This window comes from Sminthopsis crassicaudata, chromosome 2 (genome assembly GCF_048593235.1).
Source record: "Sminthopsis crassicaudata isolate SCR6 chromosome 2, ASM4859323v1, whole genome shotgun sequence".
NCBI classification, from domain to species: domain Eukaryota; kingdom Metazoa; phylum Chordata; class Mammalia; order Dasyuromorphia; family Dasyuridae; genus Sminthopsis; species Sminthopsis crassicaudata.
The window spans coordinates 261,558,986-261,631,074 of record NC_133618.1 but is presented as its reverse complement, the minus strand read 5'-3'; the positions used below and the strand labels follow the sequence as shown (position 1 = coordinate 261,631,074).

The window sequence follows — 72,089 nt, the reverse complement described above, 5'->3', positions numbered from 1 at the left end:
TACCTCAGACAATGTTTCTTTCCTGTGTGACCCTTGGCAAGTCACTTAACTCCAATTGACTCAGTGGGAAAAAATCATATAAATAGATGAATATAGATGTAGATATAGATGAATAGAAATGATAAATAGTTATCATATATGGAGGTGATAGAAGAAAGATACTAGAGTTAAGGGGGATTAGAAAAGGCTTCCACTGTTGTAGCAGGGTTTTGGAGGAAGCCAGAGAAACTAGGAAGTAGAGATGAGAACATTCCAAGCATTGGAAACAATGCCAGAAGAAGGGAGATGGTATGTCAAGTGCAGCAATTAGCCAGAAGATTGGATTACCAAATATGAGTGGGAGAAGTATAGAGAGATATAATATATAAGGAGACTAGAAAGTAAATAGGGGAAGAGAGGGCATGAAAAAGGATTTTGTATTTGGTCCTATAGGGAACCACTGAAGTTTATTTCATAGTGTGGTGTGTGTGTGTGTGTGTGTGTGTGTGTGTGTGTGTGAATGACATGGTTAAATGTGCTTTAGGAAGATTACCTTGTCAAAAGCCTAATAGTTTAAGGTATGTTAGACATTGTATTCTGTATTAAACTGTTATCCCTTTCACAACTTGGTATTTCTTATTTTTTTACACATTTTAAAAACTGGCTAAACACATTTATTCTGGGCTTCCAACAAGGTATTATGAAAAATATCCATTATATTTGTGAATTTGTGAATTTTTAATCTTCTTAGTGTTCTTCCTAATGCTTGCATTTGAATATCATTTTTCTTCTAAAATTCAGTGATTTTTATGAAATGTATCTTTTGTTTTAATTTTTCCTCCAAAATGACCTCTCTTCCCTCAGAAATGATTATATTATGATGATTATTATAACAATGGTTCTCATCCACATTAATGTCCTGTACCATCTCTTTTTACTTAATTAGGAACTTTTCCTGGGCATTCTTGAATGACCTATTCTGTCATTTTCCTAGTCCCTCAATTTCTCTATTTTTTATGTTCTGGTGAGAAATAATTTTAATCTATTTTTTGTAAAAATAAAGTTTATAATTATTATTACCAGCTTAGAATTGTTATTTCATTGCCTCCATTATTTGTTGCTCAATATCATTGTCCTCTTTATATTAACTCACATATACACAACTCACATTTTTGTTTTATAATTCAACTAAATTCAATTCACTATATTTCAACAGGTACTATAGGTCTCCTTCATGTTCATGGCATTGGATTTGATCCTGGTTATACAAATAAGAATAAAATAGTTACTTCAATCATGGATTTTCATTCTATAGCAGAAATGAAGATCCATCAAGTAAGTACACAGTAACTAAATATAAGATACGTTATGAGCAAAGATACAAAGTAATGAAGACAGGGTATAGGAATACAGAAAGATGCAAAGAGGTACACAGAGAGAGATAAAGAGAAAGGGATTAGGAGAGATAAAAACTGGGGGAATCAAGAAAAAAACATTTAGCACAAACAAAACCAATGGAACCCAAATTGGAAGGAATGCAGCAAAGTGAAAAAAAATTACAGAGTTTCTTTGATAATGGCCCAATTTCTCAAATATATAGAGAATTGAATCAACTTTAAGAATATAAGTCATTCTTCAATTAATAAATGGTCAAAGGATATGAATAAGAAGTTTTCAGATAAATATATGTGTATAATTACATGAAAAAATCTAAATCACTATAAATTAAAGAAATGCAAAGTTAAAAAAATATTGAGGTACCACCTCATACCTAACAGATTGACTTATATGGCAAATAAGATAAATGTCGTGGGAGATGTGGTAAAACTTTAACACTAATGTATTGTTGATGAAGTTGTGAACTGAACCCACCATTCTGGAGAGCAATTAGGAACAATGCCCTAAAGGGCATAAATTTGTGCATCCCCTTTGACATAATAGTATCACTAGTAGGTTTGTATTCGAAAGAAATTTTTTAAAAAGAGAAAAGAACTTGTTTATATAAAAATATTTATCACAGTTTTCAAAAATTAAAAAATATTATTTTTTTTTCTCAGGTGCATGTAAAACTTTTTTTACATTTTTTTTTAAAACTTTGAGTTCCAGAATTAATCCCTTATTCTGCATCCCAATACTCTTTTAAGAAGACATATGTGAAATTATGCAAAACAGTTCCATAAAAATTAAGTTGTGAAAGAAAACATAGCTCTCACCCCTTCTCCCCAAAAAATAATTTTCAAGAAAAATTTAGTTTAAAAAATGAATATACTTCAGTCTCTATTCAGACACACTCAGTTCTTTCATTGAGTATGGATTGCATTTTCCAGCATAAGTCTTTTAGGGTAGTCCTGGACCATTGTATTGCTGAGAATAGCAAAGTCATTCACAGTTGATCATCTCATAACATTGTAATTACCTTGTATATAGTACATTTCACTTTGCTTGAATTCATGTTTTTTCTTTCAAGTTTTTTTTCCTGAGTGCATCCTGCTCAGCATTTTTCATAGAATAATAATATTCCATCATAACCACATAATCAATTTATTCAGCCATTTTGCAATTGATGGCCATTCCTTCCATTTTCAATTCTTTACCCTGTGAAGGGAGCTGCTATGAACAGTGTTTTACATATAGGTCATTTTCCTTTTTTTCCTTTTTTAAAAAAATCTTTTGGTAGAATCATGCCTTGTAGTGGTATTGTTAAGTCAAAGGAAATGCATGATTTTATAGTCCTTTGGACATAAGTCATATCTTTTTGATTATTCATCAAATAGCTCCTTTTTAAAAAAATGTATTTGACTCAGTTCCTTATTCATTTGATAAACGAATTAATCTCTTTATCAGAGAAGCCCACTGCAAAATTGCTTTTCCAGTAACTGTTGCTAAATGTATCCCCCCCTGTTTATTCCATTTTCTCTCTTCTTTCACTCTGACCCTCCTCAAAAGTGTTTTGCTACTGATAATCCCCTTCCTCAATATATCTTTTCATATATCTTCTACCTCCTTCCTTATTCCTTCTTTTATTTTCCTTCAGGATAAGATAGATTTCTATGCCTATATTGATTGTGTATGTTATTTCCTCTTTGAGCCAGTTCAGATTAGAGTAAGGTTCACTTATTCCTTCTTTACTACCCCCTTCAATTTCACTGTAAAAACTGTTTTTTGGTCTCTTTTTTAATGGCAGAATTTTTTTTGCTATTCTTCTTCACTCCTTTTCTTTCAGTACATTCTTCTCTTACCCCTTAATTTTATTTTTAAAAATATTAAAGTTTCATATTCAACTCATACCTGTTCCCCCTGTATATGTATGTATATATATGTATATGTATAATACATGTATGTATATATATGTATGTATACACTCCTTCCAATTGCCATAATAATGAGAAAGATCTAATGAGTTATAAGTATCATTTTCCCACATAGGAATGCAAGCAGATAAACCTTATTTAATCTGTTATGATATCCTTTTCCTGATTACCTCCTTAGTACTTCTCCTTAGTACTGTATTTGAAAATCAAATTTTCTTAGCTCTGGTCTTTTCATCACAAATGCTTGAAAGTCCTCTATTTCATTAAATATCCACCTTTCCCCCCTGAGGGATTATATTCAGTTTTGCTGTATAAATCATTCTTGGTTGAATTCCATTACTCTCTGAAATATCATATTCTAATCCCTCCAATACATTAATATCAAAGCTGTTAAATCTTGAATTATCCTGACTGTAGCTTCATTATACTTGAATTGTTTCTTTCTGGATACTGGCAATATTTTCTCCCTGACCTAAGAGATCTGGAATTTGTCTATAATACTCCTGGGATTTTTCATCTTGGGATCTCTTTCAGGAGGTAATGGGTGGATTCTTTCAATTTCTATTTTACCCTCTGGTTCTAGAATATCAAGATAGTTTTCTTTCATAATTTCTTGAAAGATGATGCCTTATGCCTCATTTCCAAAATATATAGAGAATTGACTTTAATTTATAAGAAATCAAGCCATTCTCCAATTGATCAATGGTGAAAGGATATGAACAATTTTCAGACAAATAAATTGAAACTATTTCTAGCCATATGAAAAGATGCTCTAAGACATTATTAATCAGAGAAATGCAAATTAAGACAACTCTGAGATACCACTACACACCTATCAGATTGGCTAGAATGACGGAATGTTGGAGGGGATGTAGGAAAACAGGGACACTGATACATTGTTGGTGGAATTGTGAATACATCCAGCCATTCTGGAGAGCAATTTGGAACTATGCTCAAAGAGTTATCAAACTGTGCATATCCTTTGTTCAGCAGCATTACTACTGGGCTTATATCCCAAAGAGATCTTAAAGAAGGGAAAGGGACATGTATGTGCAAGAATGTTTGTGGCAGCCCTCTTTGTAGTGGCCAGAAACTCGAAATTAAGTTGATGACCATCAATTGGAGAATGACTGAATAAATTGTGGTATATGAATATTATGCAATATTATTGTTCTGTAAGAAATGACCAGCAGGATGATTTCAGAAAGGCCTGGAGAGACTTACATGAATTGATGCTGAGTGAAATGAGCAGGACCAGGAGATTATTATATACTTCAACAATAATACTATATGATGATCAATTCTAATGGATGAGGCCCTCTTCAACAATGAGATGAACCAAATAAGTTCCAGTAGAGCAGTAATGAACTGAACCAGCTACACTCAGAGAAAGAACTCTGGGAGTTGACTGTGAACCACTACATACAATTTCCAATCCCTCTAGTTTTGTCCGCCTACATTTTTTTTCCTTCACAGGCTAATTGTACACTGTTTCAAAGTCCAATTATTTTTGTACAGCAAAATAACTGGACATGTATAAATATCTTGTATTTAACATATACTTTAACATATTTAACATGTATTGATCAACCTGCCATCTGGGGGAAGGGGAAAAGTTGGAACAGAAGGTTTTGCAATTATCAATGCTGAAAAATTACCTACATATCAAATTTTTGTAAAAAAAAAATCAAAAAAAATATGATGCCTTATTTTTTTGATCATGGTTTTTAGGTAGACCAATAATCTTTAAATTATCTCTCTTAGATCTATTTTTCAGATCAGTTATTTTTCCTGAATTCACATTTTAAAAAATTTTTTCATTCTTTTGTTTTGTTTTATTGTTTCTTGATTTCTAATATAGTCATTCACTTTTGGTTTGTTTCTTGACTTCTTATAAAAGCCATGAGCTTCCCTTTGCTCAATTCTAATTTTCAAGGAATTGTTTTCCTCAGTGAGTTTTTGTACCTCCTTTCTCTTTTAGCCAATTTTACTTTTTTAAGTCATTCTTCTCCTAATTAGCTTTTTGTATTTTCTTTTGCATCACTCTCAGTTTTCTTCCCAATTTTTTCCTTTATTTCCCTTATTTGATTTTCAAAATCCTTTTTGAGCTCTTCCATGGCCTGAGACCAATTCTTGTTTTTCTTAAAGGCTTTGGATGTAGGAGCTTTGAGTTTGTTATCTTTTGAATATGTGTTCCAATCTTCCTTTTCCCCTTAGTATCTTTCTATGGTCAGGATATTTTTCTGCTGTTTGCTCATTTTTCTGCCTATTACTTGGTTTTTAACTTTGTTAAAATAGGGCTCCATTTCCATGGTGGAGATTGCACTTTTCCAAGCTGTTTTTAGAAATCCATCTACGGACCTGACCACAAGCACTCCTTTGTGCTCTGGAATTGTGAAGAGTGCCCCAGCTCTACTGTGGCTATAAGTTCTAGTGTGCTGAATGAAGCAAAAGAATCCTTCCTTCAGTGACAGTCAAAAGATTTTCTGTGAGCTGAGTTCTCTAGAAGCTACTGGTCATGCCCTTGCCATGGCCACTCCTAATTTGCTGGTTTCCCAAGGCACTCTCACCCTGATGACAGATCTTTTCTGTTAATCTTCCAAGTCATCTTTGGTATCTCTGTGCTGAAAAGTTAGGAACCATCAATACTGCACTCATTCAGGGATCAAGACTTATTCCTGCTTTGCTGGCACTGTGACTGCATGGCCTGCACTGGGACTGTGTGCTGGCTTCCACCATGTGCCACAGACCTTTTCTGTTGGCCTTTTAAGTTGTCTTCAGCTGGAATATGTTTCACTCCATCTTTTTGTGTGTTCTGATGTTCTAAAGTTTATTATTATTAGAGTTATTATTTAAAGGAATTTGGAATGATTTGGGGGAGAGCTCAGTGAATCCCTACCTTACTCAGCCATCTTGTCTCTGTCACATAGCAGTTCTTTTTGTGGTGGCTTAAAATTGAAAATTGAAGGGACACTCATCAACTGGGATATGGTTGAACAAATTTTGCTTCATTCGAAAAGATGAGCAGGATGATTTCAGAAAAACTTGGAAAGAATTACATAGAGTTATACAAAGTGAAGTGAGCAGAACCAGAAATCATTGTAACAGCAGGATTGTATGATGAAGAATTGTGAATGACTCAGTAACACTACAATCCAAGACAATCTCCATGGACTCAGCTAGTTTTTGAATTCAGATTTTAAGACTCTAAGGTTAGGACCCTGTGTTTGACAATCTTTCTACTGTATATTTCTGCTACATGCAACTCATAATGGTATATAAATTATAATCTAAATGTTATCCGGTACTGCTTTTCAAACTTTCTTTTTTCACTTGATCAGATTCACTGAAGAAAGCAGATGAAATTGGTGCAATAAAGTGACTGATTTTATGTTGAAGTCTGAAAAATACATGTTTCCTAGATATATTTTTGCTGCTAACTTGGTCCAGAAAAGGGTCAAAGGGCCTTTTCCATAAGGAACATTCACAATCTTTCCTGGTTATCCTTTATTAACATTTCCACTTAGTTACCATGGGAAAACCAGCAGAATCCTAGGAGACAAGTCCTTTGGTGAAATGATGTCAAGCTGGTAAAACTATTCTCTACAGCATCACTTGGCTGCTAAAGATCTGTCTTTCTGCACTTAGTAGAGTTTTATAATGCTTTTAGAGCTTCTAGTCACTACAAATATTTAGAAATCTGATTTTTGGAATCCTTTCTGCACAGCTATATAATCAGGTCCTGTGATATAACAGGTAAGTAAGAGACATAAGAATAATTCTCCAACAAATAAAACTACCAGCAGAAGATCAGATTGGCCAGATCTCCATGTTTCAGGGTGAATAAATGATTCTGGGAGCAACATCATTCATTACATGTGACTGTGATGGTTTGAAATGAAGGCAGGTCTGGAGCTGACCTATTCAAGGAAAAGAATCATCAGAGAGAAGAAGCTAAATCCATAAAGGGAAGGTCAATGTTAAGGGTTCTTATGCTATGGAGATATGGGCATACATACCTGGAAAGAGAACTTGATTTCATCTCCTGATAAATGTGTTAGAGAAATAAGAGTAAACACAAAAATTAAAAAATAATTTAACCATCTCCTCCAAACTTATGGAATTTTATTTTTCTCAGTGAAAATGTCTACCCTTCCCCCTTTCCTTAGAATATTTATCCCCTTTGTTCATCTCAACTTGCCACCTTATGCTGTCTGGAATTCATGGTTGACCATTTCCAAGGTAAGCTCTTTTAAATACTAGATTCTAATGATTTCTAGATTTTTTTTCCTATATCTTCAATGAAAGTGGTAATGACCTATCATTGGATTTTTAGTCCAATCCTATTGTCTGATGTTTCTGGAGAAAGTCAGAAAATCCTAATGCCAAGTTCATTGTAAATTTACCCTATCCCAACTCAACTGAAATCCTATTGCTATTAATTATTTTTCATCTCTTATGAAACTTAGTTACATACCTGTAGTAGTAATTCTAATCTTTTTCATATTCTTCAACCTCTCATATTACATTCCCTATTACTCTGTAGATGATCTTGTCTCCTACTTTAATAAAAAACTGAAGCCATCTACTATGAGCTTCCTTCTCTTCCACTTTGTACCTATCACCACACTTTAACACCTCAATATTTTCCCATTCTTTTCTATTTTCTCATTATTTCAGAAAAAGAGCCATGGGGGTAACATCTTCCCAGGTTAATTCTCCTAACTACGTCTTTGAGATTATCTCCTTTTGCCTTCATCAATTGTTCCAAGTGATTTATCAATTGGTTGTCTTTTTGGATCTTTAATTCTTCTCTTTTACACTCATTACTTTTCCTTCACTTCTAAAACTCTCCTATAATAAAGAGCAAAACAAAACACAACAACAGTAACTGCAAGCAATCAGGATGCTGTTTATTTCATTTCTAAAAGTAGTGTCTAAGCTAATTTCACCTTAGTTCTACAAGTATTCATTGAATATCTGAAATGTGTGAGTCAAGAAGCAGTGTGACAAAATGGACAGAATCCTTGGACTTGGATTCATGAAGGTGTGTGTTGGAGTCAAATAAACTTGTCAAAAGTCATCAATCATTATAAAACACCTACCATGTTCCAGACAATGTGCTAAATTCTTCTTTTTATACATATTACCTAAACTATGTCACTGGAAGGAATTTTCTATCTGGATTAAAAATACAGGTTTTTTTCCTCCTGCTTCCTCCAACCCACAAAAGTGGCCAAATTACTTTGATAATTATATGGATACAAAGATTCAAAGATAGAGACTTTGAATGCTAGACTCTTGATCCTGGCCTCTCCTCCTCCCATTTAAAGCATCTGATTTTTATTCAATAGATGGTGGTGGTTGGAGTAAAGACTATTGGAAGTTTTGTGATGTGTTTAGAGCTTCTCTTTAGGAAGACTGCGTGTCAGTAGTGTCTAGTTTAGATAGAAAAGGAGAATCAGAAAGATCATAAAGGAGATTATTACAAAAATGCAATTAAAAATAAAAATGGAATGAATCAGCGTAGCAGTACTACCTGATTTGGGGGAATGGGATACTTGCTATCTCTCTGCTCCCTTAAGAATAGTTTAGAGTTAGATTAAGAAGCAGCTATTTATCACTGACAGTTGGCTCTTAGTTCTGAAATAGGAAGGCACATTCAATGGTAAAGGATTCATAAATGTTTATTGATTAATTATAAAGCCTTGAAGACAGTTTATTATAATTTCACTGTTCTTTGTATTCTTTTGCCACCTTTTTCCCCTATAAATGTCTTAGTTTTTTCCCCCTCCTTATTATTATAGACATTTTGCCTCTTTGAAATTTACTTTAAAAAATTTCATTTTCTTATTCTCATCATATTTATTTTAATTCCTTTCCTTCTTTTTTTTCTTGGTCATTTCTTCCTCTTTGGTACTTGCCAGGGCTTCGTTGAGTGTGGGATGCTATTCCACAGATAGAAAAAAAAAAAAAAATATATATATATATATATATATATATATATATATATATACATATATATATATATATATATATATATATATATATAATAGTGTCAAGGTACCCTCTGTTTGAGAAATCCTGAAATATCTTGGCAAACAAATTTTAATTAGACAAACTTCTCTTTCTATTTGATATACTTGGAAATAATAATGTTATTAATAAATAATACTAAAATATGAAGTGAAAATAAATCCTTTTTTTTTAAAGGAGTGGGAGTAGGGAATAGGGGAATAAGGTACAAAATTATGACCAGAAACAACAAGAAACTTAAGAAATAACTTTTAGAAGACAGAGATGTCAATCAATGCACCCATTTATTAAGTGTTTGTTTTATAACTTGGACTACTAAATAAAGCAAATTTTTTTTTTCTGCAAAAAGTATATAGAGTTGGAGAAATAAAAGATTGAGATATGAAATAACTTAAAAACTTCTAAAGACAGAATTAAGTTGTATTGTAAAAATGGGGAATAAGGAAGTCATTGTATCATGAGCTTCCTTTAAATTCCAACTAAAATCCCATGTTTTATTAGAAGGCTTTCTCAAACCTTTTTAATAAGACGTGTCTTCTGTTTGTTAATTATTTTCTATTTATTCTGTACATAGCTTGGTTTGCATACATTTGTATCTTTTCTCCTTATTATACTGGAAGATCCTTTAGGAAAGAATCTGTCTTTTGTCTTATTCTTTACTCCAAGCACCTAGTATAATGCTTGGCGCAAAGTATACACTTAATAAGTGTTTATGGATTGATTGATTAATCATAGAACCTAAAATTACACAGGATTTTATAGATGATGTAGGCCATTGCTTTGCAGATCAAGAAATTGAAGGCACAAGAGCTTAAACAATGTGTGCAAGGTCCTACAGGGAATAACAGCTGATTGTGGATCAGTACAGAGATGTAGGACTCTTTCCATTAAACTAAAGAATACTTTCATGATATTTGATACCTTTCCTGCCACAATTCCACAGTATACTTTTTAGTCATTCTGGCAGTGTTAATAATAGTTAATACTTGAACCTGGGTCTTTTGACTTCTCAGCTAGTACACTTTCTACCATCCTGTGTTTTTTCTAGAGATTAAGACTAAGAATATACTGGCTCTAAATAATGGTTGAATCAGCTCACAACTCCACTGAAAATGATTAGTATTTCAATTTTCCCACATCCCCTCCAACATTTATTTGTCCTTTTATTTCCTACTAGCCTTTAAAAATTATATCTCCTGAATCTATTTTTTAGTTTCAGTTATTTTTCCAATGAGATATTTTACATTTTCCCATTCTTTTGGTTTTGCTATGTTGTTTCTTGATGCCTCATAAATCATTTTTTTCATTTGCCAAATTCTAATTTTAAGCAATTATTTTTTTTTAATTGAGCTCTTCCAAAAGGATTTTTTGGAGATTGAGATATTCTTCTTCTATTACTTGTTCATTTGCCCAGAATATTTCTTGACTTTTAATTCTTTGCTAAAGTTAAACTCTGCTTCCAGGATGGAAGGTTCAGTACCCCAAGCTTTGGGAGTTTTGTACATCAGTCTTCAGGGCTAGTTCCAATGTTCTTTATGCTTTCAATTTTTCCAAGTTAGTATGGTGTGTTTACTATTCTCCTGGTCTGTTTTCTTGTCTCTGAATGACCATAAGAACTCTTTTTCTTTTGCCCTGGAACTATGTGCTCCACTGTGTCTGCAAGCTTTGGGTATACTGATGCTCCCCTTTATGCTAGGATTACCACCCAAATCTGAGTGTGGAAAAAGAGTCCAGTCCCAAAGTGCCAGCAAATAGAGCTCTGTAATCTTTTTCTGAGCAGTCATCTCTTGCCCTTATTGCCCATCTTGTTGTAAATATAATAAAAACTGTATTACAATAGCTAGGTCAAGATAAGTGAGAATAAAGACTCTTGTACCCAAATCTTATCTTTTGCCCTTGTTTTAAATTAATGGAAATGTATAGTGAATTAGAATAATGCTACCATATCATAGGATTCATTACTTCCACTATTCATTTTGTACTATCACATATTCTGAGTCCCTTTCTACTTTCTAGAACAGAACTCCAACAGGCCTAATCAGATGTTTTTTGTTTTGTTTTTTATATGAAGTACGAGTGAAATGGTATGAAAAGATGAAAAAATAACAGTATAAAATAATAATAACAACGAAGTTTTGTATGCATTAACTGAGATGTTTCTCACAAAAATCTTCTGAATTATACTAGGCAATGGAGGAAGTATTATTAGATTTCCATAGTTTTTATTACACATTGGTAGCCCTTGACTAGTGTTTATTGAATTGACTTGAATTCTGGGATATCATTATCATATCTAGTAATCTGAATTCTCTCTTTATTCTCTTCCTACAGGCAACTTCAGAGATTGCCTTGTTGACTGAATCAATGGACAGAGTGAATTACACAGCAGTGTCTGAGTTTGTGTTCTTGGGACTTACCAATTCTTGGAACATTCAGCTTCTACTCTTTGTGTTTTCCTCTGTGTTCTACTTAGCAAGTATGCTGGGAAATTCCCTCATTGTGTTTACAGTGACTTCTGATCCTCACCTGCACTCTCCCATGTACTTTCTGTTGGCTAACCTTTCCTTCATTGACCTAGGGATTTCCTCTGTCACTTCTCCAAAGATGATATGTGACCTTTTCAGAAAACACAAAGTCATTTCATTCTCTGGCTGTTATCACCCAGATGTTTTTTATTCATTTGATTGGTGGTGTTGAAATGGTGCTACTTGTAGCCATGGCCTTTGATAGATATGTTGCCATATGCAAGCCTCTCCATTATTTGATTATTATGTGTCCAAGAATGTGCACATTGCTTCTGGCTGCTGCCTGGCTCATTGGTTTCATTCACTCAGTGGTCCAAATGGCTTTTGTAATTAACTTGCCCTTCTGTGGTCCCAATGAGCTGGATAGTTTTTATTGTGATCTCCCTCGGTTCATCAGATTAGCCTGTACAGATACATATAGACTTCAATTCATGGTGACTGCCAACAGTGGCTTCATGTCTTTAGGTGTCTTTCTCATTTTGATCATATCATACATTTTCATCCTTTTCACTGTTCAAAAACATTCATCAAGTGGTTCTTCTAAGGCTCTTTCCACTCTTTCAGCTCACATCATTGTGGTAATTTTGTTTTTTGGTCCAATTATCTTTTTCTATGCATGGCCATTTAATTCATCACATCTGGACAAATTTCTTGCTATCTTTGATGCAATTGTGACTCCCTTTCTGAATCCAGTCATCTACACACTAAGGAACAAGGAGATGCAATTGGCAATGAAAAGAGTGTGCAGTCAGTTTGTGAGTTTCAGAAAAATCTCTTAAATGACCTAATGAGAAAGCAAGAACTTCCAATTTCCACAAGAAGAAAGTCTAGAAAAAGAAATTATAAGGGAAGAAAATGAGTTTGATTTAGAGAAATGTTGATTTTGAATTTCTAGGGGGACCCAATGGGAATTTTCAAGTACATATTTGGAAATGAATTTAGAGATGGAAGAAATCTTAAGACAGTAGAATTGAATGTTGTATACATGAAAACATAGCTCTAACAATAAATATGCATGAAATCATCATTGGAGAGAATAGATGGAACAGAAAGGAAATCTAAGGGCAGAAATTTGAGGGAATTTATTACAATTGTGAAATGAAAGAAAGCAAATTAAGGCTAGTGAAAGAAACAGAGACATAATGGGTCAAGATTAGATTGAGAAGATTTTTATGCTAGAAAACTCTAGCATGAAGAGAATTTCTATAAAGAGGTGTTTTTGACAATTAAAAATTGAGGAAATAGCTAAAAGTTTTTGTTATCTCCTTATCATCAACTCTGGGGTAAAATTCTTTATTATTTATTCTAGGTACATTAACTCTAAGGGGGAAAAAATCATTTTTGCAATTGAAAAACACAACTCCCTAATCCATTTTGATTCCTATGAAGAAGACTTCAATGGATTTTTGAATAATTAGAGTGTTACTATCATGCTTGTTACATATGTACTATTTTAAAAGAATTTGGCTTTGGAGTCCCTGAAAAAATCTTCATGGAATTTTTTTGTTGCTTGATACATGTGTTTAATAAGTACCTAATGAATCATTCCCTAGGGTCTTCTTAATTCTGCTAATTTAGAAACTCTAAAAGTTTTGAAAAAAGGCCTTTCTTTATGTGAAGAAACCAGACTTTGTTTATCTTTTGGCCATTTAGCCCTTTTTTGATGGCTACTTTTCATCTCTGAGACTCTTGTGTGAATATTTGAATTTTTAATCTTTACTTTTCAAGCTGAAGCTTGTTTTTGCATATTGTTCTTATTCTAGAATCAAATACTTTCATGAAGGATTTTATTGGTTTTCCATTACCAACCAAAATATTTATTCATTTATAAAATTCAATTCAACTCAACTAATTTTAAGTATTTCTTACATTTTGGGACATTTTTATGCCTCTATGCTGGGCATATAAACAAAATAGAAAGAAGTTCATGTCATCTAGAAATTTACCTTTTACTTAGGGTGGTGTGGATTCAGCATATATAAAAACAAGAAAGTAAAAAACATACAAAGTAATAGATGGAGAGAATGCAAGTAATTGAAGCAATCAGGACACACCATGAATATAATCATGACTATATTTTATATACAAACCACATATTTTACATGGGACTATGAATTCTTTTTTTCTCTGGAATCATGACTAGTGAAATCAAAGTTATTTGTCTTAGAATAAGACATATCTGGGATTTAAAAAATTACATTTTTGTTACAAGGCTTCTTTCTTCTCTTCTTGCTCCTTCCTTCCTTCCTTCCTTCCTTCCTTCCTTCCTTCCTTCCTTCCTTCCTTCCTTCCTTCCTTCCTTCCTTCCTTCCTTCCTTCCTTCCTTCCTTCCTTCCTTCCTTCCCTCCTTCCTTCCTTCCTTCCTTCCCCTCTCTTTTTCTCTTTTTTATTTCTCCTCTCTTTTCTTCCTTTCTTCCTCCCTCATTCTCCTCTTTTCTTCCCTCCTTCCTTCCCTCCTTCCTTCCTTTTTTCTCTCTTTCATTTTTCTTCCTCCTTCCCTGCTATTTCCCTACTTCTCTGTCATCTTTTCTCTCTCCCTCCCTCCCTCCATACCTCCATGCCTCCTATCCTCCCTCATCTCTCTTCAGAAGTGAGAATCGGACAAATATATTCTTTATATCCTTTATGTTCTCACAGAAAATCTCAGATATAGTCTTTCTCATAAGCTGGGTATATAGAATTGCTTGGTCTCCAGAAGAAGGTTGATTACTAGTCTTTTGTTCTTTCCTCATTAGTCATCATTTATTATTTGCTGTAATTTGTTATTTTGTTCTCTTTAAATTTGCAAAAGTTTTTGTCATTTCAATTGTGGGTATCAGGCACACTCTTCAAAGTAGCCCATGACACCTTGTTTAACCATATCCCCAAGGGATACAGCAGTGACTAACATTGAGCAATAAACGAAAGTTTGACTAAATTATAATAAAAAGGGTTGGTAAATCTCGTGCCAGCCACCATGGTCATACGATTAACCCAAATTAAGAGAAGAATGGTGTAAAGTGTGTTTAAGCAAAATACCATTTCAATAAGGTTAAAAATCAACTGTGCTGTAATATGCCCTAATTAAATTGTAATTAAAATATGCAACTAACGTGACTTTACCCCCTTCTAAAGACACTAAAGATTTCATCAATTTATTTATTCACCAAATTCTTGCTAGGATTATACTACGCACTTTGATTAGGACTATGACATATGCAAAGAAGGATAAAATTTTGTCATACCCTCAAGAAGCTTATAATCTAGTGATATGTGAGACTCAAGAAATCTCAAATAAGTCTGCAAATGACAACAGTTCTAGAATGATGAAAAAGCAATCTAATAACTTAATGCCAAGGGAGTGGAATGGGCTATGTCACAAAAGCTCCTAGTTTAGGGGAAGGGAGAGATCATTTTAGATTAGAGTGGTCAGGGAAGTCTTCATAGAGGAATCTTTTTTTTTTAATTTTTTATTATAGCTTTTTATTTACAAGATATATGCATGGGTAATTTTTCAGCATTGACTCTTGCAAAACCTTCTGTTCCAACTTTTCCTCTCCTCCCCACACCCTCCAGATGACAGGTAGACCAATACCTGTTAAATATGTTAAAGTATATGTTAAATACAATATATGTATACATATCCATATAGTTATTTTGCTGCACAAGAAAAATCCGACTTAGAAATAAGGTAAAATTAACCTGAGAAGGGAATTAAAAATATAAGTGGACAAAAACAGAGGGATTGGAAATGCTACATTGTGGTTCACACTTATTTCCCAGAGTTCTTTAGCTGGGTGTAGCTGGTTCTCTTCATTATTGGACAAATGGAACTGATTTGGTTCATCTCATTGTTATAGAGAGTCATGTCCATCAGAATTGATCCTTATATAATATTGTTGTTGAAGTATATAATGATCTCCTGGTCCTGCTCATTTCAATCAGCATCAGTTCATGTAAGTCTCTCCAGGCCTTTCTGAAATCATCCTGCTGGTCATTTCTTACAGAAAAACAATATTCCATAACATTCATATACCATAATTTATTCAGCCATTCTCCAACTGATGAGCATCCATTCAATTTCCAGTTTCTAGACACTACAAAAAGGGCTGCCGCAAACATTTCTGTACATACGGGTCCCTTTTTCTTCTTTAAGATCTCTTTGGGATATAAGTCCAGTAGTAACTCTGCTGGATCAAAGGGTATGCACATTTTGATAATTTTTTGAACATAGTCATGGAGGAATTTTGTAATATGAATAGAATGGGGATATATAGGCCTAGGATATAGAGTATTACAGGCAGAGGAAATAATAAAGAAAAAAGCAAAGAGCCTGGCAAAAATTGCATGTTTAAAGGAAAAATAATAAGATCTAAAACTCAAAAGAGAAGTTGGAAGAGAAATTGGGGTTTGAAATTTGAATTTGATAGACTTCATCATGAGATAATGTACATAACATATTTAACAAATCTTAAAGCACCATGGAAAACTTTATTATTATAATTGTGAAATAATATGGAGCCAATGAAGATCATTGAGAAGTTTTAGGAAGATTAATATCATAGCAGAGTGGATTAATGAGAGGATGGGAAAGAGAAACTAGGTATAGAAATATTTTCTTGTGATTAGTTGTAATAACTTAGGTGAGAGCCAATGAGGATTTATTTGAATGAAGTAGTAGCAGTGGGACTAGAGAGAAAGATAAGGATATGAGATAGTAAGGAGCTAAAAATAAATAGAACTGTGACTGTTTTGATCTTGAGTTCAGTGGAGATCGGAGAATCCAGGATCAATCAGTTTGTTTGATAAGGAAAATACTATAAGAAATAGAGAAGTTAAGAATTAGGATCAAATTAGGGGAAAGTTATTGATTTAGACCAGCACATAAGTCACGAAGTAGAAAACTACACAGGATAATTTTTGAGGTTTGGGTTCAAAATCCTTAGGAGGACAAATGAAATCAAAAGGTGGCATCTTTTAAAGAATAATCCAATTCTGATTTCTCCTTTCCCCATGAATTTTTTAGCTTACAAGAAACTTTCATTCATGCATTGACTAATATTCAAGTTTGTTGAAACTGGTTGTGTGATTTGACCCATAAAAGGGTTTTTATTAATGAATCTATATCAACTTGGAATGATGTTTCTAGTGTATCAACTGAGGAATCTCCTCTCAGTCCCTTTCCTATCCACTGTTTCAATTATTGAATTGACTAAAGGCATATATGACATGCTTATCAAATTTAAAGATAAACACAGACTGGAAGGGACACATTTGATACTATAGGCTTGGTGCAAAAAATGGTTTGCCCAGGGCAGCTAGGTGGTGCAGTGGATAGAGCACCAGCCTTGAATTCAGGAGGACCCGAGTTCAAATTTAGTCTCAGACACTTAACACTTTCTAGCTGTGTGACCCTGGGCAAGTCACTTAACCCTAGCCTCAGGGGGGGGAAAATGGTTTGCCCAGGTAGAATGATGAGATTAATTCAATTAGTAAAGATCAAGAATACTAAATGTGAAGTGCTAGATATCAATTAAACAATAATTTTACAAAAACCTAAGATGCATAGAAAATAGTCTATGTGAAGCAAATTTTGGGTTTTAAGATCAAAATGAGTCAGCATAGTAGATTGGCAGCCAAAGAAATGCTCTCCTAGATTACTTACAGTACGTATGATGAGTAATATTAGGGTAATGATAGTTCTTGTGTAGAATGAATAGAGCAAACCACATTTATAATATTTGTTCATTACTATTCATTTTATTTCAGTTCAAAAAGTATATTGACAAACTATAGAGCACTGATAAGAAACTAAAAATTACGATATGTGAGGAATACTAACACTAATGTGAGGAATTTTAATTAAACAAAACTGAAATGGGCCGCCCAAGAAGATTATCAAATTCCCTTCAATTGGGAGTTTTCAGGAAGTGATACAAAGACTACTTGTGAGAAACTTGTAGGACTCCCAAGTAAAATGCAGGTTGGAATAGATTAGCCTGTAAGGTTCCTTGTAACTTTGAGATTCTGTGATTTTATAATTGTTAAAAGGGCAAGAATATCATCATTTTCATTAGTTGGTGTAAATAAGAGCTATATTTCTTTAAGAAATCTTTAAACTTTAATTCTATTTAAAATACCATTGTAAAATATATTTAAATATATTAACATATTAGTTTAAAATTTATTGTAAATATATTGAAATACAATTGTAATCTAGAATTAAATGCCCCAAAATGGTATTTCTGTATATACCAAACACAAAAGAGAATTATATATGAAACTGTGAGTTTCTGTTTCATAACACTCACTTCTTAATATGTGTATATGTGTTCATACATGCACATAAACACATATACATACAATTACATTTAATATTTTCAAATTTTCTCTTGTCTGTGATTTCTTTTGAACTTCATTGTATATATTTAAAATGTTTCAACCTTTTTCTTTTAAAAATTATGATTACCTTCTTTCCCTGACCATCCCTTTCTTTCTCCTTCCTAGTGCTAGATCCAATTAAAATCTGACAAAAAGAAAAAAAAATTGTGTCTTTTCATGTACTTTGAATCCATCATATTTCTGTCAGAATGTGGGTGACACATTCTCAGGAGACATGATCAGAGTTCTTAAATCTTTCAAAGTTTTTAGTCTTTACAATGTTATCCTTGGTTAAATTTTTTTCTTGGTTCTGTCCACTTCATTCTCCATCAATTCATACTATCCAGGATTCTTTGAAATAATTTGTTTTGTATTCTCTTATGGCACAATAACATTTCATTTCATTCATATAATAATTTGTTCAGCTATTCCCCAAATGAGGGGAACATTGTTAAATTCTAATTTTTTTCTTTTTTATTTTCCCTTCTTAATTCCCTCTACAAGATCATAAAGTTTGTTTTGTTTGTGATCATTATCTTCTAAGAGTTACTCTTCCTCTTATCCTGCCTTCCTCATTATTGCTTCTCTGCTATTTGATATATCTCTATATCAATCTGTGAATGTTTGACCATCTTTTGTTCAGTTTATATGTGAGTGAGGTTCAATTGATATTTGTTTTTTACTTTTTTCCTCCATGTTTGTATAGTATTTTTATGCATCTCAATTTTGAAAAAATATTAGGTTGCAATCCTTTTTCCTCCTTTCATCATTATATTCCTTTATTTTAAAAAAAAAATTCCCCCCTTTTTCCTCTTCAAACATTCAGAATAGAGCTAATACATTTTCAGACCCTCCATTTTCTTGGTTTAACTGCCTCAGTAGTCTGAAGTCATTAGAGAAATATATTTCTTTCCCCTCATGAGGATATCATCACTATACCATCACATAGTACATTTCAACTCCTCACATTAGTTTATCTTCCTAGATTTCTCTTGATTCTTGTGTTTGTATTTCAAAGTTCCTTCTTATAGTATTTTTATCAGGAATGCTTGAATGTCCCCTATTTCACTGAAAAAATCCAGGTTTTTTTGTGCTATTTAAACTAAGTTATTCTTGTTTATAAATTTATATAATTTGTCTTTTGGAAGAATGCATTATTCTAATATATCTTTTTTATAATATTGACTTCTACTTTGAGATCCTGATTGTGGTACCTTTTTACTGGAACCACTTGTTTCTGGATTATTGTCTTTGTGTGAGCTTTGGAGTTTGATTATATTTTCTGGGATCTTTCCTTTTGGGTTTTTTTTCCAGAAGACTATCAGTTATGATTTTCTATCTTCATTTTTCTTTTTGGTTCTAAAATATCTGGACAATTTTCATTTATGATTTATTTTTTTCTTTTTATTTCTTTTTATTTTTTTTAAACTTTTTATTTTCAAAAAATATGCATGCATTATTTTTTAACATTGACAGTTGCATAGCCTTGTGTTCCAAATTTTTCCCTCCTCCCCCCACCCTCTCTCCTAGATAGTAAGCAATCCAATATATGCTATACAATATTCAATATATTTAAACATATTTATACAATTATCTTTTTTTAAATAAAATTATCCCTTGTATTCATTTTTCCAAATTATCCCCCCTCCCTTCACTCCCTCCCCCCATGACAGGTAATCTCATACATTTTACATGTGTTACAATATAACCTAGATACAATATATGTGTGTAAATACCATTTTCTTGTTGCACATTAAGTATTAGATTCCGAAGGTCATTTATGATTTCTTAAAATGTAGAATCTAGGCTTTGTTTTTTTAATTGTGGTTTTCAAAAAGTCCTAAGAGTCTTAAAATTATCTTTCCTTGATTTGTTTTCTAGATCAGTTGGTTTTGATATTATATATCACAGACATTATTTTTTTCTAATATTTTGAGCTTATTCTAGAATAGTTATTTTCTCATGGAGGATTTGATATATTTGGTCTATTCTAGTTTTGGAGGAGAATGTTAGTTGGGAAAGTTTCACTGCTTTTTCTTTCAAGTTATTTATTCTCCTTTCAAATTTTGTCTTCAGGGTTTTTATTTAATTTTTTATCTCTTCCTTAATTTCATGTAAATATTAATTTAATCTTAGTGGAAAGTAAATTTTTTTTTTCTTTGAGACATTGTTTGCAGTCCTTACAGAGATTTTCTCATTTTCTTTTTCAGTGGTGAGAGAGTCTTTGGATCTAAGATAAATTTAAAAAACCCTCTTGTTTCTTTAATTGATTTTTTTTTTTCAGTTATAGTTCATGAATTAAAGCTTTGTCTGGGAGTTATATCTTTGTGCTATGCTTGTAGGTCAAATGACTTAATATACTTTGTCTTATTCTAGATCCCCTGGTGCTAACCATCCCCTCTCAAGATTAGCTCTCCCACCCCTTTATCTTTGATTTTTAGTTTGCCAATTCTTAAAGCTTCTCTATGGCTTCTCTTATTCTTTTTAAAAATAGTATTTTATTTTTCCAAATACATGCAAAGATAGTTTTCAACATTCACTTTTGTAAAACATTGTTTTCTAATTTTTCTCCCTCTCCTCCTCATGCCATTCCCCAAGACAGAAAATAATCTGATATAGATAAACCATGTGGAATTCTTCTAAACATATTTCCATATTTCCATGCTATTTAAGAAATATCAAATCAAAAAAGAGAAAAAAAAACAAGAGAGAGAAAAAAAAAACACCTAGCAAATAAATAAACAACAACAGTAAGATGAAAATAATAGGCTTTGATCTACATTCAATCTCCATAGTTCTTTTTCTGGATGTGGATGACACTTTCCAGAACAAATCTATTGGAATTGCCTTGAATCAACTCATTGTTGAAAATGAGCCAAGTTATGGCAAAGCATCTTAAATAATGGGTATGATCTCATATGGGGTTGTGTAACTGAATGTGGGAGTTGGGAAATTATGGTTTATTATCATGTTTTATTTTCATGTTTATTTTGTATATCTATATACTCAGGGTTGTGCAAAAATTTCTTAGGCAAAAAAGGGTCACAAATGGAAAAAGTTTAAGAAGCTTTCCTTTATGGTATAACAGGACAAAATGCTAAGAACCTTGTCCTGGTATGAGCATTGCTGTACAACTCTGGTCACTGCTGATCCCTAGGGCTTCCAGAGTCCCCACTCCAGAACTTTTTGATCCTTTTCTAGGACAGTTTTGCTAATCAGGGAAGAGAGGGCAGGGAAAAAGCATTTATGCAATACCTCCTATGTGTTTGGTACTGGGCTAAGTGCTTTATATTTAATTTGATCCTGGTAACAATTCTGCAAGATACAAGCTATTCCTCCCTCTTTTTACAGTTGAGGAAACTAATATAAAAATTAAATAACAATCTTTCAGACTACAGGTCTAACACTCTACATAGCTGCCTTGAATCACTAACCATTATAGGAATTAAACAAGGAACAGAAGAGATTCACTCCATCTTTGAGAAAAACAGAATATCATAGACCCTCCCCATAATGATAACAAAGTCTCTTTCACTTGGAAGCATTAGCAATAGGAAGCAGTGTGGGAAGGTCAGTTTGACTTTGTAAAATTATAAAATGTTTTGTTATGCTAAAATTTTACTCAGATTCCTAATTATGACATCTAAGCTTTTTGAAAGTTGGGAGTGCATGACAAGAATTTTGTGAAAAATTTGTTATCTAAAGGCCAATTTAATCAAGTACATTGGAGGATTATAACAATTTTTTAAAAGCCATCAATAATTTTGAATTTAATGAATTGAGATATATAGGTTAAAGACTATTTATGATTGGTCTTATTCAAGGAACTAAATACACTATGCCTAAAATATTTTTTACTTTTGAGATAAAACTCATCTAGCACATTATCTATCAATTTAATTCAATTTAGTAAATCTAATCTGATATAATTTAACAAGCATATTTTAGGCATTTGTTGCATATTCCGTAGATAAAATTCCTGAAAACTGTCTTCCAGGGGCCCCATAAATGGAATGATCATTTCATGATTTAGTATAGTACCTGACATATAGTAAGTACTTAATAATGTTTATTGATTGATTGACTTTATTTTTAAAAATTCTTAGACTAAAAAATAAAAGGTATTGAAAGAATAAGTTTGGCTTAGAAGTCAAGATTTTATAAACAATTTTTAGTTCTTATTCGACAATTTGTATGAAACCATATTCAGAAACTCCCATGATTTATAAGAAGATATGCAATCATATAGGTATAGTCTATAAATGTCACTTTCTTTTTATCTCTTTAAAAAAATAGAAAATCTTTATTAACTACTATCATGGGGTTTGTAGTATCACCAAATATGAGTAGATGAGTTTACTTGTACAAGTTGTAAATTCTTCCTTAGTGCCACTATATTAATATATATATATATATTAATATATTTATATATACATACAAATATATAAATAATATTATATATAATTATATTACATATAATTGTACACAAAATAATTTGTGTCATGATTTGTTATATACACATATGTATATATGTTATTCATACATGTATAGATGAATATGTTAAAGAATCAAAGGGTCCTTTTCCAAAGAAGTCTGTACTTCTTCCCTAAGCACTCTTTATTAACAGAATCTTCTTATAGTTATCATGGGAAAATCAACAGAATCCTAGGAGACAGTTCTTTTGGCCAAATGATATCAGACTGGCAACCCTATTCTCTGTAGCATCACCTGGCTGCTACCATTTAGTGTTGTTAGTAGGGTGCATTTCTACCTATTACAGTATTGTGTGAATTTCTTAGTGTTTTTAGACACTATAATCAGGAAAAGGCTGACAATTCTACAAAGTCAGACTAAAGAAAAGAATTCATGAAGAGAAATTAACTGATGATATAGAACGAGAATTAATGTGACAGAAGAGGTACGTGAGAGAGATTGAAATATAATCTCCAGAAGGAAGTGTAGATAGTCCAAATGCTAATGTTCCATGATGATGATATTATATTAGAGGCAGGTTTACCCATTGCACAGAATAAATAAGGAGCTATTGTATATAATAAAGAAGGGAATGGAGTTAATATGATTATATAGAATTAGAAGGAACCTCAGAGGATTAGTTCAACCCTGTCATTTTACTCATGAAAACATGAAGTTTCAGAGACATTAAGTGCCCTCTCCAGGATCATCCAGAGAGGAGAAGATGAAGAATTTGATCCTAAGTTTTCTGACTCCTGAGGCAATACTCTTTTTGTTATTCTGCATGGAACAGGACAGTCAGGATGAAGAATTCCTTATTATGGAGATTATCCATCAGAAAAATGACTTAATTTTATCTCCTGATTTATACTAGAATATTGTCAGGGACCCAAGAGTAAGGATCAAAATCAAAAGTCAAGGAAGAATTAAAATTATCTCCAATCTCCTAATTTATGGAATTTTGGGTTTTTTGAAGGAAATCTCTATTATCCCCCATTATGTCAGTATATTTTCTTTGTGAAGTTTAATTTTTTTTCCTCTGTGGAGTCTGGCTCATGACTAATCATACCCATGGTAAGTTAACTGGTCCCCAAAATTGCACTGTTCCCCCATTTCAGCAGATAATTCCTTTTTCTGGGGGCACTCCATTATCTGTATTCTTTTGTGCTCCTCCATTTAGCTTATTATTACCAGAGAAGTCCACAAAGTCATACTGAATCTCTTATTAATCTATTTTTCACAGAGTGGTAATTTGAAACCTCTTTCAGGTTCTTCAAATGAATAACTTCCTTTATTCTTGGGATGAAGGGGAATGATATTGTCTGCTACTTCAGTAGAAAATATTGAGATTATTTACTGAGAGCATCCTAATATTGCCCTTTTCCTTGTCTCCTTATTTCCTCACCAATTCAAAATATGTCCTATCTTCATTCATTCTTTTCCATATTATCAGAGAAAGTGGTATGGGGATAGTTCCTTTTGAAAGTTAATTTTTCCTTCTATACTTATGAAACCACCTTCTTTTGTCTTCACTGATTTTTCTAAGTGATCAGATCAGTTAGCTCCCCCTTAATATCTGTCTTCAGATTTTCCTCTCTCCATTGATTTCTTTTCTTTTCTTTTCAAACTCTTCCCCCTACAAAAAAAAGAGTGTTTCACTGATATTGAGAAGCAAATGTCAGGCAGAGGTGTAATCTTTCTTCTCAATTTAACATCATAGGAGGGAGCATGACAGGCTGGATATGACACTGGTCTTGGAGTTATGAAGACCTGGTTTCAACACCTACCTTTGACAAATACCAAGGAAGCTTCCAAAATAAAAATCCCCATACCAATGATTTCCCTCTATTATAGGGACAGAATAGCAAGAGACCTTAGCTATTAGGCAGATAGGTAGGTAGTGCAGTGGATAGAGCACTGGCTTTGGAATCAGAAAGACTTCTCTTTCTGAATTCAAATCTGGCCTCAAACACTTACTAGCTATGTGACCCTGGACAAATCACTTAACCTGTTTACCTCAGTTTCCTCATTTGTGAAATGAACTGGAGAAGGAAATGTCAATCTACTCCAAGAAAACTCCAAATGGGGTCATGAAGAATTGAACATGATTGAAAAATGACTTAACGATAACAAATTATTGCAGTCCCTATAAAGACACAGATAATATAAACGCTCCCTGTTCTTAAAGAATTTTCATTTTTATCTGGGGCTGCAACATGCATATATACATATGTATATATATGCACATATTTATACACACATACACATATATGCACATTTATTTACTATATATGTACAAAACAAACAAAATAAACTTAAAGTAATTAGGGAGGGAGGGCAGTAGCATTTGTTAAGATTAGGAAAGACAGTTGAAAGTGAAGATTGAGTTGTACCTTGAAGGGAAATGTGAGGTGTTTTTTTTTTTTTTCTGAGCATGGAAAATGGCCAATGACAAAGGACAGAGAGAAGTGGTAGAATGCCTTTTTTAAGGAATAGAAAGAAGACCAGTTTGGCTGGTCTAGCAGAAGGAGAATAACATACAACGAGACTACAAACTAGATTGTTAAACTTCCTTAGTTTACAATTACAATTCCAATTCCTTAGTTTACAATATTATTTCATTTTTATCTTTGTACCCAGTTCCTAGTTTAGCTGCCATGTAGTAGGCACCTAATAAGTTCTTGTTGATGAATAAATATTTTAAAATTGAATTGATAAAGATAAATAAATGCAAGTAAAATATCAGGCTATGTTTTAGAGTCATTATTTTCTTTTGGTGGCAAGGATTGGGAAAACTTCATGCAGGAACTTTCATTTCATTAGGAAGATATTGAGGATAGATGAAGAAGTAGGGAATAGAGTGTGCCATATTATGAATGTTGAATAGTACACAATATATTTAGGGAGGGTCAGAAGCTTAGTATTTTAGAAGGCATAGTATCAAGAAGTGAGTAGTATAAAATAAACTAGGAAATGTAGGGTAGCTTCAGATTGCAGATAACTTTGAATTTCAACTAAGAATACTAAATTTGATGGGTTTAGTGCAGAGCTGTTGAAATATTTTGAGCAATTGGTTGACATGATTTAATCCATATGTTAAGAAGCTTAAGCTGGAAGAGATATGAGGGAGGGATTGGTGAATTGAGAAAGTGAAGGAGGAAAGACAAATGTAATCAGAGGTTACTATAACAGTTTGTATAGATGAAAATTAAGGTCAATAATAGGAGAAAAATGACAATGGAGAAAAAAGAGGAGGGGATATATTTAAGAGGTATTTTGGAAATAGAAGTACCAAGGATTTTGACTAGAATGTGATTTACAGATTATTGTCTTCAGTAGGAGAGAGGTAAGGGACAGAGGGAAAAAAAATAGAACTCAAATTTTTCCAAAAATGAATGTGGAATGTGGAATAAGAGAAATAATAAAAAACACCATTATTTGGAACACACACACACGCACACACATATATATATATGGCTCAATGATGTAAACAGCAGAATTTGTCACTGATGCAGGGCTTCTTCCTTGTTTTGTAACCCCTGTGCTTAGAGCCAGGTACACACATAATAAAAGTGCTTGTTGGCTGATTGAATGACCCAAGTCCTATGCATGCTTTGTGATCACAGGGAGAAAGAGAGTGTGAATCAGAGGCCCTTAATGTTTTTGATAAGATAGGAGGAGTCCATGGTACAAAAAAGAAATAAAAGAGTATTAAATTTTCCATGGAAGTATTCATCAACAAAAATCATCAACCACAGCAGGACATAGATGAATTTCTTAATTCTTTCTTTTTCTTTTTAGATTCTGCACTGCCTAACCCATTCTTCCCCTTATTTCCCCTCCCTCCACTCCCAATCATTTACTATGCAGCCATCATGCCTTTCCTTTCAGGAAAGTCTTTCGAGGAAGGAGCTAGAGAAATGCCATTGAAGGTGTTAACTTTGGGTAGTGCTTTATGTCAGTAACTTTCCGGTTAAATTTCAATGATATGAATTGGTTAATTATGCTTTGCAAAATGTAGTCCTTTGCCAGCTATCTGTTGAATTGACTTGGATTCTGGGATATTATTTAAATATCTAGTAATTGGATTCTTCATTCTTTTCTTAATGTAATTTCAGAGGAATCTCTGCTGACTGAATCAATGGATAGACTAAATCACACGGCAGTGTCTGAGTTTGTATTCCTGGGACTCTCCAATTCTTGGGATATTCAGCTTCTACTCTTTGTATTTTCTTCTGCATTCTATTTGGCAAGCATGCTGGGAAACTGTCTCATTATGTTCACAGTGTCTTCTGATCCTCACTTACACTCTCCCATGTATTTCCTGTTGGCCAATCTCTCCTTCATTGATTTGGGGATTTCCTCTGCCACATCTCCTAAGATGATATGTGACCTTTTCAGAAAACACAAAGTCATTTCATTCTCTGGGTGCATTACCCAAATATTCGTTATTCATTTGATTGGTGGTGTGGAGATGGTGCTGCTTATAGCCATGGCCTTTGATAGATATGTTGCTATATGTAAACCTCTCCATTATTTGATTATTATGTGTCCAAGAATGTGCACATTGCTTCTGGCTGCTGCCTGGATCATTGGTTTCATCCATTCAGGGGTCCAAATGGCTTTTATAATTAATCTGCCATTTTGTGGTCCCAATGAGCTGGACAGCTTTTATTGTGATCTCCCTCGGCTCATCCAACTTGCCTGTATTGACACATATAGACTAAATCTCATGGTATCAGTCAATAGTGGCTTCATGTCCATAGGCGTCTTCCTCATTTTAGTCATATCTTACATTTTCATCTTGGTCACTGTTCAAAAACATTCATCAGGTGGTTCCTCTAAGGCTCTTTCCACTCTTTCAGCTCACATAATTGTGGTGATTTTGTTCTTTGTTCCATGCTTATCTTTCTATACATGGCCATTCAACCCATCACAACTAGACAAATACCTTGCTATCTTTGATGCAGTTCTGACTCCCTTTCTAAATCCAGTCATCTACACGCTCAGAAACAAAGAAATGAAGTTGGCAATGAGGAGATTGTGCAGTCAGCTTGTGGGTTTCAATAACATCTCTTAATGAGGACTTGATGAGGACACAAAAACCTCTAATGATTAAAACTGAATATTTAGAAAAGTTCATTTGAAGAAAAGAAAATGGTTTAGGACATAATGTTTGAATTCCTGGAGGAACATTAAAATGGAATTGCATACAGTTGGAAATATAGATCGGGAGTTGAGCTTGAGGCTGTATAATTGACAGCTCTCTACATAAAAACAAATGAAAGTTCAAAAAGGATTAGCATGAGGTCACCAGAAGAAAGCATATAGAGAGGAGAGAAGAATTTGATTATAAAATTTGAAGAATGGCTCTGTTTAGGTGACAGGAGGAAAAAATACTAAAGAAGGAAATATAGAAATAATGGTCAGAAAGTCAAAAGGGAATACAAAGGATTTAGTGCCCCCAGAAAACCAGTGTAAAAAGTTTCAAGAAAGAGGTGATGTTTTACATATTTGAAGGTAAGGAAAGGATTAAGGTTTAATTCCTTATTACTAGATCCAGTTCAGATTCCTTTCTTGTGGGTTTTTAAATTATTTACTCTAAGAAATAGCCATTTATCCAATGCAAAGCAAACAAACAAACTTCATGCCTCTATCTATTCCTATAAAAAAACTTATCAATCTATTTTTGGGTAATTAAAGTATTGCCATTACTCATGTTGTGATATTTTAAAAGATTTTATTATTGTTTGCTTTAAAGCCCAGTTCTGAAGTTGTTTGATTTAGGTTGGATTTGCTTAACATTTATTTTGTACCTAACAAAGAATTTTGCTACGTAAGGCTTTCCTTTTTTTTTTTTTAATTTTTAAAGATAGCCTTTTTTTTCCTATGAAAATTTCTATTAGAATCAGAGCAATCTGAAACATTGTACTTTGTGTTAACTTGCTTGCCATTTAGTGTCCTTGTGACTTCTTTTAACATATTATATATATATATATATATATATATATATATATATATATATATATACAGATATACATATATATGTAATATATGCTACATACACACATGTACATACACACTCTGGTTTTTCAATTTTATAAATTGTATTTTGTAAAAATAGTCTCCTATCTTTTTGTGAATCTTTGAATTTTAATATTTTACTTTCAGTGTTTCCTAAACTAAAATTTGAGTTTAGACATTTTTTTCCTCAAAGTTACATAGTTTATTGAGAGATTCCTTTGGTTTTCAATTTACCATCAAAATATTTATTTATTCATTCCTCGTCAATCACCTCCCTCCAGTAGAATTTAAGCTCCTAGAAATAGTCAGTTTCATTATTGTGTTTGTAATCCCATCAATAATACAGTGTCTTTAACATAACAGGTGCCTAATAACTGCTTATTAGTCAATTGATTCACATGGAAATGATTTTGTCATGATTATTATTTTATTGCTACCCATCCATATTAGTCTCCTGCACTAATTCCTGTTAACTATTGAGGACTAAGGTAAAGTACTTTATCCTTTCCTGTTTATTGGAATGACAAGTGGTATACAATGATTTATTTTGTACTTTGTTTCATGTTCTAAATTTTTGATTTCTGTTTTCATGAGGAATTCTGTCAACCTATTTTTATACAATTAAAATCTCTGATTATTAACAATTTAATATTTTAGTTTATTCATTCATCATTTCGAAATAAGTCTAATTATCCCAATTTGGTGATACATAGTTTACTTCTATTACACTTAAAAGAAGATGGGGCAAGGAGGATGTCATGCATTTATTTACTCAATGTTTACTATGTGTTAGTTACTATGCTAAGCATTTTACAAATATCTCATTTGATCCTCATAAATACCCCCATGAAATAGGTAATATTATCTTCATTTTGCAGTTCAGGAAATTGAAGCAGATAGTCGTTAAATGACCTACCTAGTGTCAATCACATTGCTAGTTAGTGTCTGAGGCTGGATTTGAATTCAGGTCTTCCTGATTCTAGACTCAACATTCTGTCCATTGTGCCACTTAACAAGAAATTCATTTGAACAAATGTTTATGAAATGCTTACTCTCTGCAAGACATTAGTGTTACGTTCTAGGAACACAAATCCAAAATATAACAGCCCCTGCCTTCAAGGAATTGTCATTCTTCTGGAACTACAGTAGTTAGGTAGTGGGATAAATCATGGAAAGAGTAAATAAATATAAAATATATTAAAAATACAAATTAATTTTAAGAGTGAGAAAATGTTAGGACCTGGAGTAATCATGATAGGCCATGCATAGCAACTGAATCTGAGTTGTGCTTTAAAAGAAGCCAGGAATCCTATCTGTTTCGTCAGAGATGATGCAGTTTACTTATGTTGGATGTAGCACAGAACCCCTTTTTAGTCTTAAAATCCTCTTTGGTGTTATGGTTCATCATTTTAAGTCTTATGTTCTTTCCTCATTATTCCTTATTTCTCCCAACCCCAAACATATATCAATTTCCTCTTTAGATTTTAACTCTTCACCTACCTATCCATTCATTTGTTCATTCATGATGATATCAAATTTCATCACTTTATTTATTCCACAAAAACCTATTGATTATAAACTATATATGTGTGTATTAAAAGGAAATATGGGGTATATATATATATATATATATATATATATATATATATATATATATATATAGAGAGAGAGAGAGAGAGAGAGAGAGAGAGAGAGAGAAGGTTGATATTAAAAGGAAATATGGCATATATATATATATATATATATATATATATATATATATATATATATATATAGAGAGAGAGAGAGAGAGAGAGAGAGAGAGAGAGAGAGAGAGAGAGAGAGAGAGAGAAGGTTGATATTTTGTCAGACCCTCAAGGATTTTAAAATTTAATTATAGAGAGAAAGTATGCAACCATAAAAGGTCAAATTATACTAGAAATGTTAAATGATAATTTGTGACAGCAAGGCAAGAGCTAATAAAAGGCAGTATATTTGTTAAATGCCTAAAGAATAGAACAGGACTTAGGGTATGTGTCTAATGGTAGCAGCTCTGATAAGTGAATAGTTTAGAAGATGGAGAGATCATTATGAGTTGGGATGGTGAGGGAAAGCTTCATGTAAGAGGTAGTATCTAATATGGCAAGTGTAGCATGAATAGAAAAAAATATGTATGAACAGAGCTAAGATATAGGCATTCCATGTATGAGAAGTAATATGAGAAGAAGAAAAGGTGGAAAAATATGACAATTTTGGAATGAGAAAAATAGTCTTGTGGCATGTGATGTGGTGTGTGTGTGTGTGTGTGTGTGTGTGTGTGTGTGTGTAGGAATGGTAAGAGATAAAACTGGAAAGGTGGGTTTTGAATATCATATAAAAGAATTTGGAATTCATTTGGTCAACAGCAGGGAGTCACTGAAGTTTGTTGATAATGAGAAAGGTGACAACAAAATTGTGTTTGAGGAAGATTAATTGGCTAGCAGGGTGGATTATAGGGAGAGAAATTGGCTACAGAAATAACAGTTAGGAATTATTGTAAATGTCCAGATGAGAGTTACTGAAGTTGTAAATTAGTTTGGTGGTAGGATTAAAAAGGAGGGGAAGCATAAAGAAATATTATAGAATTAAAATCTATATAATCCTGTGCCTGCTTTGATCCTGAGGACAAATAAAAAAAATCAGAAATGGGAATGGTAGAATGAGGTTCAAATTCTGGGAGGGGGAAGATTTCATTAGAAGATAGATGAAGAAGTTAAAATTATGTAGTGTAGTTTTCTAAGGTTGAAAAGGTCATGTTGGTGAGTGATTTAGGGGATCTAGGTAGAATGTTGATGAAATGGCTTATTATGAAGTTCAGTTGCTTAAGAGTTTATTTGTGATTATTTTGGAATAATTTTTCTGGTATTTTATCTTGCTGTTATTTTGTTTTTTTTAAATATGTAATCCAATATAGGCATACATTTTTATACAATTATCTTGCCACACAATAAGAATCAGATCAAAAAGGAAAAAATGAGAAAAGAAATAAAATTCAAGCAAACAACAACAAAAGAAGTGAAAATGCTATGTTATGATCCACATTCAGTTCCCATAGTCCTCTCTCTGGGTGTAGATGGTTCTAATCATCACAAGATCATTGGAACTCCTCTGAATCATCTCATTGTTGAGAAGAGCCACATCCATCAGAATTAATCAATATATAATCTTGCCATTGCCACCTACAATGAAATCCTGTTTCTGTTCATTTAAATTAGCATTAGTTCATGTAACTCCCTCCATGTCTCTCTAAAATCATCCTGCTGTTCATTTCATATAGAACAATAATATTCCATACCATGCATATACCATACCTTATTCAGTCATTCTCCAACTGATGGGTTTCCACTCAGTTTCTAGTTTCTTGCCACATAAAAAGAGCTGCCACAAACATTCTTGCACATACAGGTCCCTTTCCCTCCTTTAAGATCTTGTTGGGATATAAGTCCAGTAAAAACACTGCTGGACCAAAGGGTATGCACAGTTTGACAACCTTTTGAGCATAGTTCCAAATTGCTCTGCAGAATGGCTGGATCCATTCACAATTCCACCAACAATGTATCAGTGTCCCAGTTTTCTCACATCCCCTCCAACATTCATCATCATCTTTTCAATCCATCTTAACAAATCTGACAGATGTGTAGTGGTATCTCAGAGTTGTCTTAATTTGCATTTCTCTGATCAATAGTGATTTATAGCACCTTTTCATATGACTAGAAATGGTTTCAATTTCTTCATCTGAAAATTGTCTGTTCATATCCTTTGACCTTTTATCAATTGGAGAATGGTTTGAATTTTTATAAATTCTCTCTATGTTTTAGAAATGAGGCCTTTATCAGAACCCTTAAATGTAAAAATATTTCCCCAATTTCTTGCTTCCCTTCTAATATTGCCTGCACTAATTTTGTTTGTACAAAAACTTTTTAATTTTATATAATCAAGATTATTTATTTGGTGTTCAATAATGAGTTCTAGTTCTTTGGTCACAATTTTTTTCCTTCTCCACACATCTGAGAAGTAAATTATCCTATGTTCTTCTAATTTGCTTATAATATCATCTAATTCATGAACCTATTTCGATCTTATCTTGGTATATAGTGTTAGGTGGAGGTCAATACCTAGTTTTGGCCATACTAGTTTCCAATTTTCCCTTGCTGTTATATTGTTAAAAGAAAATCTGGGTTCAGACTCATTTTGGCCATAATACAAAGTTGAAGAAATAAGACAAAGGAGTTTATTAGCTTATCAAGGCAGCAAGCAGTTGGAGCAGGCAGCTCTGCTGCTTTTTATAGATTGGAATAAATAACTTCCACATAAAGGTAAAATATGTTGATTGGTAAATGCCATAAACATCACTGAGGAAATTGGATTAGTGCCACCTCATTACAGTGTCATAGAGAGATAGGATATTTATGTGCAGACCCCTGTGTTCTACAGACTGGCTGTACATGTATTTGAAGTCTAAACAAGGTTAAAAATGGAATCCTTGGGACTGACTGCAAAGGTAGCTGATTTTGTACAGTATTTATTGTGCTAAGAGTTTTATATTTGCTAAAGTTCTTGGCCTAGGAATTTGTGCCAGGACCAGGTTTTTGTTCCTTGCTAAATTGCTATAAACTTTGATAAAATCTTAAAATAAGTAGGGATTATACCTAAGCCAGGTTCTATGCCCACTACAATTTGGAAGCCACTATTTTGCCTCATTCTTGGATGAGGTGGCTGGGTTTTCATCTTGCCATTGCTTACTATAGCACATGGATAGGATAATCCTCAGAAAGTTTATAATTTATTGATGTAGCCAACTCAAGAACATTTTCTGGAGCATGTTTTTATATATATGATTTAGAATGGGTAGAGATCATGATTACTTGTATGACTGACTGTATAAGAGTTGGGTATGGCACAAACCTTTAGAAAGAAGAAAAATTCTTTATTCATTATTTTGTAACTTTCTTTTAAGATTCCTTTTGAACTTTTCCAAGAGAGCCTTTTGAGCTTGAGACCAGTTTATCTCCCATTTTGAGGCTTTACCTGGGGGCATTTTGTCTTTAGTGTTCTCATCTGGGTTTGGGTTCTGGTCTTACCTATCTCTATGTAGCTCTCTATGGTTAGACCTCTTTTTGCTTTTTTTTTTTTTTTTTTGCTCATTTTTTTGCTCCTAAGGCACAGGGGAGATTGTTTCCAACTTCCTCTACAGGGTGATAGGGGCCAGCTGACTGTCCTGGAGCCAGTGATACTGCAGGCTTCCTCCCTTGTGCCAGGAGTGGGCCTGGCCAAGTCCCACCTGTTATGCTGGGGTTCACTGGCTCACTATTTGCCTTCTGTAGTTGTATTGTAGGTCTTATAGCTAGTCTGAGTATTCATTGCCTTATGAACCAGGACAGAGTAGCCAATGCTGCTGTATTTTGTAGTGAGAGAGTCTGCCACTAGATTCCTAGTTCTGGGACTCTCCTCCCTGGGCCTTCCAGCTCTGTGCCTGTGCTGGGCCAATTCCCCACCCCCCTGGGTCTATTTGAGAAAGACTTTTCTTGAAATCTTTTCAGGATATCTTATGCTGGAAAATTATTACATTCCAAATATTTGTGGGTTCTGTCACTTTAATATCCATTTAAAGGCTTGATTTGGTATTGATTCTGACAGAAGCCAGGAGAAGCTCAGGAAAAGTCCTGTCTACTATCTGCCATATTGGCTCTGCTCCCTTATTTATTACTTTGAAAGAGGATACACAGCCTTCCAGAGTTCCAGACTCTCTTTAGAGCAAGATTTGTGGAGAATTAATAGAATTTGGAAATCAGGAACATGATGAGGAACTGACTTTTCCCTATATATCTTCCTGCAAAGTTTATTCAAATCTTGCAGTAGACCAGTCCAAGATTATTCTGGCTTTAGGTCAGTCTTCTAGGGTGTCCCTAAAATCTCCTATCAGTCAGGCATGCTGATCTTGTCCCAGTTTCCTTACATTTGGATGTCATTCCTTCAAGCATGATTCCTTATTCAATATTTCATGAGATGGGGATAATTCTATGTTTTTTTCCTCTTTGATTTTGTTTTATTTTCATATTTAAAAGCTGCTTCTTTGAGGAGCTGGAATTGTCTAAAAAAAGTTTCAAATGTCCATAGAGAAATTCATTTTTGAAAGACCAATTCAGTTTCTATACTCTTTTGCATTATATTGATGTTGTTTGCCTCAAAGAGGACCATTATTTCAGAGAGGTGGGTTGTGAAAAGTCACAACCTTATTTTTAACTCCAGAACTATCCAGATCCAGTGAAAAGATATACAGCAGGATGACTAGAGATGGCTTTGGATTCAGTGGGAGAACCTGGCTTTTTTAAGGCCAAGATTTTGGCCAAGATCTCAGTTTGACTGAGGCGATGGCCAATCAATGTCTAAGACCAGGTAATAAATGAATCAGAGAAAGGCCTATTTTACCTAGTCAAAAATGAAATGTGAATCTGGGAGGGAAGAAATAGAATATATAGAAACTAGCTGTTTGACCTTTTTACTTTACTTGACCTATTTTCTTTTACTGAAATTGTGGTTCAAACATGTAGGAACAATGTAGTATAGAAGACATACCGTGACTCAGAATGAGGAAGATGATGGCTCAAAAATCTTATTAGCTATATGATGTTGAGCCAATCACATTATCCCTTTAGTCACTGGACAATTATCTAGGATTTATCTAGTAAGTTATGAATTCCCCATGACGGAAAAAATATGGATCCCTCACCTATTTGAATAGTTCATGCTGTAGACTCTACATTGCAGGATAATTTTTTTATTTCTGATTTCTATATACTTTCCTCTTTTACTTGCCTACAATAATTGGTTGTAAGTAGTTTAGAATTTGGACAAGTAAAGTAAATATTTTAATTTATGAGTTTGTAAAATTATATATTTCTAAAATATTGTGTGGATGTTTCTTAACTGCCCCTTCATAAAGCAACTGTTTGAAAGTTGGTCCAGGAAAGAGCCAAAAGGGGCATTCATGCTTTGTTCTAACCATCTTTTATTAACTGCATTTCCCTACAGTTATCATGGGAAAACCAACAGAATCCTAGGAGACAATTGTTCTGGCCAAATGATATCAGACTAGAAACCACAGCTTCTGCAGCTTCACTTGGCTACTACTTTTTAATGTTGCTAATGAGTTGTTTTTCCATCTATGGTAGCATTTTATAATGCTTTTAGTGCTTTTGGTCCTTATAAACAGTAGCAGGCTAAGGTTTGAGAGCCCTTCAAACGTTGCATCAATTCTCCAATGTCAGGTCCTGTGAGAGAAGAGGTAGGTGACAGAAACAGAAATAAAACCTTCATCAGGAAGTAGAGTTAATGTTTCAGCAGACACCAGATTTTGATAAGGAAAGATTGGCCATTACATAAGACTACAGAGAGCTGCCTCTTACTAGGATAGGATTCAAAAAAGGGGTAGGGAGAAGGAGCTAAACACAGGAAAAGAGAATCAATTTGAAGAATTTCAGATTATAGAGATGGGCAAATACACCTGAAAAGTGCATTTAATTTCATCTGGAAGTCAGAGACCCCATAGGAAAGATCAAAATTCAAGAGTAAAAGAAAAATCTAGCTTATCCCACTCTGCTCTGCTTACTGGACTTCTATTTTATTTATTTATTTTTTTGATGAAAATCTCTCCTGTCTTCAAGTTCTCTGAATATCTCCTCTTTCTAGTTTTGTGTGGCTCCCTAAACTGCCTAGACCTCATGGTTGACCCTTTCCCTAGTCAACTCTCTTCAATGCTAGATTCTCTTGTTTCCTAAACTTTCTCTGCTTTCCTTCAATATCTCTAGCACCAAGAATGTCCCATTTTCTATTTTCTTTCATGGCCATCCATGCTGCCTAACATTTTTAGAGGGAATAACAAGCCACAACTGGTGGAGTTAACACAAATTTAAACTATTCATACTCACTTAGATCCCTGTTGTATAGATAGGTTTTTCTGTTTCTTCTTTTATTATTTTTTCTTCATTTCTTTTTAATCTTATCTATTTGACTAAGCAGTGATTCTAAATCTTTTTTCCTCATTAGTCTTCTGTCCTACTCACTTCATACTCTCATCAGGTAACCTTGTGTCTTATTTTACTGAAAAAGTTGATAATACCTACTGAAGGAGAGCTTCCTAATCTTTCTTCCCTTTACCTTTTACCACACTTCCTTATTACCTTTCTTATTTATTGTCTTCTCCTTTTCTTCTCTTTTCTTTTAGAGGAATATGTTTGGAAAAACTTTATTTTCAATGTTAACTTTTTCACTTGTTCCTTTGAGACCAATGCTTCTCCTTTTGCTTTTATTGATTGCTCAGTCAGCCCTCCTCTTGTATCTTCATTTTTTTTCCTCCCCTCTAATTCCTTTACCACCCCAATTTTTCCTCATATTAAAAAAATCACACTCTCAATCCTCATGTACTTTTGACTTGATTCCTTTTCTTTTTTCTAACTACCAAGTCTCTTAAAAATTTTGTACTAATTTTCAGTTTCATCCAGCATACCTTTATTAAGCTTTTACTATAGGTATAAATCAAGATAGGTAACATGGTGGGGGCTGAATCATGGAATTTTGAAGATTGCAGTTCAAGTCCTGTATCTGACTAATCTACTTCCGTTTCTGGGTATGCTTTTCAAACCAATTCCTTGCACTGATTTAATTATTTTGTCCTTATAACAGTATAGTACCTTAAAAAATCATCTAGTCCAACTCTCTTATTTTATAGATAAGGACATCCAACCGCAGAAAGGTTAAAATAGATTCCTTGAGGTTTCATATTGAATAATTTGTAGATTCACAATTGGAAAATAGATACATTTACTCTTTTCATTAGCCGGTCATTGTTCTTCCTATTCCTTTCCCTATCTACCTTCTCTCCCACTCAGCCCACAGTTGTCTTCATATCCCCCTGATTTCTACTGAAACAATGTGGTACAGTAGAAAGTATATTATCCTTGAAATCAAGTTACTAATGTTCAGGCTCCAAATTTCTGACTTATACCCTGTGAAATCTTTCTAGGTCTTAGCTTCTTAATCTATAAAACTAAAGATTTGGACTGGAAGGCTCCTATTTCTAACACTTTGGCGTTCATGTATCACATGCTACCTTTATATTAATTCATTCTTTTAAATCTAAGGTATGAATCTGATAATGTTATGTTCCTTCTCAAAAATCTTGTGTCTCCCTCTTGCCTCTGGAATTAAAATCATACTCCTCAGTCTGAAATGTTAAGATCTCTCTATTCTGAGCCAAGCCCATGTTTCCATTTGTCATTAATTCAAATCATGCATTTCTCTCTTAAGCAAACTAGCAGTTCTTGAACTTTAATATTCCATCATCCATATCCCCAGAGGCTTTTCCTGTGTTTCTGTCTCTTGTAATTAGTTTTTTCCAGTCTCAACTGAAGAACCATTGCCTACATGAAGCCTGTCCTGGACCTAGAAGATGTCAGTGCTTTATCTTCAAATTGCATTCTTTCACTTAATCTGTATACATGTTCTATTGCCCAAGTAGAAATAAATTTCCATCTGCATTACCTTATTTTTCTCTTTAATTTAAATGTGTATATTAGAGCCTTTATAATAGTAGCTGAGTAAGTAATGTTTAATGATCATTGAAAGGAGGTTTGAGCTAGAGAAATCCACAAACTCCTACCAAGTGAGTTTATTGAAAGTTTTTTTTTTTATTCAAACTCAGCTGGGCCCTGGTTGCTGTGTATTAAGGCTTTTCTTTGCTGATCTTATCTATTAGGGGCAGTTAAGTGGTTGAATGGATAGAGGGCTGGCATTGGACTGAAGAAGGCCTGAGTTAAATTTGATTTCAGATACTTACTAAATATGTGATCTTGGGCAAGTCACCTTACCTTCTTTGCCTAAGTTTCCTCATCTGTAAAATGAGCTGGAGAAGGAAATGGCAAATCACCATAGAATCTTTGCCAACCCTCCCCCCCCCAAAACAAAATCCATATAGAGTCACAGAGTCCATTGCAAGTGAAATGACTCAGTAACATTTTTATCTATTTACCTCCTGTTGTACTTCCAAATATTTTCTAATTAGTTTTTAATCCTACCCACCTTCCTTCATTTTCAGTAGATGACTTTGTCTCTTATTTTAATTTTAAAAATGTTAAAATGACCTACTGAGAGCTCCCTAATCTTTCCCACACCTCTTCCCCATCTTCATTATCTAGTATTTTCTCTCATTTCCTTTTTCTTCCTTCTGTTTTTAGAGGAGGACAATTCCTTTTCAAGGTCAATCCTTCCAACCCTTCCATCCTATTTTCTAAAAGAGTTATTACTATTTTTCTAATAGGTGGTTGGGAAGGTATCACCCAGGAATCATTTAAGTAGATAAATATTTGGGGTGGCATTCAAGGAGCAGGAGCCAGTTAGTATGGGCATATATTGAGGTGGTATGCATAGCATGTGTACAGAGAAGGTGAAAGGTGTAATTTCATAATAAGGTAGTGAAGTTGTAAGACAGAAGAATGAAAATAAAGTTGGAAACATTAAATGAATCCAGGTAAATACTTTGATTAAATTCCAGGCTAAGCATACTGAACTTGACCAGGGTTTGTTTACAAAGGAGCTGTTGCAGGGTTTTGATCAAAGGATTAACATGATCAGATCTTTTCATTAAGGAAGATTAGTCTGGAAAAAGTATGAAGGATGAATTGGAGGAAATGTACAGGAATACAGGTTGGGACTCTGTTCAGGTAGTTATGAAAGCCTCCATTAAGGCAGTGGCCATAAGGATAGAGAGAAAGAAATAGATTTAAGATATTTTAGAATTAGTTGGATAAAACTATGTATCTGGTATATGACAGTGGGGGAAGAGAGAGAGAGAAATCAAATTAACACCATGGTTTTGAAAACAAGTGACTCAGTGAAAAATGTTACCATTAATAGGAATGGGTCTGGGGACGGAGATAATTAATTAATTTTGGTATTATTTAAATATGAATTGCTTGTGGTAGGCCTTTTCTTGGAGATATACCTAATGCATTTCCAGATATGGATATGAAAATCAGGGTAATCACCTACCACCAAAGATTTTGGATTTATCTGTAAAGGGATGACAGAAGAAATTATGCCAATAGATAAAATAGCTAGTAGTTAGTTAGTAGATTTAGTAGTTAGTAGAGTTAGTAGAGAAAAGAATGGATTTTATATGAAATTGAAGCTCCATTAGATTAGCTCCATTTTAGAGAAGCTAAAAAGGAAGTTTTAGAAATATACTTCTGTAACATCATTCCAAATAATTTGTTGTTTTAAAAATTTTTATTTTTTATCCTGAACTTAAACATCCCAAAAGACATTTATATAAACAATAGAATAGAAACATTTTATATGAAATTGAGTCTCCATCCCACTCATTAATAATATCTGCATATGTATATGTACATATGTATGTATCACATACACATATATACATATATACAGATGTAGAGTCAACATGTTATTTTTTTAAACTGTCCTGCTTGCACTTCTTTCAGAATTTATGTTTTCTTCAGTGCATTTGAAATGTTTTAATAGCTCTCTTTTTCCTTTTTAGACATCATTGTTGCTAACTCGTTTATAGTAATTTGAAATCTCTTGGATTTTTCTTTTTTATAGGTAACATAAGAGATGATCCTGCTGAGTCGATGGACAAAGAAAATTATTCTGTGGTGTCTGAATTTGTATTCCTAGGACTTTCCAATTCTTGGAATATTCAACTTTTCCTCTTTGTTTTCTCCTTTGTGTTCTACTTGGCAAGCATGCTGGGAAATTCCCTCATTGTGCTCACAGTGACCTCTGAGTCTCACTTGCACTCTCCCATGTATTTCCTGCTGGCAAATCTCTCCTTTATTTATCTGGGGATGTCCTCTGTCATTACTCCTAAGATGATGAGTGATCTTTCCAAAAGCACAAAGTTATTTCATTCTCTGGTGCCTCACTCAAATGTTCTTTATTCATCTGATTGGAGGTGTTGAGATGGTGTTACTCATAGCTATGGCCTTTGATAGATATGTAGCCATATGCAAGCCTCTCCACTACTTAATTATTATGTGTCCAAGAATGTGCATTTTGCTTTTGGCTGCTGCCTGGATCATTGGTCTTATTCATTCAGTGGCCCAACTGGCTTTTATAGTCCACTTGCCTTTGTGTGGCCCTAATGAATTAGATAGTTTTTATTGTGACTTTCCTCAATTTATCAAACTTGCTTGCACAGACACATATAGATTGCAGTTCATAGTCACTGCTAACAGTGGTTTCATGTCTTTGTGTGTGTTTTTCATCTTGATCATCTCCTATATCTTCATCCTAGTCACTGTTCAGAAACGTTCATCAGGTGGTATCTCTAAGGCCCTCTCCACTCTGTCAGCTCATATCACTGTTGTGGTTTTATTCTTTGGTCCACTGATTTTTGTTTATACAAGACCACATACTACATCACGTCTTGATAACTTCCTTGCTGTCTTTGATATAGTTCTTACTCCCTCTCTGAATCCAATCATCTATACTTTAAGGAACAAAGAGATGAAGGTAGCAATGAAGAAAGTGTGCAGCCAGTTTGTGAGTTTCAAGAAAATCTCTTAAGTAATTTGATGAAGATATGAAAACTCCCTGTTAGAAGAATTAGCAAAATCTGGAGGAGAATTTATTCATAGAAGAAGATGAGTTACATTTTGAAAACGCTCAATTGGAGGTTTATATAGAAGATGAAACAAGGGAATGGAGCCAAAAATGAATAAAGGGCATGTTTCTATAAGAATGGTTCTAAGAGTGTGTGTGTGTGTGTGTGTGTGTGTGTGTGTGTGTGTGTGTGTGTGTGTGTGTGTGTACTTGCCGTGCCTACCATGGTGACTACGGGTGACGGGGAATCAGGGTTCGATTCCGGAGAGGGAGTCTGAGAAACGGCTACCACATCCAAGGAAGGCAGCAGGCGTGCAAATTACCCACTCCCGACCCGGGGAGGTAGTGACGAAAAATAACAATACAGGACTCTTTCGAGGCCCTGTAATTGGAATGAGTACACTTTAAATCCTTTAACGAGGATCCATTGGAGGGCAAGTCTGGTGCCAGCAGCCGTGGTAATTCCAGCTCCAACTATGAGCTTTTTAACTGCAGCAACTTTAATATATGCTATTGGAGCTTACCACTTCAGCCAATGAGCTTGCTCCTTCTATCAAGTCAACCTGAATTCTCACCTTGTAATTGTCCAGACAACCTGAATTCTCACCTTGTCACTGTCCAGACAACCTGAGTTCTCACCTAGTAATCCTAACGTGTGTGTGTGTGTGAGAGAGAGAGAGAGAGAGAGAGAGAGAGAGAGAGAGAGAGAGAGAGAGCTAGACACAAAGACAGAAACAGAGACAAAGAGACAGAAAAATTATATAAATCTATATCTCCATCCATCCATTCATCTATCCATCTATCCATCTATCCATCTTGTTATCTATCTATCTATCTATCTATCTATCTATCTATCTATCTATCTATCTATCTATCTGTTTCTCTGTCTGTTTATTTCTCTCCTCAGGTAAATCATGGCACTAGTCATTTCAGGGGATGGAGAAGCAATCATCTCATCTAGACAAGAGTTGATTTTTGTTTTCACTACTACTTCATTTCCAAGGAATACCCTAACCCTCATTCCTATACTTTCCTAAAAGGAAAAGTCAGGAAAAAGTTATAAGTGGAGGAAAGAATATTTATTGATATTTTTAGAGAAACTAAAAAGGAAGTTTTAGAAATATACTTCTGTAACATCATTCCAAATAATTTTTTGTATTTTTTTAAAAAAATTATTAAGATTGATAATAAGTTGTCCTTGGGAGTGAATGTTCTGGAAAACATAAAAGACTTTAAAGAAGCTATGTTGGGCAAGAAGGACATTCCAAAAATGGGATGGGATGACTGAAAAAAGGCAGAACTACTTAATCCTTATTTTGCTTTTACCAAGGAGAATGATCTTTGGACTGGGAAATACAGAGCAGTCACAATTATTATCTGAAATGAACACAAGTGATGATGGTAAGAACGTTGCCCTTAATGATTCAAGTTCCTAGATCTCATAGTCCTGAAAAATCTGATAAATGTGATTTATGAGATGCTATAAGTAATCTTTAAAAGGTAATGGAGAAATAAAAAGAAATGATCTTTTAGATATTATGAAATGGATGTTTTCAGAGAACTAATAAGTAAGAACTAATGCAGATCAAGATGATAGGTTATGCTATGACAATAACATTATAAACATAAACAAGTATGAATTACTTAAGAGCTGTATCAATGCAATGACTGATTAGGATTTAAGAGTATCAGTGATGAAGAATCACTATTGATCTCTTGGTGGAGAAGTGATACAGAAGGAGTCACACATCTTTGTCAGTGTGGAAATATATTGATTTTCAGAAAAAAACAAAAGATACTGGAACCTTAAAATTATAGCTAACTCAACTGATTCCTAGCAAATTCCAGGCTAAATAATTAATGTGATAACTTATGGTTTAGAAAAGACAGTTATAATTACTCTGGGTCAGCATGCTTATCAAAAGAACTACTGCTTTTTAAGTGAAATAATTTAGTAGCTCTGGCCCTTAGTTCTTGAATCCTAAAGTAAAAATAGATACTGAATGATTTTTAAAATCCTTCCAGCTTTAAGTCTATGAGTCTAAACTGATTGTGAGAATTATGATATTCCTTTTCTGCTAGGATTATTATATTGGTTATATTAATAAATTTTGAAATATACAATAGGGAGTTGGAAGCCTAAGTCTAGAGCTGGAAGAAATATTAAGGCCAGAAATACAAATTTATCAGTTACTTTCATAATTAAGAATTCATAATTTGGAAATGGAAGTAATGAAATCATCAAGAGAGAATGCAGATAGATAGTTTTAGAGATGGGATTTGAGAAATTCCTATACTTAAATGGCAAAAAAGGGCAAAAATTCTTGAAGACAATGCTGTAACGATCAGAAAGAGAAAAGAAAACAGACAATCATGAGCAAAGAAGTCAAGGATAGAATTTTATTTAAAAAAATTGGGGTGGTTGACAGATACAAATGTCACAGAATGGGAATTAGAAAAGTTGGGTTTAACTGCTAAGGACCAAGTATAATACATTACACATTCTAGAACTACTTATCCTAGAAATAGCCATAAAAAACCAAACTAAAACAGAACAAAACCAACCAAATAAATAAACAAACAAACAAAAAATCCCTCTTCACTCTTTTTATAAATAAAGAATGCTATAATTTACTTTTTAAAAAAATAAAGTATTATTATCATTCTAGTATTATAATTTCCTCATATTGAGATATTTTGCCCTGGGGCAGCTAGATGATGCAGTGGATGGAGCACCAGCCCTGAAGTCAGAAGGACCTGATTTCAAATCTGACCTTAGACACTTAACACTTCCTATCTGTGCTACTCTAGGCAAGTCACTTAACCCTAATTGCAAAATAAACAGCAAAAATAAAATAAAATATTTTGCTGCACTTTTATTGCTTTGCAGACTAAATAATAATCTGTAAAGAATCTTGAAATAAGATATGAGTTCTGACTACACTACACTATTAGCTGTTTGATATTGAACTTTAGTGTCATCCTTGGGAAAATGGAGATAATACCCACACTATTTACCTCACAGGATTATTGTGAGAGTAAAATAGGATAACAGATGTGAAAGTGCTTTAAATGTAAAGGATTATACAAATGAAAGACATCCTTGCATATCCCTATCATTACATTCTTATTATGTGTAAACATTTACTCATATACACAGATTCTATAGTACTTTTTTTTTCAGTGAAAATTTTACCTGTTATGATTTATGTTTCCCTCACATGCAATGCTATATCTTCTTATTTCAGTTATAGTGAGGATTTCTTCAGAATTATATCTTCTGTGATTTTTTTTAACAGAATTGTTAATGAATTTATTCTTTTTTGATAGAAATTAAATTTATTTCAACTTGATTTGATTTAATACATAAATTACATACCCTAGTAAGTCATCTCACTTTTGTATTTGCATTTTCATTGTCTAGCACAGTTTCTAGCATATAATAAACACTTCATAAATGTTTGTTGATAGATGAAATTTGATTCAATCCAAGAAGCATTTATTAAACACCAACATATTTAAAGCACTGTGTTTGGTATTAGAGCTTCAGCAAACAAACAAACAAGCAAACAAATAAAAAACACCAATCCTCCAAACTTCACAAATAGCACCTATCTTCAAAGAGCTTACATTCTACTGGAGAAGGGGGACACCAAATTTATATATATGATAAATACCCATTGTTTAAGTAAGCTGTAAATATAACATAAAGCCAAAGTACTTTCAGGATTAGGAGTGGGGATGGGATGGAGGAAGGGAAGAAGTAAAAATGGAGTAGTGATAGTGTTAAGATTAGGCACCAGAACTAAATTTTGAGGAGTATTAGAGAGAAGAAATATAGTTGAAGTCTTCTTTTTTGAACCTTAATTCTCAGGTTTTTCCTTAGTTTAATAAGAAAATTCTTTCTTTCTGTCTCCTTAACATTTTGCTTAAATATAAATATTTCTTAATGGTACTTTTATTCCTAGCCACCTCATTGTTACTGGGCTAAATGTGTACTGGTCTGAATCATATCCTAAATTTTGCTTTTTAAATTAACTGTTTTATTCTACATGAATTGTAAATTAACAAGAAACGATCACTCAGTATTTGCTATTTATCTAGCTATTTCTCTTGATCCTCAGTCTTTAATCAGAGAACAGAAGAATTCTAAATGGAATCTTTTTGAAGTTGATTACTTTGTTTACAATCTTTTAGTATGTATAAGCAGCGCACAATTCCATACACTTAATATATAACATAAGTAGTATAGCATAGTATAGCCACAGTATTTGATATATGCTATTTAGGTTGATAGAATGTAAGTTCCTGAAAGGAAGGCACCATTTGATTTTTGCCTTTGAAAAACATCATCTAGTATCTACTGTTTGGTATATACTTAGTAAATGCTTATTGGATTGATTAGGACATTGCATCAATTATTAAATTAAATTACTTATTGAATTAAAATCATCCTGATCAATATTTTCAATAATATGACAAACCATTATAAATATATATCAATATATATAAGCCATTAAAATGTTGCTATTATGCTGAAATTTCCATGTTCTCATTGGACCGTGATATAATACATATGATATCATATGTATGACACTGATAATCCAGCTACTAGATAGTTATCTAACTTAAAAGGAAGGAATGCTGCTAGCTTTCCCTGGCTAAAGATTTACATCAAAGTGCTTGCCACTCATGTTTTTTTTTTTTTTAAGTCTGGAGAAGAGAAATTATTCCTAATAAGCCCATCAAAGCATCAAATTTAATTATAAGAATTAGTGGTCATTAATCTATTGACTTGCTTCATTGTTGCTGGACTAAATTGGTCTAGGTCATACCCTGAAATTTGATTTTTTTAAGATTAACTGCCTATTATCAGATTTTTATTCTTGTGCCTTGTCTGCCTAACACAAATGAGAATAAGAAAAAAAATCTGACTTTTTGAGTCTCGTGATTATTTGATATCTAATTATTGGATAGGTTTTATTCTTCACAAATTTTATTTATTTATTTGTTTTTTTAATTATAACTTTCTATTGACAGAACATATGCATGGGTAACTTTTTACAACATTATCCCTTGCACTCACTTCTGTTCTAATTTTTCCCTTTCATCCCTTCATCCCCTCCCCTAGATGGCAGGCAGTCTTATACATGTTAAATATATTATAGTATATCCTAGATACAATATATGTGTGCAGAACTGTTTAGTTCTCTTGTTGCATAAGAATTCTGCATGAATTTTAAATTACAGTATTTGCTATTTCAGTAAAGTTTTTTCCCCATAATTTAAGCTAGTAATTTGTTAATTTACCATATAATGCTATCAGCATTAATACCACCAGCATCAGGACCATCAACACCACTAAGATCAGTACCTTCAGCACTATTAGCATCAGTGCCATCAGAAACAATGCTACCAATAACACCAGCATCAGTACTATCAACACCAGCATCACCAGAACCAGAACAATCAGTACCACAAACATTATGGTTGTTTGTTCTCCATTCTAGGAGAGAACCATGAAATCTGGTTTCAGAAAAATGATGTCATGACTTGCAAGTGAATTGGATTTAAGTGAGGCAAGTCTGTGCTAAGTCACCAGGTACCCTATCTTCTCCAGAGTATCTGGATCCAATGACAAGATATTGATCAGGACAACTGTTGATGGCCCTGGTTGCAGTGGAAGGCCTAGGCCTTTTTAAGCTTAAGGTCTTTACCAGGTCTCAGTTTGTCTGAGACAATGGTCATTTAATGATTAAGGTTAGGTAAGAAATCAGGCAAAGAAAGGCCTTTTTTACCTGGTCAAAAAATTAATCTAGGAAGAGTTTGAATTTCAAGAGAAACAATTGCTATTTATACTCTCTCTGAGAAATCAGAGCCCAAACAAATGATCCAGTGAGTGTTGGGTTGGTTAATCAATAAAAGCTAGAGTGATTTGGGTTTAAGGCATGGTCCTTAAAAAAAGAAATCTAGCCAGAAAACCTCAAGATATCCTATGAAGTTTTAGTGACCAAAATTTATATTCCTTTGGGTAGAGCACTCATAGGTAAAGGTGTGATTCCTTTTTTAAAAAGAAATATTTATTTAATATTTTCTCCAACTTACATTCAAAATAAAAAAATTACATTTAAAATTTTTTGAATTCTAAGTTCTCTCCCTTATCCCTACCTACAATTAAGAAACCATTTGTGAAATTATGCAAGACATTTTCATAAAAGTCAAGTTGTAGGGAAAAAACATAGATCTCCCACTCTTAATAAAAATAAAAAATTCTTAAGAAAAATTAAATTAAAAAAGAAAGAGAAAGAGAAAGAGAGAATGCTTCAATCTGTATTCAGACATAATCAATTCTTTCTCAGGGTATGGATAGGAATTTTCATCGTAAATCCTTCAGAGTAGTTGTGGATGATTGTACTATTGAGAATAGTAGCATTGAATTCATAGCTGGTCATCCCAGAAAATTGCTATTTTTTTGTATACAGTACATTTCACTTTGCTTGAGTTCATGGAGGAATTTCCAAGCTTTTTTTCCCCAAGAATATCCTGCTCATCATTTCCTATAGAACAATAATATACCATTATGAATGCACATCATAGTTTATTGAGCTGTTCCTCAATTGATGGGCATCCCCTCAATTTCCATTATTTTTTGCCCTGATAAGAGAGTTGCTATGAATATTTTTTGACCATTAGGTTTTTTTTTTCTTTTTTTTCTGAAACTTTTTTGGCATCTATGCCAAGTAGTGGTGTTGTTAGGTCAATGGATATGCATGAATTTATAGCCCTTTGGACACAACATATTTTTTGATTCATTTATCAATTAGGATATGGCTCTTATTTTTTTTTTTTAAATAAATTTGACTCAGTTCCCTCTATGATTGAGAAATGAAGCCCTATCAGAGAAACTTGCTTTGAAATTCTTTTTCCAGTTTCTATTGCTACTTGTATTTCCCTCCATTCATTTTCTTTTCTTTCACCCTGTCTCTCCTCAAAAGTGTTTTGGTACTGACCACTCCCTCCCCCAATATGCCCTCTCTTTTATCACCCTTTCCACTTTCTATATCCCATTTTCCTTCTACTTTCCTGCAATGTAAGATAGAGTTCTATTGAGTATGTATGTTATATATGTTATTTCCTCTTTGAGTCAATTTGGATGAGGGTAAGATTCAGTCTGTCAAGGAGTGTGATTCCTTATGTAGACAAGGAGAGGAGAGAAGGAAAAAAAGAAAGAAAGGAAAAATAAAAAGAAAGGAAAAAGGGAGGAAAGAAGGAAAAAGGAAAGGAGGAGGGAGGAAGGAAGGAAGGGAGGGAAAAAATATAAGAAGGAAGGAAGGAAGGAAGGAAGGGAAGGAGGGATGTAAAAAGGAAGGAAGGAATTGGTTTGTCCAACTGAAACTGGTGAGGTGGTCTTCAGTGGGGCAGCTGTTACTATTTACAGATTGTTGTTTGTCCTTTGTTCTCAAAGAGGACTATGATGTCAAGAATTCAGCAAGATGATTGCATGACTTGTAAGGAACTGAATTAAGTGAGGCAGGGCTGTGCAAAGTCATCAGTCTCACTGTCTCCTCTGGAATTATCTGGGTTCAGTGGCAGGATATAGGTCAAGATGATTGGAGATGGCCCCTACCACAAACACAAATACCTCTGGTACCATCATGGTCTAGTGTAGAATTGTGGCCTCAAAGTCATAAAAATCAGGCTTCAAACCCTGCCTCTGAACTATTCTGACCCATACTATGAACCTAAAGAAAGTCATTTAACCTCTCAGTGAAATTTGGATTTTTCTAAGCTTATAACTTAAGATCAAGGTGCAATGGTAGAAGTTTTCTCATTGGGAATTCTCTATGCCAGTGAAATTGCAGATGCTACCAAATCCTAACAGTAGTAATATTGGAAAATTTTGCAATGCCATAAAGCATTAAAGTGGTTTAATGTGCTTTATTTTCTCCTTTGAACCACCTTGGAAGCTATCATTAGGATTCTACCCATTTCTAAGTTGGGGCCCTCATACACTGGCACTCATTGACTTGATTGACCCAAATCATTTTACTCATCTTTCAACATCAACAAATTATTTTGCTTCTAATTTATTTAAGGTTAATTTTTTAGATTAAATTGGGATTTGTGTAGACTCCACATTTTTTTAAAGCTGAACCATCCATGTCATTTTTTTCTAATTTTCCAAATTAAATGGTATAAAGCATACACCTGAATTCTGAAAATTACTTTTTCTGAAATTGCATTTTTAAATGTTCTCCAGGGATAATTCCTTATTCATATCACTGAATAAAAATCACTAAATTGGTGAAGAAAATTATAAAAGACATCCAAAAAAGATCCTCTTCTCTTTATTAATGTCTTCTTTTCTTGGTTCTCCTGAAAAAAAAAAAAAAAACTAACCATTATAGGAATTAATTTATTTATTATGTGAGTTAAGGTTGACAATTTCTAATCTCTATAGCATCACTTGGCCAATGCCATTCAGAGGTACAAATTAGTTGTCTTTCTTATTATTATAATCTTTTATATGACTCTTTGTGCTAAAAAGAAATGATACTATAAGGAAGTAAGTTAAAATATTTGAAGTCTTTGAGAATATTACTTGTTGGAAATATTTTAAAAGGGTTATTTGGTCACATATGGTGGGTTGGATTGGATGTCCTCTTTAATTTCTTTCAAATCTTATATTGTGTGATTTATGATTTTCACACCAATGCTTATCTCAATTAGTCAAATCCCACTTATTGAGGCTTATTTAGCACCAAATGAATTTCTTCTTATTTCACTAAATCACCGGGCTCTTAGGAGTCACTTCTTTTCATTCTTTCTCCTTTCCTTTCATTACTTTGGAACCCTCCTAACATTTTTGCCCTTGGGAAAAACCACCATTATTTTATGGCATGCTTCCCAGGTCAAGTAAATCCCACACTGGTTATTCCCAAATCTCAGCAACATCACTTGATCACTAACATGGTTTGGCTAATTACCCACTTTTACATAGGAAAAGTTACATAGAATTCTTTATTTTCAAAAGATATTCTACTGTGAGAGAGATTTTAATCTCGCTGATATCATTAAACCACTGAAAATATTGCTGACTTACTCTTTATAAACCAGGTAAAATAGTTTCCATTAACATATTTGCAAGTCTTTCCTCATGTACATGGCTCTTTGTTCTTTCCTATAACCTGTATTTCATTTACTATTCTATTGATTTTCCCCTTTCTCCTCATTTGTTTGTCTCTATTTCCAATCATCTATTCAGTTCATCAAGTAAAAAATGTTTATTGTTTATTGTAAAAAGTTGTCTGCCAGATTAAAACATTATCCAAACTTTAAAGAATTTATAATCTGGTTATGGTCACAAGACACAAGGTGAGGCAATGTTAAACTTAATTTTTATCTTCCTGAGTTTTGGAATATAAATGAATAGGACCTTAAATTTGAAGATGTGGGACCTGTATTCAAACATCTGCTATTATAGAGTTTAAAGTTTCATCCTAAAATGTTTAATTGTGTGACTAACCTTAGAGAGTTGTCTTAACTGACCTCAAAAAATAATTTCCACATCTAAATTCAGTAATCTTTTCCGCTTAATATAATGCTTCTTTCCCCCACTATATCAACTTTGCTCCCCCACCTCCCTCTGATGTTATTTCTTTTTCTCCTTTTCTCTTTCTACCTCTTAATTTTTATTTTTTCTTCTTCTTTATCTTGGTACTCAGTGTTCCACTCAATGCTTTTTGTTTCTCTAAGTCTCTGTAGGCAAATGCCTCAGTTCCATAGCTTTTATTCTGTAGTTTTCATTCTTTCTGAATTGCTAAATCAGATTTTTAGCTTTTGCTTTTGTTGAACTATCATATTTCACTTTGTCAAGACCATTTTTCCCTCTAATGATTGTACTTGACTCCATGATCAATAGCCACTCCTGCTCCATCCAAGTCTTGGAAAGGTTATGAAGAAGTAAGACATAGTAAATTCTTGCATTTATCTGTTTAGCTCAGAAATTAATCCCATAAATAGAATATAACAAACAAGTGCCTATAAAATTGGATTCTCTAGATAGAAAAACAGAACTGTTTTAGCAACAGCAGAGTAGAGAGGTATAGTCAAATGGAAAGAAGAAATTACATGAGTTGAGAAATATGGACTGAATTTGATGTTATCCTAGTAGGGGCAAATAGATTGAATAAATGACTAAACATTCTTCCTTATCTGTAGGTCTTAGCGTTGTTGTAACAAACAAATAAGGTCATATTCAGTGCCTCTATTTGTCAAGTGTAGTAAAAAGATAGTTTCCAGCATATAGTATAGGATCTTAAATACAAAATTGATAATATTAAAATGGGTAGATAGGACGAGACTTGACTTGGATTCAAGGGATCTGAAATGGAAATCTACTTGGAATATATATGTCATAATGAGCAAGTCTTCTTAGTTTTTCTTATGTGTAAAATGGGATAAATAATACTTATACTTCTTTTTTCACAGGGTCATTATGAGGAAGGCATTTCAAAAGCCTTAACGAACTATAAAAATGTGAGTACTTATAGTTACAACAATAAGATTTAGAATAGAATTTTATGTAATTTATAAAGCATTTATTATAAATCATCTGCTAATGGTTGGAACAAAGAATATTTTCTTGATTTTGTACATTAAAAGTGGAGGAAAAGAGAAGTTAATTTACTTACCTAACACCTCATAGCTATGTTTGAATTAGAAATTGAACATAAGTTTTCTGACCCCAAATCTACTATATTTCCTCCTTCACCATAACTATCCTAATATACACTGTACAAGGATACACATTTAAAAAGTAAACAGTGGAATCCTTTGTAATGTCTGCTTAAGAACCTGCATGTATCATGAGCCATATAGATTAAATCATATTTTGGCTGATAACTCTGTGAAACTGTTTTCATTGATTTAAGATGAAAGTGTTGAACTAGATTTAATTTCCAATTTTTTGCAACTCTGAAATCTCATGAATTCTATAAACATACGAAACTAAATTTGGGTAATATATATCTAAATCATGAGTTAGCCATTCTAAAATAATTGTAAGAATGGCATACTTAAATATAGGGATATATTTCTATTTTCCATGGCAGTGTGCTTGGGGATAACTACTGCCAGGAGATGGTAGGTATAGCAATATCTAGTATTGAGAAGAAAGTTGCGTACCAATGGTGATTCGCTAATGAAAGTTCTGTTATTGGCAGTCAATCTTGTTGTGAGGCAATAATTATGAAAGCCCATGTACATTTCTTAGATTCTCCCAATAATTCCTTTTTTCTGATTCTTTTTTTCCCCACTCTTTTCCCTTTTAGGTTACTTCAGAACTTGTCATCATGATTTAAATAATGGATGCTGCAAATCAATCTATGGTTTCTGAGTTTGTATTACTGGGACTCACCAATTCTTGGGTGATGCAACTTATTCTCTTTGTATTTTCCTCTGTATTCTGTTTTGCAAGTATATTGGGGAATGCTCTGATTGTGCTCACAGTAGCCTCTGACTCTCAATTACAATCCCCCATGTACTTCCTACTGGCTCACCTCTCCTTTATTGACATAATTGATTCATGTATTGGAACTCCCAGGATGATTAATGACCTTTTCAGGAAGCAGAAACTCATTTCATTTGAAGGTTGCATTTCTCAGATCTTCTTTATCCATGCTGTTGGAGCTACTGAAATGGTGCTTCTCATAGCTATGGCCTTTGACCGCTACGTTGCAATATGTAAGCCTCTCCACTACCTGACTATTATGAACCTAAAAGTGTGCATTTCTATTCTAGTAACTTGTTGGACAATTGGAATCTTTCACTCCTTCTTCCAATTGGCCTTTGTGATAAAGTTGCCCTTCTGTGGCCCTAACAAAATAGACAGCTTCTATTGTGATCTCCCTAGGTTCATCAGACTTGCCTGCACAGACACTTACACACTGCAGTTCCTCATTACTGCCAACAGTGGGTTCATCTCTCTGGGAGCCTTCTTCATTTTAGTCATTTCCTACATTGTCATCCTGGTCACTGTTAGGCAGCATTCTTCTGGGGGGTCATCCAAGGCCCTCTCTACACTGTCAGCTCACATTTCTGTGGTGATCTTGTTCTTTGGTCCATGTATCTTTGTCTATGTGTGGCCATTTCCTACATTTCCAGTGGATAAGTATCTTGCCCTTTTTGATGCAATTATCACTCCTTTTCTAAATCCCACTATCTATACATTAAGGAACAAAGAGATGAAGACAGCCATGGGGAAACTATGGAATCTTATGAAATCAAGGCTTATGACACTGATGAGTTCTCAAGGAATCTCTTAAAAGCCTTCTCTGTATTACAAAGGATTTTAGGGTTTTTTCTGTTTTTAGGCTGAGTACAGTGAGACATGGAATCCAGCTGCAGTATTTAATTTTAATGTATACAATACACCGATTTTTTTAAGTCTATGAAATGTGTGCACCAAGAAAATATGACATTTCCTAATTTCTTTGTGGTGTGATTAGCATTGGCATTGAACTATGTACTTTGCCAACATCTGAGGAGTAAAGTCAATATGTAAATGGCTAAGAAAGCTGCTGTCCTATTTATTCTTCGACTTCCCATCCATAGTGCCAAATAGAGACTTCTGATTGACATTGGATATTTGTTTGTTGTGTACAATTCATAATTAAGCCTTAGTGTAATAAGCTACATACGAAGATGATTTTTCTGACCTGAGAAATTGAACAATATTCCTCTTTTTATTTTATCAGAGCTATTTCACAAGATCATAGAAGTTTAGGTTTAAATCTAGAAGGGATCTTCAATCAATTAGTCTTATGTTTTCATTCTATAGATGAGGAAAATATAGGCTAGAGAGGTTAAAATACTTGCCCAACATCACACAAGGCTTGAATAGCAAAGCCAGGACTGGATTTAGGTCCTCTTATTTCAAATCCAGTGATGTTGCTTGTTTGTTATTTTCACAATTTTATTCCTAAGACTATCTGTCCCTTTGGATCAATATCCCTCCAAAATAGTATGTCTTTGGATACTATCCAGTTTTTTCATTATTTCTTTGAAATCTGGACTGGGTAAGGTTTGTGTTCTTTTCTTCTGACTCCATAACATTGAAGCTGCTTGCCATTAAGATTTCCCACTCATTTGTACTTTAATACCCACTTTCTCCCTTACTCAATCTTCCTGTTTGATGAGGATTTTGAATTCTTAGAGAGGATACTTGAATCTTTTCCATTTCCTGTGACACTTTTTCTTCTTATTCTTATGCCTTGAATAATCTTTTTATCTCTGAATAGAAGTCTTTTTTTGGGGGGAGAAATAATTACTTAAGTGAAAAAACCAAATTATTTTTCTTCTTAGCAAAAACAGTGAAAAAAATTCCTCTTTGGAGGCCAAGGGAGATTTTTAAAAAGAATTGTAAAGAATTTAATTCATGCAAGTCTTGTTGGCTAAACTGTATGCTGAAAAATCAGAGAAGGTAAATAGAAATCAATTAATGTAGCATGTGAGGTAATAACTTCAACTTAAAATGAAAGATTTATTGTTAATAGTGTTTGGAAATCAGAAGTAAAAAAATGATAGATCACCATAAGACACTAGAGGGTGCAAGTTGGAAGAAATAATATAAGGCTTTTTATTTTTGTTTTATTTGATTGAAGGAGTTCATTATAACAGGGGTAAGAATTAAAAAAAAACATTAAAAAATAATGAATGCAGAATTATTGAACTGATGATGGAGAATCCTACAATGATATCTTGCATTTCAGGCTCTGAAAAAGATTGGGAAGGAACAATGTGCAGGGATTTAAAAAAAAATTGAAGCTTCCTAGACAATTCAATTTAAGGTGATTTAAAAAAAAAACTGAAAGAGTCAGTCACTTGTTAAGTGTTTAAAAGTATGGTGGTAGGGGGAAAGGAGAAATGAAATTCAGTATTAAGAAGAAAAGGATGGAAAAATTATGAATTTCCTTAATTCCAAACCTTTTTCCATATATCAAATGTGCTAATGTTAAACACATAAACAAGGAGTTGAGTCCACAAGAATTTAGCTTATATAAAATGGAGAATAAAATGGAATCAATGAAAGAACAAGGAGCAATGGAGAGGATAGTTCATTTGTATAGAAGCTGATTACCAACATGCAGCCACAGAATAATTAACTTCTTTTAAATTCAGCCCACTTCCAAAGGGGGTGGGGGAGGAAGCATCTCATTTTGAGAAAAAAACTTTGAGCTAATTCCTTGTTAATGGACAAGTGAAAAGAAATATATCTCTTGTTGCCTTATGATCTCATCCTTGTCTCATCAGTTTTTATCAGTGGAGTAGAAGGAAGTAACCTTTATTATGGAGCTTCTGATACCAATTAGGTCATGGAGGAAGGGACAGGGGAGCTGGCACTCAGGGACAGACTACCCATTTGCCTTTCTCTCAAGTTGTTGACCACAGGAGTGGCTAGCTCATTTAGGCTTCAAGTTATTTTTCCCAGGAACATCCAAATATATTGTGTGATGAACTCTAGGATAGTGTCAGTTCAAGTCTTTTGTGCTTACTTACAAGGCTACAGACTTTTTATGGATACGGGTTGTTTCCTTGATGGAATGTAAGCTCCTTGTTTTGCTTTTGTATTTGTATCCCCAACATTTCAAATATTAGGTGCTTAATAAAAGTTCTAGTTGATTTGATTGCTCTCATATTCTAAGTACAAAGTGATTGATTAATCTTGCTACTTGATCTCCAATCTTTAAGGGTCTATTCAAACAGGGCTGCTATGAATTTCTCTTTTGTAGTTGTTTTGAATAATCAAAAGCCTGCATTATTTACTATTTTTTTATTTGTTTCTATTTTTATTGATATCTTTTATTTTGATATCTTTTTTCTTCCTCTTTCCCTAGTAACATAGTAGAATATTAAACTGAAATTCAGGAGGACCTGAGTTACAATACTGCCTAAGATACTTTCTTGCTATATGATCCTGGGAAATTTACTAACCAATCTCAGCTTCAGTTGTCTCATCTGTAAATGTTAAAAAAAATGTAATAGCACCTACCTTCCACAAATGTTATGAAGATATAATAAAATAATATATGTAAAGTGATTTGTAAACTTTAAAAATATATAGTAACTTTTATTGTTATTATTAAATATTATTACCTAGCTAACTATCATATAAAAAGAAACAAAGAAAAAAAAACATTTTAACAATGTTAATCAGTGATGTATGATATATGTAATGTTTCAAGCTCTGTGAACCTGCACAAGCTACTTCTCTCTTTTGAGCCTCAGTTTCCTTAGCTATGAAATGGGATAATGCTAGTAGTTTCTATTTTACAGGACTGTTTTAAGAATCAAATGATATTAACATGTAAAACTATTTTTAAATCTTAACTACCTGATATCAAGTTTCAATTATTATTTGATTACTCTCAGACCAAAGGAAAAATGAATGTCAAAGCTATCTCCTACATACTGTGAGGGCTTTCTCACCTGCTTTTGGCAGGCCTCCTACTGTAACCAACCCCCATATAGTAGGTGTCCATACCGCTGAACAAGATGATGTTGGGCACAACATAGAAAATACTTAGGTTTTTCTCTGGTTCCTGTGTATCTAATGTCAAGGCTTTCCTGCTCTTCACAGAGCTGCTAAAGTAATTTTTCTAAGATATATATCTGTGTCCCCGCCCTGCTCAAAATTCTGAGATATTTTCCTATGGCTTCTTATATGAAAGACAAACTCTTTTCAGTCTTATGTCATATTGTTCTTTCCTTCTCTGTTCAAGTCACTTTAGAATAATAGCCATTCAAAGAACTCAAAATATTACTCACTGTCTCTATATATTCTCAAACTATTCTCAGCTGCTAGAACACACACTCTTCTCAATTCCATCTTTCTGAATTGTTTTCTGGCTATTCCTTCTTTGTCTCATTTGATGGATCATCATTCATTTCCTGCCCTATTTGTGGGTATACAGAAAGACTTTATTCTGGAATTTTTCTATTCTCTTTCTATCTTAGATATCCTATATCATTCCAGCATCAAGCATGTTCAGTAGTGACAGACCAAAATGATCAGGGATAGTACAAAAAATCTGGTATTGACAATTTTTATAGGATTGTACTCTCCGTTTTCTGAATTTTAAATTCACAAGTTTTTTGGCTAGCCCAGACATCTTATAAACTGTTACTATTCTGAGACCATTCTCACTTCCCAATCAAAAGGCCATTGACCTATTTTATTATCTTTTTAAGGCTCAATAATTAATCTAGAATAGGGTGTTTCATAGATGGCTTTCTCACCCAAAGTACTCTTTCACATTTTCATTAACTGCCTCTTCTTAGCCCTGAATACTTATTTATCAGAAGTCATGGCTTTACAATGTCTCCAGTTTAATAATCTCATAATAAAGATATTATAGAAAGAAAACCAATATTATAATGTAAGAAGCATGTCAATCTCCCCACAATAGTGTTGAGAGAAATTACTACATTGGACTTGGGAGGGGCGAAGTTAAAAGTACTTTATTTTTCCTTTTTTATACCAAGATGCTCCCTCTCTTGAAGGGTGAGGTTGAGTACCAGAGGTCACAATCCCCTCATTAGTAATCTCCTCACCTGAATTTCCACCCCAGATTACATCATTACTCTTTCTTTGGTTTTCACCGTATTTGGACAGTCCTCCCATTTCTTATTGGCTGAGTGCTATCCTATCTGAAATCCACATGAATTTGTCTCCTCCTCTGATTAGATTATTACCTCCCCTCTTACTATGAATAAATAATTCTGTACTTTAAATTATAATCATTTGCAAATCTGAGTTCCCTATCCCTGATTATATTTTCCCATTTTAATTTTTATCTCCTCATTCCATCCTAGCATTCTAGCTTCCATTTCTTAGGTTTCAGTTTTCTAATTTAAGTTTAATTTCTCTATATCTCTAATTCAAATTTCATAACTGTGGAAACCAAACTTGCATCCAATTCTCACAGTGCTTTGTTCTTTAAGGAAAAATTTCTTAAACTTTTCCCACTCACAACCCTTTTTCACCCAAGAAATTTTTAAGTGACTTTGTATATATAAGATAAGTATACAAATCAAACATTTACAGATAATAAATCATAACTTTGTGACCCTTACATTCAATTACATGATCCATAGTTTAAGAAGTTTTGCTTTAAGGTTCTCTGTAGGCTTATGCACCATTGTTACCCTGACCACTAGGACTCCAGAGAGTTTTTTCACCTTGATACACTACTCCCCACCTTCTCTTCATTCCTTCAATCCTTCAACCTTCAAAGTGAAATAGGTCTATGGGTTTTAGAAGAAACTACTCTACTGCTGTGGCTGTACTTGCAGAATTTTGCCAATCCTGTGTCCACTTTGAAAATGCCCTTTCTATTGCATGCCAACCCATTATACTACTGATATGCTAGTATCAACACCCTCTGCCCACCAAAGAGAATTGTTATAACTATGGATGAAAGTATTCCAGATTAAGGCTTTCTAGAAACATTCTATTTCACTTATAGACTGTACATGTAGTAAACAGGTTGGAGTATTTCATAAATATATTGACTAGAACAGCTATTTATCTTCCTACCTCAGTAAGTTAGCTGTACTGCCTTCCAAACTATGCTAATGATTAGAGATATAAAGTTCCTTAGAGATCATGTAGAGAAAAAACAGACATAATGTGGAATAGTGAATAGAATTCTGAATGTGGAGTCATAGCTTAAAATCCTAACTCACACAGTTTGGGATCATGAATAAGTCTGTTCTATTCAGGAGGAATTTCACAAAGCAAATAGGTCTTGAGTTTAATGCTGGAAGAAGAGTAGGATTCTGGTAGAGTTGAAAGAGAAGGTAGTACAAGTGGAGAAATTATCTAAGGAAAGTATGGAGGTAAAAAAGCACAGAAACATTTTATGGGACTTTGGAGTTTTATGAAATGCCCAGTTTTAATCATCTTTTCAATCTAAGTTGGTTTTCATATTATATTGACTTTCACCATATCTATTCTGCAGGGTTGCTTTAAACTGCTTAAAGTGAAAAATCTTATTTACTTTCATTGATATTAAAAAATTAACATAATTAATTTCTTAAGTACCAAAATTCTTTACTTGACCTCTACCACAAAACCGCTCATTCATTTGACAAATGACCCATGTCATTTTTTTCTTTTTTCATTTTAGAGAATCTCTTGAAATTGAACTTCCTGTGGGATCCCAAGAGCCAATTGTTTTCCTATTGTCTATAGTTAACTCAATTGATATATCTATTATCTAAATTGTAAAATTATTATTTTGTATTTCAGGTAATTAGGTGATATTTCAGGTAATTAGGTAATTACATAGAATAATGGGTTTAGACTCTTCTTCATGAGGTTAAATCTTATCTCAGACACTGAATCTCATACAGTGAAACAAGTCACTAAATCCTGTTTGCCTTAATTTCTTCATTTGTAAAATGAGTCAGAGAAGGAAATGGTAAGCCACTCCAGTATCTCTGCCATGAAGAACCCAAAATGGGGTTATAAAGAGTTGGATATGACTGAAATGACTGAACAATAATTCTCCATCTTCATTCAATAATTTTTGATTACTACTCCTTTTGAAAAAAGTGACTTCTCCCTGCCCTCTATTTCAGCATCATCTCAATAAAACAAACTTGTTCTGTGTTAAACCACAAAATTGGTACTCTTTTCCTTTCTCCTTGTTTCACTATTGCTTATCCTTGCTTTCCAAATGTCTTAACACTGAGACTTTCTTAGTTGATGTATTCTCATATGAACAAATGAAAGATGAAAAAAATCTATTGCTAAGTGCTAGGGATATAAACCCAAAACCAAAGATTATCTTTCCCCTTAAAGAGTTGACATTCTAATAAGGGGAAGCAATACAGATATGAGGTGATGGACAAGGAAGAGTATTTTGATTTAGTTGGTGAGCAGGAGCCATAGAAAAACATAATGATCTTATCTTTCCTACAGCAGCAGCAGTATTGATTTGATCATTGCTCCTTAACTGTATTGATAGGGAGAATGTGAAAAATACATGTGCAGAGTGATATGAAGAGAAGATAGATGGGGCATAAAGTGAAACATGGTTGGGGTCTCTTAGATATAGTGAGCTTCATGGTGCAATCAGGATGATGAGAGCCACAGTATAGGAATTCTGAAACTGAAAGGGTTAAATCTTTCAGGCAATAATTTTTGCTTCAGGTTGCAAGGCAGCTATTCTGAGGAGCTTGGCTGGGGTTTCTTAGATTTGATGAACGATGCCAAGATAAGAGGGAACCCAATGAAAGAGTTTTGGGGTTCAAAGAGTTATTTAGCTCTGGCATAATGAGAAAAGTAGTTGGATAATTGACAAGATGATGACTGAGGAAGCAAATTAAGTATAACTGGGGCCCTCTAGACATATCAAGCTACCACATTCCATTTTAGTACACTTCTACTATCTTAAGTGAATCTTCACTTTTTGATTTAACCCTTATGACAGTCACATACACACACACACGTGTATATATATAAGAAATATGTAATATGATTTCTAAAATATTTTTAATAATTATCTTTTCTTTTCAGCCACATTTCTCAAAAGTAGAATCAACTTCTTTATTCTGTATCTATTCAAGAAGAAAATATATCATACTACCTTTCCCTCTCCAAAAATGGTTTCCTAAAATTATGATTATTTGGCTTAAATAAAAAGAAGTCATGCTAATAATAAGGTAACACAGAGAGAAAAAAACCCAACCTTTCTAATTAGTTAGTCTGAGTAATATGGCAGAAACCAACTTGAATGAAGAATATTGCCTAATATCTTAGTAAAAGGTATCATATCCAAGTCTAAATTATAGTTTTTACATTAGGATTTAATTATGTGGAGGAGTAGAGTGGAGAGTAAGCAATATGCCCATATTCAGTATCAATCAGAAGCATCTATTCGGCACAAAAGAGGGAGAGGGATAGGTGGGGCAACATTTTTGAAAGCCCCTTTCATATTGGCATTACAGAAAAACAAATCAATAAAAAACATATCTGCTCCACAGACACTGTCAAAGAAAGACACATAAGAGAGATATTAAAGACTATCTAAAGCTGGTGCATGGCTTTCACGGTCTCAGAAAGCTTGATGTTTTCTGTACATTTAGATGCTAACACTTCAAGGATCTTATGACTTAATTGTTGCCAGTCTAAGGCTGAAATCTTCATTCTTTTCATGTAAAGAATTTAAGACATTCTTGGGAATCTCCCAAGTATGAGCTGATTCCACAGTTTGTTCATTGACACTTTCATCTCTTTGTTCCTTAATGTATAAATAGTTGGATTCAGAAAAGGAATGATAACTGAGTTTTGTCCACTGGAAATGTAGGAAATGGCTACACATAGACAAAGATACATGGACCAAAGAACAAGATCACCACAGAGATGTGAGCTGACAGTGTAAAGAGGGCCTTGGATGATCCCCCAGAAGAATGCTGCCGAACAGTGACCAGGATGACAATGTAGGAAATGATTAAAATGAAGAAGGCTCCCAGAGAGATGAACCCACTGTTGGCAGTAATGAGGAACTGCAGTGTGTAAGTGTCTGTGCAGGCAAGTCTGATGAACCTAGGGAGATCACAATAGAAGCTGTCTATTTTGTTAGGGCCACAGAAGGGCAACTTTATCACAAAGGCCAATTGGAAGAAGGAGTGAAAGATTCCAATTGTCCAACAAGTTACTAGAATAGAAATGCACACTTTTAGGTTCATAATAGTCAGGTAGTGGAGAGGCTTACATATTGCAACGTAGCGGTCAAAGGCCATAGCTATAAGAAGCACCATTTCAGTAGCTCCAACAGCTTGGATAAAGAAGATCTGAGAAATGCAACCTTCAAATGAAATGAGTTTCTGCTTCCTGAAAAGGTCACTAATCATTTTGGGGTTCACCATCAAGGAATCTATCATGTCAATGATAGGCCAGTAGGAAGTACATGGGGGATTGTAATTGAGAGTCAGAGTCCACTGCTAGCACAATCAGAGCATTCCCCAGTACACTTGCCATACAGAACGCAGAGGCAAATATAAAAAGAATAAGTTGCATCACCCAAGAATTGGTGAGTCCCAGTAACACAAACTCAGAAATGACAGATTGCTTTGTTCCATCCATTAGATCAATATAGCCAGCTCTGAAGTTACCTAAGGCAATCAGAAGAATATAGGCAATGAGTGGAAATTCTGAATGGAAAGTTTCTCATACTTTGAAAAACATCTATTTACACCCGAAGATTACCAATACAGTATGTATTATAGATCACTCATGACAATAACCCAAAAGCACGTATTACTATACCTAGTACCATTTAGCCATGCTCCTCACCTGACAATAGAAACTTATCCCTGTTTATTCACATCACTTTGACAATTTACATAGAAATTCATTATGATAATACAATTTGTTGATTAATTACTTAGATATATAGATGTGTAAAGGGCTAGAACTAAGCAATGCACTTGGATAATGAAGCACGTGAGACTAATTGCCAATTGGACAGTTCCCTATTAATTTGTTTGAAGGTTGACCCTCCCCAGCTGTTCTGTGCTGACTTGATTGGTGGGACAAAGAGGGGGAAGTGACGTGTGTGGGAGGAGTAGGAGGAGGAAGAGGAATTGAGATGCAGATAGGGGGTCAGTCTCTCCTGGCCTCTGAGGGAGGAAGGTGTGTGTGTGAAGTTGCTAGGCCTAAGCCCCTAACCTTGACTGTAAAAGATCAAGAATAAAGACGTTTAGTGATCCTGACTCCAGCTGATTTCTGGGAAGACAGAGTTTCAGCATTTAAAAATACAGTTCAGTTAATTTCTAAGAAACCTTACAGGGATGAGACCTTGCAGTTAGAAAGAGTGGAGTTTTATACTTATAAAACTGCTAATATTTATAAAACAGTGTTTATGTTTAGAATGGTTTGGAAAATTGCTGTTTTAATCACTAGAATAAATAGACAATGTATAATCTTTGACCCAGGAGGAAAAGTAATATCAGATTCGGTATCAGAAACTCAAACTTTGATTTTAGGCAAAAGAATTCAGAGATATAGCTGAGTGTTCTTTTTTCATTAATTGTATGAGTGGCAGACCACTGAAAAGGTATCAGCTCTTTTAAGAACTTTGAGAGTGAGTGAGAAAGTGCTCAGATAAATATTATACCCTACATGTCCATTTTCAGAGTGGATCTTCAAATCATTTACAATCAGGCTATTAGAGTCTTATATTTGCAAATTGTGATAACTAAAGAGGAAGCTAAGAGCATGGCAGAAGGCTACACAGCTTATCTTTCTTTCACTCTCCTATACTCTCTATAGGACAAAACCCTTATGGTTTGAAATTTAATGTTTTAAGACCAATGGACATTATGGCTTCATTTCAATCTGGAGAAGCAGCTAGACATGTTATCAACCATTTTTCCATTGTAGAAATTTCATATGCATTTAAGACAGTTTATCGATTGGCTTACAAATATTTTGCCTTTAGGTGTTTTTGCATTGAATTTGACTTTGTCCACTCCATTGACATTTCTTATAATCCTACTAGTAAAGTCATTACTGCACAGAATATATCCCAAGATCTTTTCTTCTAAACAAGAGAAGGGAATTTTGGGATATGCACAAGATGTGGCAATACATATATGTGATTGCTTGCAATTTTTAAATTTTGATTTTACATTTTAAAATTCTTTTGATTTTGCATTTTTAAGTTATTTTGATTTTACTTCTTTATTTTGATTTTACATTACTATTTTGATTTTACATTTTTAAGTTATTTTGGTTTTACATTTTTAATCTATTTCGGTTTTACACTTTTAAGTTATTTTGGTTTTACATTTTAAAATTCTTTGCATTTTACCTTAGCAATGCACTTCAGGCATACACAGAAAGTGCAGCTAAGTGACAGAATGACTAACTTTTGTCTGACTTTTGTTAATCTTTTTGACAACAACTTTGTTTCCACTGTGATGTGGAAAGGCCTAGATGGCATTTGGAAAGGCCCAAGTTGGGCCCCCGGTACATTCTTTCCTAGGTGCAGATCCAATAGCAGAGTTCATCCCCACTGGAGACATTTGTGACCTGGGGATCCAAAAGAAGGACCAGACAACAGCCCAGAGGGACCAGCTAGATGTCAGCAGCCCTCCGGATGCTGATGGCAGTAATGTACCTCCTGACCGTGACACCAGAGACAGCAGACACAGTTCCAGTGTTGCAACTGAAATGGACTGTTTTGGGTGATATGCAATGTAAAGACTGTAAATGGACAATGGGCCTGCTTGCTCCTCCCATGGCTACTTGCCATATGGTGGCCTGGGGAGAGGCTTTGTCCTATGCTTTCTATTGAAGGACTATGCTTTTAAATTAGTGGGTGAAATACCAATACACCCACCTGCAATTGTTATTGAGACAATGTTACTGGACATGACTTTGCTTATGTGCACCTGTGAAACTAGAATTGCTCTAGGATTGTGAAAAGTGCAATAGAGAATTGTGAGAAACTAGAATTGCTCTAAAATTGTGAAAAGTGCAATAGAAAATTGTGAGAAACTAGAATTGGTCTAGAATTATGATAAATGTAACTAGAATTGTGACAACCTACCTCACTGATATTTAATTATTAACTAGAATTGTAATGTTTTACCTTGTTGACTTCCCACCTCAGTGTTGACATCCTACCTCATTGGCATCCAACCTCTTTGGCTTATTATCTCCTTGAATATAACTTTAATGAATGGATTGAACATTTGGGCCACTGTTGAGCCTAGTTCTCATTGTCATACTTCTGTTTACTGATCTGCTGCTTTGTACCTCCTTGGGCATAACACTCTGTCATCTCATGGATCAAGTGAACTATAGCTGGTGCTAAAAGTTTAGCTTGATGAGATGTGCGGTTCCTGCAAAATAAGAGAAGGGAATTGTAAGGGCCTTTTAAATGGGCAGGCACAGCGCAACAGGAGATTTGAGTGGTCCAGAAGTAATCTCTATGGATATAGGACTGCCCTTGGGTGGGATCCTGTCCATATTGAGATAGCTTCGTAATGGGTGACAGCTCTCTCGCTGGTTGGCTGTGTGTGTGACCTCACAGGCCCTTTATAAGCCCACTGCAGACAGCAGTCACTCTCTTTAACCTGGCTCCCTAACCTGAGGTAGCCAAGCCAAGCTGATGGATAGCTGAGAGGTAAGGAGTTTGGTAGTGAACACGTGGGTCTTCGGACTAGGTGTTCACTAGGGAACTGACAAGTCAGGGCATTATGTGAGTAGGTATAATAAAGGCTTTTAAGATTACACATGGCTGTTCTTGAGTGCGCTACTGGTTATTAAACTATAGATTCAAGAGATCGTGGCCAGAGGCCTTTGAAGGCCTCAGAGGAGGCGAGCCAGGTAGAGCTGACACTGCAAAGGTCAGTTGTCAAAGGTACTCTGTTGGGCCTAGGACAGACTAGTAATTGTAACTGCCAGGAGAGCATGTTACATAGATGTTTCTTAATTCAGGGAGATCTGGGGCCAAATCTGATTTTAACAACTTCTTAGTTGTGTGACTCTGGGTAAGTCACTTAACTGCCTATATATCTTAGTTTTATCAACTGAAAATGGGTATTATAATAATATCTACAGCATAAGATTGTTGTGAGGATCAAATGAAATATTTGTGAAGTATTCAACACAGTATTTGGCATATAATAAGCACTTAGTAAATGCTTATTTCCTTTCCTGCTTCCTCTATAATGTTACTAAAACATTGCCATATTCCAAAAGTTTTTCCATTTCTTCACAGAATTTTAGAGTTGAAAGAGATCTTTGATATTAGTCTAATATCCTCATTTTACAGCTGAAGAGACAACTAAGATTCACAGAAGTTGCCAAGCAAAAACTGTATACAATATGCTTAGCCTATAATATACTTAATCCTTCTCTCAAGTGTACTTTACAAAGGAGTTCCACTACAATTTCTTATTAAATTAGTCATCATTGGAATTTAAATAAAAGTCAAAGCATACTATTTTTCACTTTTAGTATTTTTTCTTTTCGTCTGTTTCTTTTTTCACAATGTGACTAATATAAAAATGTGTTTTATACAATCATACACACACACACACACACACATATACACAGAGACATATAAAACCTATGTAAAATTGTTTACCATCTTAGGGAAAGGAGAACAAAGAGGAGGGAGAAAACTTGTAAGTATAATTTTTAAAAAATTAATGTCAAAAATTTTCTTTACTTATAATTGGGAAAAATAAAATATTAAAAAATATGAGTTCATAATTAATAGTTGTTAAAACATTTGCAGTAGAGGGGAAGAAATCAAATTTGGAGTGGTTCAAATACTGTAATTACCATTTATTTGTTCTTAAACCTCAGGCAAGTCATTACTTATATGAAATAAAAATAGAAGACCATGAAAATTATAAAATAATAAAATATACTCATGATGGCATGGTCAGCTAAGCTATCTACCCATTTCCAATTCAACTCATCCCACATTAAGAGCTTTTAAGCCCATTAGAATGTTTTCCTCTAGTTTTAATATTTCCTGTCTAATTTGTTGTAAATAAAATAAAACAATTACATTTTTTCCTTTGAAAATGGCCCCAATTTCTGGGCACTTGTTTTTGGTGCAAATTATTTATGAATGTCAATTTCCAAGCTAAAGAGTAAATGCCAGTGTTTCCTGACTCTCTAGCTTTCCAAAAACTGTGTAAGTTGGATGGGGAAGGAGCAGGGAATGCACCATTACTTTATGTGCACTCTCAATATCAGAAGAAATAATGGATCTGAAAATTGAATTCAGCAAAGGCAAAAATTGAAACTTTGGAAATTCAAAAGAAATCAATACAGGAATCACAGATCATGGATGTAAGAATTGAGAGAAATACTAAATGAAAAAGGAAAGGGAAACAATATAAGTACATTGATGAAAACTGGGCTGAAGATTTAGAATGAGAAAAAAATGAAAGGAAAATTAATGAGAAGAGCAGGAGAAAAAAGTTCTCAGTGACCTAAGAGACCCAATATCACAGGATTAAGGGGTGGAAAGGACATTGCAATCAATCAATAAGCATTTATTAAGTTCCTATTATGTGTCAGACAGGTGCTTAACACACAGTAAGTGCTTAATTCTTGTGTATTTCAGTATCCCATTTTATAGATGAAGAAATTGAGACCCACAGAGATAAAGTGATTTGTCTGAAGTCTTCATGGGTAAGTGCCAGAGTTAAGATTTAAATTCAGTTTCCCTGTCTTCGAACCCAGAAATATTTTCACTAATATCCCAAAGATCAGGAAGATGAAAATGAGGAAGATGGCAATTTTGTTTCAATGTAAGCATTTGAAGAGCTGATTCTCAAGGACAAATTCTAGTCTAATGGCAAAACAATTTTTAGACAATTCAATGAAACTCAGGTGGCTTTTTTCTAGTTTTTCACCATTTCATGGGCAAATGAATTACAAACCAGAAGGGCAAGAAAGAGATTATGGACTTTTCTAAATTTTTCTAGACCATATTATCTGTGCCACTTTAATTTGATACTAAGTACATCTCATTTTATCAGTTCTGTCTGCATGTGCTAGATGCATATAGCTTGTTACCACTTATTTGAGGATTTGGATCCTGCTACATGTATCTTTTTAATCACCCACAGTATCTAGTATAATGGCTTTGGTTAAGGGTACTCAAGTGATATTTACTGATTGATGACTTGAATGGCTAAATGGAAATGCAGACAGACATGAATAAAAGGGGAAAACTGTATAGAATTTTAAACAAAGAAATTGTAGATAGGCAGAAAAACACACCCAGGTGGAAAGGATTCACAGAAATAATAATGATATCTATCTCACATGTTCTGTGATAAAACTTAAAGCAGGAACATATTCATGGGTTTGAGTAAGTCACAAGATTTAACCTTCTGTCTTGTGTAGTTTTTTTTTTTTTCTATTAGGAGAGGCAGAAAATAAGTAAAATAATTTTAGTGACCATGTGATCTTGATGAGATTTGGAAATAGCCAGTTTGGGACTGGCTTGACCTGGTAATTGTGTCATAGAGTAATGGCAGTTTTCCCAAAGATAAAATGTTAAGGGTTGCTAAGTAATTATTGGAAATATTCACAATGGAGAGAAGTGATCCATAATGCCTGGATGATTTTGTACCCTGATTAAAATGAAAGATAGCTAATTTATTTTAAAATATCTCCCCCCCTCTCCCTCCCAATTCATGATCTAGGGATTTTTTTGATTGACTGAGATAAGAGTTGTGTAACAGAACATACAAATTAAAATGGATCTCAGAGCATCAGAAGATCAAACATTTAGAGCTGTATCACATCTTTTTATAGATGAGAAAACTAAGGCCCAAAGAAGTGAGATGATCTGTTCAACATCACACAAGTATTAAGGAACAGAGTTTGGAGCAGTTCTGTTGAATCCAAATCTATCACTGTTGGTACTGTAGTATAATCTTTAAAATATATATATTTTATGGGCAGCTAGGTGGCACAGTGGATAGAGCACCAGCCCTGAAGTCAGGAAGGCCTGAGTTCAAATCTAGCCTCAGACACTTCACACTTCCTGGCTGTGTGACCCTGGGCAAGTCACTTAACCCCAATTGCCTCAGAGGAAAATATTTTATTTGAAAAAAGAAATACAAAACAAAATAAAGCAAAACAAAAGAGAACATTGTCATGTGCTCAGGAGAACATCAGGGAGGATTCAAAATATATAAAAACAAATTACCAGATCAAGAAAGTATATACATTAGTAGAAGAAATATTCACGAATGTCCATTTTTTCTTTATTTCCTTCTAAATTTTACTTTGATTCTCTGCTGTGTTCCTTGTTTATTTTATTCTTTTTTCCTCTTTCATCTGCTCCCACAACCCCCAAGCAAGCTATAGTTAAGAAAAGATATATTTATGGAAACATAATAAAATTATGTAAACATAATAAACATAAATAAAATAAACATATGTAGATATACACATACATACACACACTCATGCAACATATACTCCATATACACACATATCTATCCTGTCCCTAGTGACTCTTTTATTAAATTCTGCTCCATAACTTAGCTTACTATTACTTAATTTCACCCCACCCAGAGATCTCTCACCCATCTTCTTCCCTCACCCTTTGCTTCCCCATCCACCTATTCCTCCCCCCTTATTTCTTTATAGAATTTGAAGGGTGCTATATCCTTCATTGAACCCATTCCTGATATGAGTAGGTTTTCAGTACTATGAGCCCTTCCCCCACCCCAATGCCTCTGTGTATTCTTCTGCACCTCATTTGTATAACATGATTACTATTTTTATCTTTACTCTGCCAATCTTTCAAGTTTATCTTATTATTGATGTAAATCTTAAACATAAAGTATACATTTCCCATGTTAAAAAAACATAAACAATTTGTCCATGTTTAAACAGTTTATCCATATTAAGTTCCTTAAAATTGCTCTTTGATATTGGCTCTTATATATTAAATTTTCTGTTAAGTTTGTGTTTGATAGAAAGTCTGAAAATCTACAAGTTTACTGAAGGTCGATTTTTTTCTCATCCAAAATTACAGATAATTTTGCTGGATATTGTATTTTTGCCCACTGGCCTAGTTCTTTTGATTGTGGTAAATATGATTCCAGGTCCTGTGGTCTTTTATTATAGCTACTGATAAGTCATGTACAATTCTAATTATAGCTACAGCATATTTGAATTGTTTTTTTTCTTGTTTCTTGCAAATTTTTTCTTTGATCTGGGTTTTTTGAAATTTGTCAATAATATATTCCTTTGTGTTTTCTACAAAGGATATCTTTGAGGTAGTGATAAATGGATTTTTTTCTATTTCTACTTTACCCTCCTGTTCTATATCACTCCAGGACAATTTTCTTGGACTATTCCTGCATTATTGTGTCAAGGTTCTCTTTTTGTTCATAATGTTCTGGCAGTCTAATTACTGTTATGTTCTCTCTTCTTGATCTGTTCTCTAGGTCTGTTGTTTTTCTTATGTTTCACATTCTGTTCTATTTTTCATTCTTTTAAATCTGTTTTATTATTTCTTGTTCTCACATAGCTTCACTAGTTTCCTCTTGCTCAATTCTAATTTTCAAAGAATTATTTTCATCTTTCAGGCTACCTCCTTTTCTAGTTGATTAACTTTTTTTTTTCATAAGCTTCTTATTTTTCTGGGCTGGTTTTTAATTTTCTTTAAGTTTTTTCCTCAATGTCTCTCATTTGATTTTTGAATTATTTTTTGAGTTCTTTACATTCTTTCTGGGCAGGGAGTCATTTCATGTTACTCTTTGGGGTAGAAGCTTCTTTTTCTAAAGTGTCCTCCTCTGAAGATGAATCCCTGTCTTCCCTGTTCCCATAATATACTTCAATGATATGCTTTCATAAGCACCTCTAATTGTGGGGTGGGATATGCCTCACGCTTCTCTTTAGCTCTCCACTTTGACCAGGAATCCCAGACCAAGAACTTCATGCTCCTGCAAGTGCCCACAGTCAGCAGCATCCCTGTCCCACTGCCTCTGCACTCATCAGGTGCTATTTCCTTCCTGTCCAGGGACACAGGGCTGCATCTCAGCAGCACAGCTGGGCCTGGTATTCCCAATCAGTAGAGGTTCACTCACTCTTCCCAGACTCAAATCCAGAATTAAGAAACAGTCTAGGAAATGAAAGTCTCTGTGGTTTTTGTTGAAGCTCCAGCCATACATAGCTAGCCCTGGAGGTGCCTGCACGTCAGCTAGATTAATACCCAGCCTGGGGTCTTTCTTCAGATCTTCTTGGGTTGTAAGAGAAGGACCCCTGTTCTGCCCCAGGTCTTCTTGATTTTTCACCAGTCTATGTTTGCCCCGAAATGTAAATTTGTTCTATTTGTGAGAGAAATCTGAAGAGCTTGAAATTTACCAACCTACTCTGCCATCTTCCCAGAATCCTTCCCCTGTACTATAATCTGATCCATACAGATCCAAACATTTCCTTGGCAATATCTCCAACAAATAGTCATCTGATTTCAGTTAAAAAATCTCTAATAATGATTGAAAACCCATTGGTTGCTAAGGTAGTCTTATCCACTTTTGGATTTATTTGCTGTCAAAATGAATTTTCTTATATTGAGATTAAAATTTCCATTCAATATTACTACTTGTTATTTCTAGACATGTTTTCTGGGAAATAAAACCCTTGACAGCTCTTAAAATACTTCAAGACTATTAATTTAAAAGAAAAACATTAAGGAGAGATATCTTTTTTATACTTTCTTTTAAATTAAATATTACAATTGAACCATAATATTTTTTACCTTTTTTCTTATATGTTTGGTTTTTTCTTTTCTTGTGTTTTTTTCTCTTTTTTCCACACAAGACAAATATGGAAATGTTTAAAAGGATTTAACGTATTTTAATCTATATCAGATTGCTTGTTGTTTGGGGGAGGGGAGAGGTAAGGGAAGGAAATAGAAAAATATGGAACACAAAGTCTTACAAAAATGAATGTTGAAAACTATCTTTACATGTATTTGAAAAAATAAAATACTATTAAAAATTAAATACCACACACATTGTCCTCCATCTCTTGCATTAGCCATAGGTCGCCTAGATCTTCTCTGAAATATGGAGTTCCAATCTGAAAATGTTATTGTGGATGTGTGGTCAGGTCAGCACAAAGCTTTGTTCAGTTGTTCTAGTCATGTCTGACTCTTTGTAACCTTATTTG

The 72,089-nt window shown here is 33.8% G+C and overlaps 2 protein-coding genes and 3 pseudogenes across 2 annotated transcripts; 4 read left to right on the top strand and 1 right to left on the bottom strand.

Moving 5' to 3' along the window:
- The first annotated feature begins 11,675 nt into the window (after nucleotides 1-11,675).
- On the top strand, nucleotides 11,676-12,630 carry LOC141553444 (olfactory receptor 4F3/4F16/4F29-like; annotated as a pseudogene).
- Nucleotides 12,631-26,825: 14,195 nt separating this feature from the next.
- Nucleotides 26,826-27,764, top strand: LOC141553443 (olfactory receptor 4F3/4F16/4F29-like). Its single transcript, XM_074285102.1, has one exon. It carries the CDS (start codon nucleotides 26,826-26,828, stop codon nucleotides 27,762-27,764), a length of 939 nt encoding a protein of 312 aa, XP_074141203.1.
- Nucleotides 27,765-40,374: 12,610 nt separating this feature from the next.
- On the top strand, nucleotides 40,375-41,311 carry LOC141553442 (olfactory receptor 4F3/4F16/4F29-like; annotated as a pseudogene).
- An 11,387-nt stretch (nucleotides 41,312-52,698) lies between these two features.
- LOC141552787 (olfactory receptor 4F3/4F16/4F29-like) lies at nucleotides 52,699-53,673 on the top strand. The gene has a single exon (XM_074284782.1). The coding sequence runs from the start codon at nucleotides 52,714-52,716 to the stop codon at nucleotides 53,671-53,673; it is 960 nt and encodes a 319-aa protein (XP_074140883.1). The 5' UTR covers nucleotides 52,699-52,713.
- A 7,907-nt stretch (nucleotides 53,674-61,580) lies between these two features.
- On the bottom strand, nucleotides 61,581-62,501 carry LOC141553441 (olfactory receptor 4F3/4F16/4F29-like; annotated as a pseudogene).
- Nucleotides 62,502-72,089: the final 9,588 nt, after the last annotated feature.

Coding starts and splice junctions, on each gene's coding strand:
- LOC141553443 (XM_074285102.1), top strand. CDS start 26,826: ATGGATAGACTAAATCACACGGCAGTGTCTGAGTTTGTATTCCTGGGA.
- LOC141552787 (XM_074284782.1), top strand. CDS start 52,714: ATGGATGCTGCAAATCAATCTATGGTTTCTGAGTTTGTATTACTGGGA.